The sequence below is a fragment of the Camellia sinensis genome, chromosome 9 (assembly GCF_055761805.1).
Source record: "Camellia sinensis isolate YWXY chromosome 9, ASM5576180v1, whole genome shotgun sequence".
NCBI classification, from domain to species: Eukaryota; Viridiplantae; Streptophyta; class Magnoliopsida; order Ericales; family Theaceae; genus Camellia; species Camellia sinensis.
Window position 1 is genome coordinate 51358475 of NC_138969.1, and position 72089 is coordinate 51430563.

Consider the following 72089-nt stretch of genomic DNA (forward strand, 5'->3'; position numbering starts at 1 on the left):
TATCAGACAACGACACCCAGTTTGATGGCAGAATCTTTCGAGGCTTTTGTGAAGAATACAAGATAGAATTCTATAATTCTACACCAGCATATCCCCAAGCAAATGGCCAAGCAGAAGCATCAAACAAGGTTGTCTTGGATGGACTGAAGAAAAGGTTAAAGAAGGCAAAAGGCAAGTGGGCGGAAGAACTCCCTCATGTTTTATGGGCTTACCGCACCACACCTCGACGATCAACAGGAGAAACACCATTCTCTTTAGCCCACGGCATGGAAGCAATAATCCCACTGGAAGTTGGCCTCCCCACAATTAGAAGCGAAAATTTTGATCCAGACTTGAATGGAGAAGCCATAGCATTGGAACTCGACCTCGCCGAAGAAAGAAGAGAAAGAGCACTGGTTCACATTGCCTCATATCAACAAGAATTATCCAGGAAATACAACAAAACAGTGTATCCAAGGCAATTCAAGATCGGAGATTGGGTGCTGCACAAAGTGATGGGAAACACCCTGGTGCTAGGAGATGGCAAGCTAGGGCCTAACTGGGAAGGTCCTTACAAAGTGGTTGGGTTAGCAGGCAAAGGGGCATACCACCTAGAAGACAAGGACGGCAAAGCAATCCTTAGGCCATGGAACACCACCAATTTCAAGATATTTTATTTTTAGCTTTCCTCTTTCGAACATGTGTAATTTTTTCGTTCTTCAATAAAACAAATCGATTCTTTTCAGCATAGTTGTTTTCTGTAAAAGTTAGTTTTAGTGACATTAGGAACATTGCAAACTTTTTTCTAAGCTGGCTGGAAAAACCAACTTAAAGATTGGCTGGATTAAACCAACATCCCTCCTAAGCCCAGGATAAGGATCCAGGCTGCAGGACGTTTGGTCAGAATAACCAAACACTTCACTTTAGGTTGGCTAGAAAAACCAATCTAAAGGTTGGCTGAAAAAACCAACACCCCTCCTAAGCCCAGGATAAGGATCCAGGCTGCAGGATGTTTGGTTGGAATAACCAAACACTTCTCTTTAGGTTGGCTGGAAAAACCAATCTAAAGGTTGGCTGAAAAAACCAACACCCCTCCTAAGCCCAAGATAAGGATCCAGGCTGCAGGACGTTCGGTCGGAATAACCAAACACTTCACCATTAGGTTGGCTGGAAAAACCAATCTAAAGGTTGGCTGAAAAAACCAACACCCTTCCTAAGCCCAGGATAAGAATCCAGGCTGCAAGACGTTTGGTCGGAATAACCAAACACTTCACTTTAGGTTGGCTGAAAAAACCAATCTAAAGGTTGGCTGGAAAAACCAACACCCTTCCTAAGCCCAGGATAAGGATCCAGGCTGCAGGACGTTTGGTCGGAATAACCAAACACTTTACTTTAGGATTGGCTGGAAAAACCAATCCAGAGGTTGGCTGGATTAAACCAACACTTGGTACTCTTTAGCCAAAGTAAGGACATCGGCTAAAAGAGTGGTTAGCTGGATTAAACCAACTCTTAGTACTCTCTAGCCGAAGTAAGGACATCGGCTAAAAGAGTGGTTGGCTGGATTAAACCAACTCTTAGTACTCTTTAGCCGAAGTAAGAAAATCGGCTAAAGAGTGGTTGGCTGGATTAAACCTGGATAAAACCAACTCTTGGTACTCTTTAGCCAAAGTAAGGACATCGGCTAAAGGGTGGTTGGCTGGATTAAACCAACTTTTAGTACTTTTTAGCCGAAGTAAGGACATCGGCTAAAAGAGTGGTTGGCTGGATTAAACTAACTCTTAGTACTCTTTAGCCGAAGTAAGGACATTGGCTAAAAGAGTGGTTGGCTGGATTAAACCAACTCTTAGTACTCTTTAGCCGAAGTAAGAACATCGGCTAAAGAGTGGTTGGCTGGATTAAACCAACTCTTGGTACTCTTTAGCCAAAGTAAGAACATCTGCTAAAGAGTGGTTGGCTGGATTAAACCCACTCTTAGTACTCTTTAGCCGAAGTAAGGACATCGGCTAAAGAGTGGTTGACTGGATTAAACCAACTCTTGGTACTCTTTAGCCAAAGTAAGGACATCGGCTAAAGAGTGGTTGGCTGGATTAAACCAACTCTTAGTACTCTTTAGCCGAAGTAAGGACATCAGCTAAAGAGTGGTTGGCCGGATTAAACTCTTATTACTCTTCAGCCGAAGTAAGGGTATAGGCTGAAGAATAGTTGACTGGATTAAACCACTCTTGGTACTCTTCAGCCGAAGTACGTATATCGGCTAAAGAGTGGTTGGCTAGTAAGCTCAGTTAGATCGCTCAGCTAAGGCCGGAATAAAGTATCTCGGCCGAAAAATATTGTGTTTCGTTCAAGTTGCAGTTAGAAAGCAAGCACAAAAAGGAAAGCAAACCGAGATGACAGTTGGAACAAAAAAATGCATTGATTAAACTCAAAACAAGTACAAAGGATGGGCCACAGCCCAGTTACAAAAAAGAAAAAAGAAAATACAAAATCAGTTAAAGAGATCGTCCAGATCAGCATCCAGCTCAACTCTAAGTCCGGTCTCAGTAAGAAGTTCGGTCGTCGCCAGAACTCAGTTGAGCTCGGTTGAAACAAGCTCCTCTGGGTTCGGCTCAGCTGGAGACACAATTATAGCATCAGAGGCTGGGCGATTAGAGATCGTTGGAATTGGAGTAGGCTGGCGACCGGGCTGGGAGTCGTCTTCAGAAGAAGAGCCTTCATCTCCACCTTCTTTAAGAAATTACTTCTGAAGATCGGCAGCATACTCCGCTAGTGAGGTCGGAATGAAGTACTGAGGAGCATTGTAGACCTCGGTGTCGGGCCCACAACCGAGCTGCTCCACAGCACCTCTCCAGCCGCACTTGAAGAATAAATCCTTTGCCGCTTCACATTGTTTGATATAAAGGGCTTCGCCCTCCTTGAAACCCCGGAGCTCGGCGTCTTCTGCCTTCTTCTTCAGCTCCGTTATCTCGACATCCTTCTTACCTTCGAGCTTGACTAGCTCACGAAGGTACTTATCCTTCATCACAGCTAGGGCCTTTTGCTTGTTGCATCGGCCGAGGTAACTAGTCCAGTCAAACGAGCTACCTCGGCCTCTAGCTTGGCCGTTTTTTGGTGGGACTCCTTCAGCTCGGTTGTTTTTGCTTCAACCTCTGCCATGGCTTGCCTTGCTGTGCTCCTGAGCTCCAACACCTTTTTATGCGCAATTTGGCCCTTTTGCACGGCCTGAAAAAAGAAACTAATGTCAAAACCGAACAAAAAGTTGGTGATATTTAGAGAGACAAGAAGAACAACTTACCAGGATCATAGATTTCGTGGCCGAGCGGATAGCCTTCAGCTCGGTCAAGTTCTTGTGGTGCTCCATGTCGGCTGGGAGGCACACACTCTTGGCAAGGTTAAAAGCCATCAAATGGTCTTTTTAGCAACAACTGAATCAGTGTCCTGAATATCACGGTTCTGGAAAGTCAGTTTGGGTGCCCATTTGGAAGAGCTGGCTCGGTCGGCGTGCTCCGGTTACGAGCTCGGTGGAGGGCTTGGTGGCAGAGTGGTTTCGTCTTCATCAACTAAGCGTTGTTCGGCCTGGGTATTACGGGCGTGCTTAGTTCGGCGTGATGAGGAGGGTTGTTATGATGGCAGGGCCACCACGGTTTCTTGTGTTTGGTTTGATGGTGGTACCTCAACCCTGTTAGTCTCGGTCAAGAGAGCCCTGACTCTGTTCCTTTTGGCCATCTCTTCTTCAGCAGTTAATGGGATTAGTATAATTTGTGGCAAGGTTGGGTCCGGTTCGGGGGCGTCCTCTAACAAAAAGTCAGTTACTCTGGCTTTTCGGCGGTCGCTGTATCTGTATGTCGGTTCGAAATTTAGAAGTTTGGCCCAACTTCTTTCTGAAAAACGAAGTGCGGCGCGGATAGTGTTCAGGTTGGGGTAACTGTACAAGGATTGAAGATAGGCTGAATCTGCATAAAGAAGACAAATTGTTAGTTCGGTTCAGGAGCAGGTAACCGAAATAAAACAAAGCATGCCAACAAACCGAAGTAATTATACCAGGTTCTCCTTTATTCCAGTTTATACTTCGGCCAGGGATCTGGGCTTGCTGGTCTTCAAAATTGCCAGACACCCAGAAAAAGTCATCATCATTCAAGTTTTTGTCCGGTGTGTCTTTTATTATTTTTTCTCGGTGGCGGCGTATCCTTAGATAGTAAACCCAGCCGTCTTCTTTTGACTCTATGGAGTACTGGTGGAAGATTTCGGCTAAGCCGAGGTTAATGCCAGCTCGGCGGTTTAGCTCGGCTATGCCCATTATTATGCGGTATGAGTTGGTGGAAAGCTTGGTTGGGCATATTCTCGTTTGACTAAGGAATTCACAAATTAAGGGTTGGACTGGAAATCTTAGTCCGGTTTCTATTATTGATAAAAGAGTAAAGGGTACAAAGCCATGGTTTCCCTAAGGTATAACATCTTTTTCGGCTAAGGTTAGGTGGACATCGTCAGGGATGTTATAATCCCTTCGGAATTCGGCCAAGCCACCTGGTGTTTCCACTAAAAACCTATATTTACCCATTTACTCCTAAGTTATGTATAAATTATGCTTGGTGCTAGCTCGGTCGAAAAATGTTGCTGTGTAGCTCGGTTGAGCGATCAAAAGGAGTGCCTGGGCAACCTAAGTCTGCAAAGTGAAAAACAGAAGTGTTAAGCACAAATCTTTAGACCGTGCTACAAAGTAAAAACAAGTTAAGTCCTACTTCGGCTTTGTGAAATGTTGCAGGTCCTATCTCAGTTTGAGCAAGGTGCTTGGTAGCTCGGTTGGGGCAAGTGATTTGTTAAGACCGGTTGAAATTCTAGGGGCAGCTTTCTTAGTTCGGTCTGAACTACGAGTGCTAGTTTAGCCCCAAAATAGTTCGGTCAGAATTGAGGCCTTCAAACAAACTAAGTGCAGATCTAGGTCGGTTTGTTATCTCGGCTAAAATAAATAAAAAAAGATGGTTTTTTGACTTGTTAAAACTACTGGTACAAGTGTTGGTTCGGTTGAACGGTCTGGCTAGACTTACACATATCATAAACAGTATCCTAGTTCGGTTGAGATGTGTTTATGAATCAAACAGAGTATTCTACAGATTGCTTCGTAAAGTTCATGGGGTTCTCATGAAGTTTTTTTCCAGAAAATAAGGCAACAAAAAAGCAAAAACAGTATTTCGTAAAAACACATGAACAGATTGTTGTGGATTAAGCAAATACAAAAACAGTAAAAGCAAGAAAGATAGATTTGAGTAACTTACCAGATGAAGGAGCACTGAAGAAGAAACAGTAACAGTGAAGAACACGAGCTCCTTAGGAACGAGAAGGCATGCGAGAAAGAGAGAGAGAAAACGTGAATAGGAAGATGTAATGATTCAAGAAGAGAAACAAAAGGAGTTTGTTTTGATGCGAGGCCCAAAATTTGGGGGGGACTGTTTAAAAAACACGAGTTACGATGACGGCGTGACAGTTACCTTCAGCCAATAAGAGTATGCCACGTGTCCTAAGGATTAGATGCGATTCAGTTGCTGTGATTGAAGAGACGTTTGAACCGGACAGGTACAGACCGGTGTGAGCCTAGCTCGGCTAGAAAGACTAAGAGGCTTAGCTCGGTAGTAAGGTTAAAGTTTTTTTTAGCTCGGCTGGAAGGCAAGGTAATCCCATCATGCTGCGCAGATGGAATTAAGGGGCAATTGAGAGGGTAATTTGTATGAATAAATTAGACCGAGATTGGGTAATGGGCCGCTTTGGGCCGTAGTAAGAAAGGCGGAGTAAAATGGCTTTTTTCATTAGCTCGGTCCAAGAAGGCCTTGTTGTTATCTCGGTCGCCACGGCCAAATTGGTTAGTTCGGTCATGGCATGCAAAGCCGAGGTGAAAGTGAGAAAGTATATTGAGCCCTCTTCAGGACTTGGTTTTGGGTTAGTTCGGCGTAAGCTTTTCTATGGATAGCTCGGTTTTGGCATGTGAAGCCGAGGTAGGGGAAAAGCAAGGAATAGCCGAACTAACAGTTAGATCGGTTACGCCAGTCATTCTAGCATGGCAATGTTATTTTGGTTATATGGTAGTCCAGCCATGGTATAACCATCTCACTTGGTTTAAGCAGTGAGGGGGGTGTTGAAAGATAAGTATTATCCTTTAAGAGTATGAATCCTAGGAGGACTCTACATGGAGGAGTAAGAGTCCTACTTAAATTGTGCCACACGGAACCTATAAAAGCTCACAAACATCACCTATGAAGAGGTAACACAACTTTGATTCCTGAATACACAGAGCTTTTGTCTATTTGTCTATTTTGCTGACTTAGGCATCGGAGAGGTTTCCGGCACACACCCGCCGACTAGCTTACGTTTATGTTTTCAGGGAGTAAAGCGACGACGTTTGGAGGAGCGCAGACTTGATCAACAGGATTATACGAAAAGGTTTATTTCTTTCCCGTATACTACCAACTGACTCACATTCTAGTATTATTGGTAACATATATAGGACAATACTAATATTTGGAATTGAATCATTTTTATTATTGATTGTAATACAATATCTCCATTACATTATGGTTGTGAAAAAACAACGTCAATGGCTGTAATGTTTTTTTAAATTTGAAATAAAGTGGAATTCACATAATTATTTTATGATTTGTGTAATGAAAATTGGAAAAATATCATATCGGTGTATTTTTACAAAAATAATTACAAATCGATAGAAAACTTTATAAACACTACTAGAATTCTGGGTAAAAAACACAGAAGTATCTAAGGATGGCAATTTAAAACCGACCCGGCGGGGATCCCCGATCCCGATCCCGATTTATGCAGTTTTTTCCCGAAAAATACCCCCGATGGGGAGAAGACGGTATTTGAAAATCAATCCCCGATCTGTTTTGGGCCGGGGACGGTGATCAGTGTTCAAGCCCCGGCCCGGCCCCGTTCCCGGCCCCGGCCCCATCCCCGAGTATCCCCGAAATAAAATTACATTTATACCCTTTATATGTATATATATAATAAACCCCTTATATTATATGCATATATATATATATATATATAATATCTGTGATCTCACTCTCTAATCCCTTTCTAACTCTACTCTCTCTCTTAACTCTCTCGTTCTCTCTGGCCCCGACTCCCTCTCTCTCTCCACTTCGTCTCTCTCTATTCTATCTTTCCTCTCTCTCTTTCAGTAGATCGAAGGGACAGTCGGCGTCGGAGGCGATAACGAAGGGACAGTCGGCGTCGGAGGTAGTCGACGTCGGAGGAGAGCAGTCCGATCGTGTACAGGGGGAAGCGTCGGCGTCGGAGGCAGATCTCAGATCTGTTTGTGACACAGATCTCTCTCTTTCTCTCGTCCACTCTCTCTCTCTTTCTCTCTGTGACACAGATCTCACATCTGTTTGTGTCCATTTTTTAATCTGTTTGTGTATCTGTCCATTTTTTTTTTTTTTTTTGTTTATAATCTGTTGATATTTTTGTTGATATGTTGATGTTGACGTTGATGATTCGGTTGACGTTGTCGATGATGATTATTCTGTTGTTGTTGTTGATGATGGGGGTGTTGAAACAGATTTTGGGGCGGAGAATTTTCGGGGTCGAGAAAACCCGATCCCCGGTAGGGGGCGGGGATGGGGAGGGTGGTAGGTTCCCCGTCGGGGATCGGGGCCGAGGCCGGGGAGATTTTCACAATCGGGGATCGGGGACAGGGAGGGTGATCCCCGGCTCCGCCCCGCCCCGTTGCCATTCCTAGAAGTATCTGTGACAGATAAAAAACCGTCGCAAAAGGCTAATATTTTTGTGACAGTATTATTTGCCGTCACAAAAAGCAAATTATTAATGGGAAATAGGCTGCGGTTTAAAAAAATAAATTTCTTGCGACGGGAAGTTCTTTTTATTGCAAAAAGTTTTTGGCGATGGAAATAAACCATCACAAAAAAATAATAATAAAATGTAAGGCCCGTTTGGTTTTGATTTTTAGAAGAATTTTTGAGAGTGCAAAATTGAAATCTCATTTGTTTATCTCTATTTCCAAAACAATTTCAAATATTTTCTAAATTTATCTCTATTGCCAAAGCTATTTCAAATCAAATTTATATCTATTACCAAAGCCACATTAATTGAACCAATATCTATGTTAAAGTATGCGATACATCATATTTTCAAGTTAATCGAATTTTTTTGGATGAATTTTTATAAATAAGTTATTTGTAAATTCATATAAAAATTTAAAACAAATTGAATTTGTATTTTGAATTAATAAAAAAATATTTTTGAAAATAATGTGCTATAAATTTTAAGCGGGTTTAGATTGAGTAGATTTAATTATTTTTTTTTTAGTATATTTGTTAGTACTTTTTATTTTTTTAAAAAAAAATTCATAAATTTTATACATTTAAGTGTATTTAGATTGAGTGGACTTAAAAATTGATTTTATTATTATTATTATTATTTATATTTGCTATTATTTAGTAAGTTTTTAAAATAATTTTTCATAAATTTTATTTGTTTTAAGTGTATTTAGGTTGAGTGGATCTAAAAATTGATTTTTTTTGTTAGCATTTATTGATTTTTTAAAGGTAAATTGCAAATACACCCCTAAGATTTATTTAAAATACACCCCATGGGGTTTGAAAAATTACAAATATCATCTTCTCAAAATTTTTTATCTAACAGAATTAACTAAAAAAAATAAAATTTCTAATTGCTCTTCTATATAATAATAAAATTATACGAATTATTAATTAAAATAAATTTATGACATCATTAAAACTATTAATTGACTTGATGATATATTAATAAAATAGGACATTTGTTATGAAAATGAAAACATCTAGGGACGATATATAATTTTTAGAACCACAAGAGGCAATTTTTATATGTTTAATAGTTTTTTATATGTTTGTAATTTATCCTTTAAATTTTTTTATATGTTTTAAGTGTATTTGGATTGAATGGATCTAAAAATTGAAAAATATAGATTAAAATATTTAAAAAGTTTAGTACAAACAATAAAGGAAAAATTAGTCTAATGTCCGTCTTCCATTTTTAGTAATGGAAGAGATCCACAATATTATTTTATTATGTCTAAAGTCCCTCAACTCCTACACCCATCACTACAACAAAAAGTGTCTTTGGAGACGAAAACTAATGACGAAAATAAATTTTGTCACGAAAGACGTACCTTTTAGTGAAGAAAATAATTTTTCGTCTCCAAATGTACCATTTTTAGAGACAAAAATAAAATTTCGTCATCAATCTGTATACATAATAAAAAAATTAGGTGACGAAATTATTTTTCGTCATCATTTATATTTTTTTGTCACTAAAGATTTCCTGCTAATTTTTCGGATGGTGCCAAAATTTTCAAACTTTTGGTGAGGAAAAAATTGGTCACCAATAATAAAATTATTAATGACGAATATATTTTCGTCACCAATAATTTTAAATATTTTAATATTATTTAGCGAGAAAATTATTTTCTCGGCTAATGATTTTATCTTTTAGCGAGGAAATAATTTTGTTACCAAATAAATGATTTAGTTGCTAAAGGTTTTTAGACGAGCACACCGTAAGGGTTAGCACCACCATCGCTTTGTCTTGGGTAGGTATGTCCTCTATTTCGCCCTCTCTCTCTTTCTCTCTGTGCGTGTGTGTGTGTCTCTCTCTGTCTTCGTCTCTATGTCTTCTTCGATTCACATATACCTTCACACCCAACCCTAAAGTCGACCCAGCCCCAAATCGACCCACCTTGCTCAAGTGGTGATTGGACTGCTCTTTGGATTTCACCGCTTGTACACCCGTAAACAGTTGGAACAATGCTTCCAACCGTGCTTGTTCTTGCTCTCTAGACTTTCACCCCTTGAACACCATTACAACAGTCCAAACATGTTTTTTTTTGAATTGATTTCTGTCAATAGGGTGATTGGGGAAGATCCAAATCAATTTATTTTCTCAATAAAATAAAGAACAAGAATTTAATGACCCCTTCAAATGATTGATATGAAGAATAGCTGTTCTCATATGTAACTAATCTATCTCATTGGAAAATCAGGCATATTAATTAAAATGGCGAGTGAATGAAAATGAAATGGTATTTTTTTTCCTATTGGTTTTTGGTGCAAAAGCGACTAATATTAATGTTGATTGAGTCAGCCATGAGTTAATAGGATTGATGAGGTTTTGATATCTCAATTTCAGGTTTGAACATAAGAGTTAAGGTGTCAAGTTCAAGCCTTTCCTAATAGGTCATTAGAGGTTTGCTTTTGCCTCTCCTCCTTACTCTCTGTTTTTGCTGATGGTTGTGTTTGTGTTTCTAAGATTTGGGAATGTCCCATTGTATTTTCAGTGTGTTGGGTTAGTTTTGTTTGGATTTTCTATGCCATTTGTGGAATACTTGATAGTTAGTTTAAATATTTTATTTTTCCCTTACTGCACTTGTTGCAGAATTTTTTTTTTTTAAACTTTCAACCTGCTAAACAGAAATTTGATCAAAAAACTCAACCTGCTAAACATAAATGAATTGTGAAAAAAAAAAAATTGGTTTGTCTATGACATCAAATGATAGTATGCTTAATTGCATACAAGTTCTTTTCTTGGATGAATGTAATATATATATGGTCGTGGTGATAGTGTATGAAGATCATTTAGCATGATTTGAGGAAGATATTTGACATTCATCATATTGGTTTCCAATTTTGTGTAGAACACCATTGAGTGTTATTCTTTATTACGTTCTTGCTGAGCTGTTGGCTGGGAAGCCTATCATTCCTGGTCGAACAAAGGTAACTTTGAAACTTTTTGACTTTACCCCTTTCACGTTTGGAGAGTACTAGGTTATGTTGTTTGCTCTGAGTAATTCATTATTCTACTCCCAGGCCTAGTTGACAAATGAATGAAATGACAATTTGTTTTGACTATTTGAGAAGTTTGATGATATTGAAAAGTGTCTTTTGTATGTCTTATCTCCATTTGTATTAATGCAAAAAGAATAATGGCAAGAGGTGTTTTTGCTGTTTTATGATGTTTGTCATTGTGATGATGATATTTTTGAGCCTCGCCTGCCATCAATTTAGTCAAATAAGGTATACTGAATCTTCACCAATGTTGGTTAGAACATGAACTAGAACATTATGAATACATGCTCGTAAGCATTATGGTTAGTGCTTAATTTTTATTTTATTTTATTAAGAGTTAGTTTTTTATAATACCATGATATTCCTCTAGATGCTCATGCTTTTGACCATTTGATGTTGTTGTTCTCACAGTTTAAGAAATATACAATGGCTTTATATGGATATGGATATGCATATGAAGCTAGCTGCATATTTAGCAATTAAAAAACGATAGGGTTTTAATAACATTATACACCTTGATTTAGTTGTTGAATGTTAAAATCGACGATTAAATGGTTTTTGTGAGTCCTACTGGGTATGATTAAAATCGACGATTAAATGGTTACTGATATGGGTATGATTATAACATTACACCCATAGTTGCTGATGTGGGTATGATTAAAATCGACGATTAAATGGTTTTTGTGATTAAAATCGACGATTAAAGACTTTCCACCATCATCACTGCCGTTAATTAAGACACTTCTCATAATTGACCCTGCTAAACGTCAAACTGCCACAGCTGCATTGAGGAGTGAAGTGAGCTTGAATATTATTGCCCCTCTTTATTTGTTGTATTTGCAATATATAGGCTCTTGTTTGGGTGGTTTCTGCTTGTTTTTCCTCTGCTTTAACTGGTTTATGGTCAAATAACTTTCAAATTTATTTTTTCATGTTAATCACTTATCAAAATATGTAAGGTTCTTCTTTTAAGATATGACTAACAGATTAGTGAAATGAATTAATTCAATTACTGAGGCCCAGGATTGCCAAATAGTTTCTGAAGTTATTGTTAGTCTTTTTGATAAAACTGAAATTTATGTACTGAAAAGTTTACTACTGAATAAAACAAAGGCCTAGAATATGGTTATACTAGGATGCTGGTGCTATCAGTGAATATATTTGTGGGGTTAGATATTAATTTATTTATTTTTTCATCATCAATTTCAATAATGACTTAAGTGAGTTAGTTATTTGGGTTAGTAATCTGATTTTTTGAAATCATAGGAAATGGTTACAAAAGGCTTCACTATGTACTAGGTGCATGTGCTCTATGTGCTGACTTGAACTCCAAACAAATCTTAATATTTAGTTGGGGTTTTGTAGGCTTCACAATGCACAGCAACTGTTTTCTGCTTGTCAGAAGCTTGTGAAAGAAAAGTGCTATCATGCCAAACAGAACTTGATGTCAGTAAATGAACAAGTTGATAGTGTGAAAGAGTATGCAATGAAGATGGAAAGTGTTAGCGTTTCATGGAAGAGACAAACTTTATCACTGATTCGCTGGTATGTTTCTTAGACTCCAAAATATTACGAGCTAGATGCAAACTTCTTGTGTCAAATCGGTGTAACCAATCTATGTCTCTGACAATATTTATCAATCTTTTTTGTTCTTTTGTCTTGAATTTTATTTATGAAATTACACGTGTCCATACAAATGCAGATTGATAGTACACTTGCATGTATTGTCAACATTATAAAATCAACTCTACAATTATCAAATCTTGATCTTGATGCTTCATATGCTAGAGAAATCTGTTCCAATGCCTTCCTTCTCAATTACTCGAAATGATATTAGTGAATTCTACCAATGTAGTTTAAATTTAATTCGTTGAAATAGAAGTAAATTTAATATCTAATTAAACAGATGTATTTTATTTAACTTGAATAACATGTGTCAACAACCTATAATTAAATAAGTTGGTTTGGTTGTTGTCTTTGGGTGCTAATATAGCAGGTTTGATGTTGTTGGTTTAGGTCTTAAGTATTGTTTGATGCTTTTAGCTTGACTCTAAAACAGAGGCAGCAGGGTTTAAGGTCTTATGCATTGTAAAACATAGCACCTTAAGCTTGAAAATAGGCATTTTAAGGGCATAATTTTGAAATAGCCATATTTTTTAACACTTAATCTTGAAAATTAGCATCCAGAGGGAAAAATTGTGAATTATCCATAAGAATTGGTTCAAACACCTTAATAAGGAGAAAAGTAACTCATAGAAATTCACAGAACAAACATGAGAGTCCTAGTTTCAAAATTAAGCTCAAACTTGTATTTTTTGAACACTTAGACTTAAAAATAGGCATTCGAATGGAAAATTTATCTAATAGCTATGAAAATGCCCATGAATTGGTTTGAGCACCTTATTAAGGATATAAATGACTTGTAGAAACTCATGGAATAAGCACAAGACTCTTAGTTTCAAAATTAATCTCAAAGTTACATGTATGAACACTAGACACTTAGAAATGAAATAAGTTTAGCAAATTCAATTAATTTGTGAAACTTACGGAATTAGCACGGGACTCCCTGTTTGAAAACTAAGTCTAAAATTGCACTTTTTCACACTTAAGCTTGAAAATAGACCTTTGGGGGCCAAAATCGTCCAACAGGCACGGGACGGCCCGGGGAACACCTCAAACACCTCGGGAGATACCAATGTGAGTTGTGAAAACTTACGGAACTAGCATGGGACTCCCGGTTTGAAAACTAAGTCGAAAAATGCACTTTTTCACATTTAAGCTTGAAAATAGACCTTCGGGGACCAAAATCGTGCAACAGGCACGGGACGGCCCAGGGAACACCTCAAACACCTCGGGAGAGACCAATGTGATTTGTGAAAACTTACGGAACTAGCACGGGACTCCCGGTTTGAAAACTAAGTCGAAAAATGTACTTTTTTACACTTAAGCTTGAAAATAGGCCATTGGAGGCCAAAATCGTGCAATAGACATGAGACGGCCCAGAGAACAGCTCAAACACCTCAGGAGGGACAAGTGTGAGTTGTGGAAACTTACGGAACTAGCACGGGACTCCCGGTTTGAAAACTAAGTCCAAAATTGCACTTTTTTACACTTAAGCTTGAAAATAGACCTTCGGGGGCCAAAATCGTGTAACAGTCACGAGACGGCCTGGGGAACACCTCAAACACCTCGAGAGGGACCAATGTGAGTTGTGAAAACTTACGGAACTAGCACGGGACTCCCGGTTTGAAAACTAAGTCGAAAAATACATTTTTTTACACTTAAACTTGAAAATAGGCCATCGGGGGCCAAAATTGTGCAACAACCACGAGACGGCCTGGGGAACACCTCAAAGACCTCGAGAGGGACCAATGTGATTTGTGGAAACTTACGGAACTAGCACAGGACTCCCGGTTTGAAAACTAAGTCCAAAAATGTATTTTTTCACACTTAAGCTTGAAAATAGACATTCGGGGGCCAAAATCGTACAACGAGCATGGGACGGCCTGAGAAACACCTCAAACACCTCGGGAGGGACTAATGTGAGCTGTGAAAACTTACGGAACTAGCACGGGACTCCCGGTTTGAAAAACAAGTCTAAAATTGCACTTTCTCACACTTAAGCTTGAAAATAGACCTTCAAGGGCCAAAATCGTGCAACAGGCATGGGACGGCCCAAGGAACACCTCAAACACCTCGAGAGGGACAAATGTGAGTTATGAAAACTTAAGGAACTAGCCTGGGACTCCCGGTTTGAAAACTATGTCCAAAATTGCACTTTTTCACACTAAAGCTTGAAAATAGACCTTCGGGGGCCAAAATTGTGCAACATGCACGGGACGGCCCGGGGATCACCTCAAACACCTCAAGAGGGACCAATGTGATTAGTGAAAATTTATGGAACTAGCATGGGACTCCCGGTTTGAAAACTAAGTCGAAAAATGCATTTTTTCACACTTATGCTTCAAAATAGGCCATCGGAGGCCAAAATCGTGCAACAGCCACGAGACGGTCCGGGGAACACCTCAAACACTTCAGGAGGGACCAATGTGAGTTGTGGAAACTTACGGAACTAGCACAGGACTCCCGGTTTGAAAACTAAGTCCAAAATTGCATTTTTTCACACTTAAGCTTGAAAATAGACCTTCGGGGGCCAAAATCGTGCAATAGGCACGAGACGGCCTGGGGAAAATCTCAAACACCTCAGAAGGAACCAATGTGAGTTGTGGAAATTTACGGAACTAGCACGGGACTCTCGGTTTGAAAACTAAGTCGAAAAATGCACTTTTTCACACTTAAGCTTGAAAATAGGCCATCGGAGGCGAAAATCATGCAATAGCCACGAGACGGCCCAGGGAACACCTCAAACACCTCGGAAGGGACCAATGTGAGTTGTGGAAACTTACGGAACTAGCACGGGACTCCCGGTTTGAAAACTAAGTCGAAAAATACACTTTTTCACACTTAAGCTTCAAAATAGACCATTGGAGGCCAAAATCGTGCAACAGCCATGAGACGGCCCGAGGAACACCCCAAATAGCTCAAGAGGGACCAATGTGAGCTGTGGAAACTTACGGAACTAGCATGGGACTCCCGGTTTGAAAACTAAGTCCAAAATTGTACTTTTTCACACTTAGGCTTGAAAATAGACCTTCGGGGGGCCAAAATCGTGCAATAGTCATGGGACGGCCCGAGAACACCTCAAACACGTCGGGAGGGACCAATGTAAGTTGTGGAAAGTTACGGAACTTGCACCGGACTCCCGATTTGAAAACTAATTCGAAAAATGCGTGTTAAATTGTATATTTTATGGATAAGGTAATAATTGTCTAACTTGCATTTTTTTATTTTTTTGTGTTTCATTTTTTTGCAGATTCGAGATTTGATATGGACATGTTTGGTAGTTTGGAGGGTAGGTGGTAGCTCATTTTATGTTTTTGTTCATATGACCTTACATGTATTTTGGTTGCGTTGTAAATTTTATATTTTTGTTGGTATTACAAGGCATGTTGGGTAATCCGCCCTTGATATTTTATTTTTGTTGATATTAGTAGACATGTTTTTTGTTGGATATTAGGAGATGTGTTTGGTAATCCGCATGCGGTTGATATTATATTTTTGTGGATATTAGTAGACATTTTTTGTGGATATTAGGAGACATGTTTATAATCCGCATGCAGTATATATTGTATTTTTGTGGATAGTGCTGAAATTCGATTGTGATGTTTATGAAAATGAACAGATTTTTGTATTGATTTGTAATAGATATTTTATTGAACAGGTTATTGAAATGCGCAGGGAATTGTTACTGAAAAGAAAAAATTTCGGAAGAAAATAGTACCCCCATTTTCAAATTTTTTAATTTTTATTAGTGATGAAATAAAAAATGTCGCTATTAGTTTTCAAAAAACATGATGAATAATTTAGTCACTAATGATATAGTACCAACAAATAATTTCGTCACATTTGCTAAATATTTCGTCACTAAATTGAAATATTTGGTGACATAATGTTTTTTGTCATTGAAGAATTTTCTTTTCAGCTCATTTTAGTGACGATTTTTTTTGTCACCTTAATCCATATCATTGGTGAGGAAAATATTCGTCACTAAAATCTATTTGGTGACGAAATATTTCGTTGTCAAAAACAATTAAAATAAAATATTATTTAGTTTTGGTGACGAAATTGATGTAATAGAGGACAAAAAATTCAACATTCGAAGACGAAACATTTCGTCGCCAAAAATCAAAAATAGGCGACGAAACTGTTTTTCGTCACCAGGTACTTTCAGCGACCACGTATAGGCCACGAACGTGGTGACAAATTTTTTTCGTCGTAGACCACTTTAGTGACAAAAATTTGATGTTTTGAGACAAAATTAGTCTGTCACCAAAAGTTTTTTTTGTTGTAGTGCATATATCACAGAGAAATTTGACTATCTAAAATCAACCCTCATTTTTTTTTCTCTCTCACTCTAAACTCTCTCAGCATGCCTAATTTATTAGATCGTCCACCTTCTTTTTCATCCCTTTCTGGTATGTGCCTCATCTCTCTCTCTATATATATATATCTCTGCATTTCATCTTTAGTGGAAAATGGTCTTGTATCTAATTTCAAGAGCTTGCAAAAAAGTGATCCCAGTGCTAAAGTTGTGGAGGCGAACAAAGGAAGCTGATTCCTGGGATTCGGAGAGAAAATAGCAAACCCCATTGATGGAGCCATCGTGCTTTCCATTGCCATTGTCCCAATCGTCGTTGAAATGGATCCCCACAGGTATGCTTCGTCGTCGCCTCGGCTCTTCCTCATTCACTGGATTCGGCGGCGGCGACGGCACCGGAAGCAACGTGCTTTGGTTTTACAACGTCTTCAGGTTCAAAATAAAAATTAGTTAGTTCTATCTCCTCATTGTTGATATATACATATATACATACAGAGAACCCTTGAATTTCTTTTGACAATGTTGACAATGTACAATGAGGAGATAGAACTGATAGAGAAATTTTCTCCAAATCCAGAGAAAACTGTATACAATGTTTCCTACAAATGTTGACAATGTTTTCTCTAGATATATATATATATATATATATACAATGTCAACACTGTCAATATTGTATACAACACTGTCAACACTGTATATATACAATGTTAGCACATATATATATATCCAATGTTGAATATAACGTCTTCAGGTTCAAAATTTCTCTAAATCCAGTGTTGAATATAACGTCTTTTGACTTTCTGGGTTTTGCAGAATTGGAGTTGTTTATGGAGAAGCAATATTTGGACCCCCCATTTGAAGAATATTGGAAAAAGAAACTTGAGGAAAAGGCAGCAGTAAAGGAAACTATCGCAAATTCCACTTGAAAACGGATTTTGTCCAATGAATTCCTTAAAACATATGTTTGTTTTGGGAGAAGTGGGTGACTTAACAGGATCATACATCTGTTTACTCGAGTTTGTACTCTAAGGAAGCTTGTACTATCAATATGTAATTCTGGATTTTCACACTATGAAGTCGTGGTGAATTGGCTGCAATTTGGTCTTCGACTAACATCAGTGAAGGGATAAAATGAACCAAATCTGATTGTTCCCAGGTGAAGTATGTAGGAATGTCCAAAGGCACAATGTTTCTGGAACTTGCTAACATTGTCAGTATAATACTTTCAAGTTAAATTTAGCACATTTTTTTTTATTACTTGCACCTTTTTTTTTTTATTACTTTCAGATTCAAAATTTCTCTGAATCCAGAGAAATGTGCTGACAGTGTTGAATACAATGTTTCCTACAAACCAAAGAATTTTGTGCTAACAGTGTTGACAATGTTGAATTTATCTGGATTCCCAAAATTTCTCTGGATTTGGCCACTTTTCTCTGGATTTGGCAAGTTTCTCTAGATTACCATTGAATTTTCTCTAAATTTGACAATTTTCTCTGGATCGAATTTTCTCTGAATTTAACAATTTTTTCTGGATTATTCTTGAATTTTCTCTGGATTTGGCAATTTTCTCTGGGTTATAGTGAGATTTTCTCTGAGTTTGAGTGAATTTCTCTGGGTTTGAGGGGGATTTTCTTTTGGGTTTGAGTTCTAGAATTTTCTTTTACTACAACAAGGGCTTTGCTCTCAACTTCTAAAGGATTAGTTTTAAAGGATTTCCATGAAAGAAGAGCTCTCAAGGTATTGTGATTATCCAACTGAATCTCACTTACCTTCTTGCTAGTACCCAGTTACGTCTTTAATTTTCTTTCAATGGACTGTTTGGCTTTGAAAAAAATCAGAATTTCTTTGGGATGGATTCAGAATTTCTCTGGGAACAAAATTTCTCTGGAATAGATCCAGAATTTCTCTGGAGAGAATTTCTCTAGGATTAAATTTTCTCTGGATTGATATTGAGAGACCTTAGACATTTTGAAAATATTAGATGTCCTTTATGCTATAAAATCTTAATACCAGGGACCCTACAAAAAAATCCCCAACAATAAAATATGGATTGAAACACAAAAATTATTTTTAAAAACTTCAAAAGTAACAAATTTGACTAAAATACAAAAAATGTATATTTAGATTAGGTGTATCCAAAAAGTATATTTAGATTAGATGCACTGTAAAAGTAAAAATATATATATTGACAAAAGTACAAAAAAAGTTCAGTAAATACAATAAAACATGAAAAACAAAAAATTCAAAAATTAATTTTGAAAATTTAAAACCAAACAAATTTTGAATTTTCAAACTTCTAAAAGTTATTTTCAAAATATATGACCAAACAAAGTATCAAATTTTGCAACTATTCTAAAAATGCTATCATTCAAAATTGAAAATCAAACCAAACCAAACCAACCTTAACTTTTTGAGACGAAAATATGATGGTGTTGCAAAAAACCTATGTTGCACAGAAAAAAAGAAGGCAAAACAGCGTCATCTTCTCTCTAGGGATAAGGGATGTACCATACACATCATTGGTTATAACTCTTATGTGTTTGGTTATGACTTATGATATTTTTCGTTATGACATGCCGTGATATTAGTTATAACCCTAAAATATTTCAGTTTATGCTCTACATATTATCTATATATACTAAGAAAGATGTATGATCTAACTCGCTAATATGCTTAATGTCCCTACTGCAATATGATGAGAGGCTATTCCTCTTAAAACAAAAGGATCAAAAGAAAGAGGTTTTTTAATCCTTTTTAATCCTTTTGTTTACAATCAAAAGAATGAGGTTTTTTAATGCGAGATTTAAAAACACTCTTGGCCACCTAGAGCTGTAGTATGTTCTAAGTGTTGGGCTGTTCGCCCATTATAGCGGTATGTGAGCTAGGTTTAGAACGTCATAAGAAAGTTTGGTCCATATCCGGTGTGGGCATTAAAGCATTGAGATGACCTTTCTCTAATGCGAGAGGACTAGAAAGGACACAACGCGCTCCCGATCCCAAGTTGACATGATTGCCACAAGCAACCGTGATCGGTCTTTCAACCGTTAATTTTTCTCACATGTTTGAGGTAGAAGCCTTTAATGAGTAGGGGAGTAGGCGCCTTACAAAGTGAATATTCGGATTCGAGGTTTTCCAACCTGAATGAACAAAATGTTGAATTGAATCGTACCAATCGTTACTGGGGGTTATTACTTATTTTTGTACTTGCTGTTTTATTTTTCAATTATTTATTTGATTAAGAGAACAACTATTTTGCTTATGAACCAAGAGTTTTTTGATTATAAGTTAGGTTATGACTCAATTTTTTTTTTTAGTTACGACCCTTATAATTTTGAGTTATGCTATTTGTAATAATTAATTTCACAAATGACATATTTACATACGGCGTGTACCATAGAATTCCCCTTTCTCCTGCCCTAATTTTCTAGCACTTCGTAAAGTTGGCTATTTTAATAATTTTTTAAATTATTTTATGAGATAAAAAAATTTATGTGTTTATAATAATTTCATTTTTTTTTTGTGTATAATTGAATAAATAGTTGTGAGAGAACAAATAATTAATTGATTTGTAAGATCTACCATTTTTATTTGATCAATTATTTAATTTTTTGTTTTTGTTTTTATTAACTATTTTAGTTGAAAAATTATTGGTTGGTCCAGGGACATAATGTGACTATATCCCTAGCTAATCACAAACTACTATGCCTTTTAATATTCTCTAATCACTCAACATAAAATCGTAGGCTCCACCTCCTCTACTAATCACAATATATATGGAACACAACGCGGTGCTACCCAAATGTTCCAAACGACACCTCATCTCCCTCATTCTTTAGCTCTTGAAAAATTATTTGGTACTCTTGGGAAGCCACGTGACAGTACTCCTCACCAATCATAATACACTATACTCTTTTTATTTTTCAATTACTCAATACAAAATTGTGTGCCTACTTCCTCCACCAATCACAATATCCTTGGGGGCACGACTTGGCAGTATTGAAAATCAACCAATAAAGTTATGTTAGAGATCACAAATAATTTATCAATTTTTTTACCAAACCTATAATTGTGAGACCTACACATATATAGGTTTGTATAGACTCTATACTCATAGGCCATGTTTGTTTGGGTGGACATGAGCTTGAGATTGGACTAATAGTCCAATAAAATTATTAATTCGATATTTGGTTAAACAATTGAAGTACGAACTAATTATTTTAAACTTGACTATTAGTTAAGATAGGATACATAATCCAACGGATTTATAGTCCTAAGACTATTAGTCATGAGAATACTAATTCAGTCCGCCCAAACAAACATGGTGATAGGTTTGGTAGAAAATTTTAGATCTAAAGCATTTTTCGTAACCAATAACTTGTCGCGAGTTAAGAGGTGCATAAAACGGCGTCGATTAGGATTTTTTTCCCGCCCTTCTTTTTCCCTTTGACTCTCTTTTCCTTTCTGTCTCATTTGCTCAGAACTCTAACCCGGCGACGGCGGCGAGACGACTCCTTCCCCTCTCTCTCGGCGATTCGGCCATCACAGGAACAACCCGGCAGTGAGTGACTCCTCTCTCTCTCTCTCTCTCTATGTATATATATATCATAGTTTAATGGAAGAAGTTGCTGCCCTAATAACTTTGCCCTAAACTTTGTTCACTTCACTAAATTTCAATTTGTGTGCCGTAATTTTCAATTTAGTTCATGCCAATGCACTATAAGATTTACTATTCTTTGTATTGCATACAGTTCACACAGTTTATTTAGAAAATGATCAATGAAGTGGAAACAAATAATCTAAATTATTGTTTTTGTTAAAGAAAAATAAGAGCGAAAAGATAGAAAAAGAAAATAAGAAGAGAAACTATTTTATTTTTGTTTTTGTTTTTGTTTAGTTGAATTAGAAAAAGTCTCTGATTTATGTGCTTTAATGGAAATCTATAATTTTTGTTGTGCTCTAATTTCTGAAACCATATTATTTGCAGGTATTAGTGGTTGTGGATTTGTGTGGATATTTTATTGTATAGTCGTGCCTCCTAGGAAGTATATTTCCGGATGTGAAAAAAGAAAAAGTTAAGCAAAAATTAGAAAATTTTATTCAATCTCAGTCACAAGTGCTTGATAAAATTTTAGGTATCAAGAAACAAACAGACGATTTGTAATTTTAATATAAGCAAAAAGCAAATTTTAGATTTAGTATATGATTTTAATGATTATTATATGTGCAAGTAAACTTTTTGTGGCTTTTATCGTTTTACACATCAACTTTTTTCTTTTTCTTTTTTTCAAATGTAAGAGGGCCCCATTTTGCTGTTTGCCTGGGGCCACGCTCTAAATCTCAGGGCCAGCCCTGTTGTTGGAGGTTTGAATTTGGAAGAATGGAGTTACCATGTCAAACTGTTATGTTTGACCATCGTTATCATAATCCCGATCTGGATCATAGGATCTTACAATTCTACAACTTCAGTTGGGCCAAACGATCCAGGTTACACTAGGATTTTAAATTTAGTAGGATCTTAAACTAACTATGATCCAAGTCATCAAATGATGTAGAATCGCATACTATCCCAATTCTACTACAATCCCGATCCTACCAATTTTTTTTTGTTATTATTTATTTCTTATATATATGTTTATATCTATATAAAAAATTTGACTATAAACTCATTTTTCAAATGTCTCCTCTAATTTATGTTAACATAGAATATACATTATATCAAATTTATCAAATTTTTTTTAATCTTTTTAAAATTATGTAACAAAGATTATCATTATCGATAATTTTTTATTTTATTTTGCATTAAAAGTATGATCTTATGATTCTTGCTCTGATTCTACGATTCTATCCACGAGTGCCTCCTAACGATCTTACCTGGGGTCCCGATGGGTCAAACACCATTTCTTCTAATTTTCTTCCATTAGAATAAATTAATTAGTCTCCCAAATACTACTACTTTCCCATCTTCCTTTTGTTTTTGTTTAGGATTAGTTTTCCCCAGTTTGCCCTAGAAAGATAATGCCACAATGACAAGGGGAAGGAGTATGAACGAAGCTATGAACAAACCAGAGGATACCCCAAATATATTAAGGACCAATAAATGGTTGCTACTTAGACTAAATATCCAGGCAAAATGGCCAATAATATTGACTAATCGAGTTCATTTCTAGTGCTTAATTTTTTAGCAATCTCATTCTTTGGGAAAAATAATTAATAAAATTTAGTGTTTTATTAATTACCAATTGTCTTGTTTTAATTTATGCCTACCTATAGAGGAAAGAGTTGTCTCCTTTTCATCTGCAGTTGCCTACAGAGCAAAGAGTGGCGTATTCTTCAGTGTTTTCAGTGTTTTAAGGTTAACATAATTTACAATTAGAGGTGATTTTATATAGTCATTGGAGTAAGAGTCAATGTTAGTGCTCTGTTTTAATTTAATATTCTTAATGCTGTTTTTCCGCAATGATTATTTTGATGTAATTACTTTTTTTATATGATTTTATCATTTTGGTTTACGTACATACCATTCCATTGTAGGGATGCAATGATTTTTTAAGTGCATGAAATAATGATGTTTAATAGGTTCTTGTCTAATTTTATGCTTTTATTTGTATCTCTTTGTACTAATTACCTACTTATTGAAGGTTACCTTTTAATTTATTAGAAAATAAATGCTAGATCAATGCTTCTGTTTTATGTTCTTTGTTTCAATTAGTTTCTTGTGTGCAGTAGCACACCTAATGACAACTATGTATTCACCTTAAACTACAGGCACGCGTTATCATGCAATGCACGTTGTTCCTTCACTAGTACTACCAAAAAAACAAGCCCTATAAAACCCAGATTATAATAGTGAGCAGTTGCAGTTTCAGGGTTTCCTGCCATGGAAGTTGACACAGAGAGCAACATCCAAAGAAAACAATCCATCTATCAATCCATGGTACAAACAAAAAAGAAATATTTTCAAATTATCTTTTACAACTTCGTTCAATCTTCTCTTTTCATTTGTTTTGTTTTATAGATATTCAAGATTTTTTTGACAAATTTTATTTTATTTTCCTTTGTATTCATTGCAGGATGAGAGGTTTGAGATACAAAAAGAAATGTACAGGGGTCAGCAGTACAGCCAGATATACTTTGCTCGGCTTCACTTGATGAGAACTCTCCTTTACTCTCTCCTTCCCAATTGGAAGCCCCACTTGCCTGGTAACTGCCATTTTTGTATTGTTTGCCATCTCCTCCAAGTTTGTATATTTTTTTTTTAATGCATTAGAAACTATTTGTGATATTGCAGTTCAATTTGTATGTTGGGTTGTGATTTCTAACATAAATTTTTGGTAGATACCTTAATTTTGAGGTTTAGGTGTGGTTTGGATTTATGGGGAATTTGTCCGGATATTGGAGTTCATTTTTTTTTTTTGGTGCCGTTGTTTTTTTTGGAGTTAATAAGGAATTGAACTTGGAATTTTGCTGTGTATTTGACTAATAAGGGTTTGGGACTTTGTGTTGTCTTAAAGTTTCCGTTCATTTAGCTTTATTTTTTTAGTTTTGGCTTATCATTAGTTTTCTGACTCTACAATGTTTTAGAAGTTTAAGCATTAAGGTTGCATTGCCTATATTTTAGCTGATAATTTAGAGATATGAGACAACAGTTTTTTGTGGGTTAGTTATATAATTTTGCTGACTACGCAATTGACATTCTTTTTGGAAGTATTTGGGTGGTTGGGTTTTCATAAGAATAGGATTTTGATGGGGTGCAAACAACAGACATGCAACATGATACTCATACGGCAACAAGTCACGCAACTGTAAGATTGACCATTCGAGAAAGTCCTTGACCTTCTCGGTGGCAAAGAGTTCATCTTGTATCAACTTGGGTTCCTTTGGATGTATTTCTTCATGTACGAAGTGAATAGTAGAAGCCCAAAGACAAGAGTTAAATGGAGCACCTTGACCCAACCACTACTCTAAGGTGGGGCCGGCCAAAGCTTCATGTACATGGTGTACACCCGACTTCCTATTCCGGTAATGGTCTAAGTGTCTAGGACTCAATTTCTTACACCTCCAACAGGACAATGTTGAGAACCTTCGGCAATGAATACCTTTGGTTCACAGCCATAAGGCCTAATAAAAAATATGCAACATAAGAATAATTCCTAAAATAATAGCTCTACATTTTTTTGTTGTTGTAATTTTAATAAATAATTGGATCCCAATTTATTTTCTTCGTATCTAGAATATATTGCATGCATGTCTAAGCAATAGGTACACGTGTTCCCTAAGTTTTTGAAGCATATTTGAGTCTATAATAATAATGGCAGGACATGTATGGACATGTGTCTAATTCGTGTTTGGAAGTGTTCGAGATGCGTCAGGGTCCAACACCTTGTTCAACATGGACAAACCATCTTTTTGGAAGTGTCTATGTTTCTAGGTTGCAAAAAAGAACATGTTTGGACACGTGCTTGACTCATGTTGACAACTGTCCAACCAGTGTAGTGTACGTGTTTGACTCAACACAGACGTGTCCATACTTTTTATGTATGAATTAAAACTTTTTGTTTGGTTCCTTTTTGTTGGTTGTTCTGACTGTCACTTTGATGAATAGTTTGTTATGCTTTTGAATGACATGTATCACAAAATATGCATTCACCATTACACTAGTATTAGATGTTTAAGTTGATAAAGTTTTGAGTTCCATGGTTTGGTGTTAACTGATAAAGTGAGTATTGTTTTCTTACAGTCTGTACAGTTTTGGGACTGGAAGAAGGTAAGGAATGCGTAATTGTTGGAACCCTCTACAAGCACATGAAGCTCAAACCTTCTATTCTTGATGAGTACTCTAAGGAGGTATTTGTTGTCAATATAGGTCCTTTTTCCCTTTGTTTGATTTCCCCCCTCCATTTTCCCCCTTTGCTTTTCAGAGATTGAGATTGAGATTGAGATTGAGATTGTGGTACAGACAATAAAGTTTATATAATTTATCGGTAATATGCAGAGATCTGCTGGCCCACTTGTAAAACCTCATAATTTTATACACCCGGATGATTATTTGGTCTTGGAAGATGAAAGTGGAAGAGTTAAACTTCGTGGGAATGTGCTATTACCTTCTGTGTATGTAACAGGTCTGTATAAAGAACTGCTTATCATAATAAAATTGGAAAAATCTCCTGGGATGGAATGGTAATTTTCTTAAGCTTCTGAAATAGGCATTTTACTTGGTGTAGCAATCAAGTCCTTGAGTTTGAGGTTCCTGTTGTGTCTTAGTCATGTTAAGGTTGACCTTGTGCGGACTTCCTCACTCTGCTTTCCCCTTGAAAGCTTCTCAACTGTTGAAATAAAAATGATGTATAATTGTTTTAAAAATACATAATGATATACAAACATAAAATTTATACAGAATGATGTGACTCATTGTGGACCTTTCTTTTTAAAACAAAACACCCATGGAGATGAATTTATTTACAAGAATGGCATTGGCACATCATTCTTGTAGAGTTTTTTGTATGAATTTTATGTATGAATTGAGTTTTCAAAATAGATTAGGTGGACATAATTTAACAAACATAACATATTTTATGTTTCTTTTTAATGGGCAAGTAAGCTATACTACCAGTGGCAATATCCTGGTTGTAGTAAGAAATCTTCTAGCTGATTTATTCAAAACTTGTAAAACACCATCTACTTCAAGTATGTATGTTCTTTTACTGACATGATGCATTTGATAGGGCTAGTGGTTGCGTTGCATGGGAAAGAAACTGGTGCTGGTGATTTTTGGGTTGAAGATATCCTAGAAGCTGGCTTACCAGACCAAATTGCGCTGCCACTTAAATCAGGTATTTGCTGTTGCCCATGTGCCAGGAGTTGAATATTTGTTGGTACATGGAGATGGCTGTATTTGCTTTCTACTTTTAGTTGCTGAGAAGGATTTATAGGATTATTGATTATTACAGAAGCAGATGTCATGGACTTAGTGGAAATATGAGTGAGAATTTTCAGGAAGTCGTAAATTAAAAATGATCCATGGGACAATCATTTGCATAGAACAAAAAGTCATGTAGATTTTGATTTTGGTGTGCTGTGTGATTTGTATTTTTTCTTAGATTCTTTCTTTTTTGGAGGACTTTTTACCCTCCTTAATCCTTATGTACCTCCTAACCTTTATTCAATAAAATGTTTTGTTGCTTTAGAATATCAAAATGTGATCAAAGAAAAACTTGAAGATTGAACTTTAAAATTAAATTTATAATTAACATTGATGTATAACCATTGGCTGTAAGGGGATGCATCTTAAACTTCAAATCCAAATCAACACATACATAATGTAACCACAAGCCATCTTGCACCTAGGCAGTAGGCACAACGACATATAATTTTTTTTTCTCGGAATTGAAGTCTAAAAATTGAAGATACAGATCTATAAAATAATTTTCAGTTGACTTGTAGGAACCCTTGATAAATGAAGAGGTGCTATGTCTGCATAAATTTTTGTGCCATTTCCTATTCTTTTTGGTCTGTCTTATTTTCTTCAAGTTTAAAATGATTTTTTGTCTTTTGTATTATGCTCTGTAGGTTGTATTTGTGAAACTTGTTTCCTGTGTTCATAGATCAAACTATGCTTTTATCCTATGTTTAAATGTGTCATAGTCTTGAAAGTTTGGTCTAAAGATCCAACATGTATACTTTTCTCAGAAGGATATAGACAAGGAAATGTGCACTAAAATTTAAGTAGTTTTATCTTTCCTCAAATATTTAAACCAAGTTTGGGTAATGTGTTTGTGGAGCAACCATTTTGATTGTCTTCCTCGTAAGTTATTTTGATCATTTTGCTGACTGTTCCTTAAGCTTCGTCTGAAATCTTTTAGTGTTAGACTGCAAACAGGAGAAGACAAATATGTTGTTTTTGTATCGGGGTTGAGTGTTGGGAACAGCTGTTCTAACCCTCTCCAGTTCCAACTTCTTGTTGATCACATAACAGGGCATCTAGGAGACGAAAAGGTTCATGCTGTTTCTTGATGCTTTTATTTTCAAACAGTTGGGTTACTTGATATGGGATTTTCCATATTATCTTCCTTACTTTACAAACTTTTCAACTGAGCAGGAACAAAATATTGCAGCTCAGATAGTTCAAGTAGTAATTGCTGGGAATTCTGTTGAAATTCCTCTTGGACTCCTTAACGGTCAGGTAACCCATTTTATTTTTTCCATGCCCTCTCCGAATTAGCTGTTCCAATCCAAGAATGTTCTTCTCAATTTGTTAGTGGTATCCAAGGTTTTAAAAAGCGGCCGCAACCGCTACGTAACGCCGTTACGTAACGGTTTTGGCGGTTACCGCCACCTGTTACGGCCGCTTTTGCAGTGATTGAGATTTACAGGTGTGTCGGCCGTAGCGGCTGCCGTAGTGGTCGTAACGGTGCCGTAATAGCCTATTACGCACCGTTACGTAACGGTTCCAAACTGTTTCTTTTGAAAAAAATACACAAAAAAAAGTTGAAAATGAGGGAAGAGAGATAGAGAGAAGAGGGAAGATAAAGAGAGAAGAGGGAGGAGCAAGAGATAGAGAGAGAGAAGAGGGAAGATGAAGAACATGTTATTGATGTGTTGAAACTGTAAGACCTATGCTATTTTATTCAGCTGCTATCACTAAATCATTTTGTTTGTGTGTGTCTATCTATATATTGTTTGAAAATAATAATAATAATAATAAGTGTGGTCATTATCTATTTGGCTTAATTAAAATATGTATATATATATATATATATTTAGGCTCTTACTTTTGTCATTGTTTATCTTATATATAATAGTTAGTGATTGATTTTTTGTATAATATAAAGTCATTAATTATTAAAATAAAATGTAAAAAACTCAGTTTATAGTGATTTAAAAATATGAAATATATTGGTTCATACTTAAAATTTTACAAAAATTGATCAATATTTATTTTTAATCCAATAAATATGATCATGGAAAAAAAATATGCGTATTGGTAAGTTTTTTTCAAATTGTGCGAAAAATAAAAAAATTCACGGTTCCGCTTACCGCAACCGTTACACTACGGCCTTTACACCCCGCAACCGCAACCGTGTCACCGCAACTGTTACGACGACCGCAACCGCTTTTCAGAACCTCGGTGGTATCTCTTTGAGGTGCAATTTGTCTTTGGCAATTATGTGAGTTCAAAGATATACAAGGCAGTTTGTAGACTAATGTAGGTTCATAGATGGACCATGGTAAGATGGCACTCACACTTAACCACAAAATGTGCTTACAATCTACAGGATCAACATGTAGGATCCATTTACCCTGATCCACATGTAAGATCCAGTCTTCTATTGGCATGAAAGATCCCGCTTCTCCCGAGATCTAAGCCCACCCACTAAGTGAGTTTGATCTCTGATACACAACTCACCTCTTTAGTTCCAGAATAACCTAGGCAGTGAGTAGGGCCTAGGATTTCTACTTGGGATCATTGGAGGACTCATGGCTTGTAGGCTAGAGTTAAGGGATTGTGAAGGTCCCTGATCGGGGACACTTGACCAATCTTAGATGAGAAAGGTTTTGCCATGACACATGATGTACTTGCACTGCACCCTTCAAGATACAACCATGACGTATAGTTGCATGCCCAATGTTCATACGATGGATGCGTGATCCCATGATGCAAGAAATCCTTGAACCTTGATACTTTCAGAACCCACTGATCATCTTGATATGGTCGGAATAGAAGATCATTGACAGATCAAGAACTTGATATGTTCGGGAGATTCCTTCGTATCATCCAACCAGACGTGCCTTAGCTTCCTCCTTATAAGGAGGTCACCCTAAGCAATGAATCAAGCCAACTATACACTTCATACAACTCTCTCTCTGGTCTAGAAGACCTCTACTGCCGCCCTCTCTCTTCTAAGGTTGCCTTAGCTCTCTCCTTCTCCACTTCCAACTCTGGTGACCCTAAGCCATCTAAGTGTCTACCATCTTCCCAAATTAGATTGTTCGGCCACACCGGGCTTGATCATCCACAACTAGTTAAATATTTTTTTTGTAACCCTGGTTAAAACTTAAATATTACAAAAGTCTCCCTTGGAGTTATTGGCGAAGAATCATGGACACTTAAGAAGGTGTTGTGCTTGCTTCCAAACTTGTCCTATTATTATTATTTTGATATTTTTAAAACCAAGAAATGCTTTGGACACTCTGGGGACACTTATCATAAAATAAAATACACAGCATGTTTGAAGACAATAACTTGGGGGCCAATGATTAAAATGAAAACAATGTGGATTTATACCTGTTAAACTTTCATCCTTCAGGCTATTTAATTTAGGAACTCTAAAGACTAAAAAGTCCAATTTGTTTGTGAGTAGAGTTTTTTAAACAAAGATATTAAGATTTTTATTCATACTTCCTTTCCAATATATAGAATAGAATGTGGATAATGATTTCTTACTATTTGATATAATAAAATGTAAATGCATTTACATCGAATAGGTAGAAGGGATTAGGGTTGATTTGGAGGTGATTATATAGGGTTTTGGGGCTGAAAAGTGCATTTTTAGTGGGTTGTGAATAGTATCTTGGGTATGTACGCAAAGAAGAAAAAGAAGTAGAGGAAGAGGTGCTTCACCTTTGCAAGGATTAGGCCAATCACACAAATCCAATCTCATATTCTTATAACATCAACTCTTCTCTTGAATCATTGGGATTGCACATATTTTTAATAGGCTAAAGACTTTCCTATTTTAAAAATATTTGCATAAAAACTTTCAAGTAATTCTTCATGAACTGAATATATCTACAACCTTTCTTATCTGTAAAATCAAGAAAGAAAAGTTGTAATGGTAATCAATCATAGTTAATTATTAATACTATTATTATTATTATTATTTTTATATATGTGTAAACCTTATTTTCTTTGAACTTGTATGTATTTAGAATCGTATATGCTTGTGCATGATAACTGTACGGGAGAAATATTCGCCTCGCTCCGTACCTCCTTGCTTCCAAGCTCGTCTCACTCTGTTAGAATTCCGTTGCACTGTGAACAAAACAAAGGTGAGCTACCTAGCGGGTGGGTTTGCTGGAAAACCCCTCCGACAGTCAAGTTAGCTTACTAGGAGAGAAGAGAGAAGATAGAGCACTGTAGAGAGAGAGAGAGAGAGAGAGAGAGAGAGAGAGAGAGAGTTCAACATTGCCTACCTCTAACGTTTGCATGCTCCTCCTTTTCAAGGCTGGCCATGCAACCTCAGAGATTGTGGGCGCACTACCTCTGCTGTTCTTTTCTGGATTGGCGGTTGTGCTCCCCTCTACACTTCTTACACGTGTAGAGATCAAAACCTCCAAACAGTGTTTGTCACACCGCCAAACTGTATTGACGCAAACCAGGAGTGGATTTTCCACTTCTCTTTATTGGTCCACGTGGAATACACGACCAGGCTATTACTTGTGAACCAGCATTACGTCGACCTCCTTTATGCCGGGCTAAATCAAACCGGTCTACCAGAGGTAGTACGCTTAACCAAAGCCCTAATCGTCTGGAACCATCTGAAGGTAGGTGCGCTATGCGACATCTCGGCTACCACCGCGATCCCACGGACCGTTTGCCTCAATGATAGTAGCCCGAACAGTCCGCAGTTCGGTCATCACGTGGCTCCGCTACCTTGGACCTCAATGTTGGGGCAGGTTTGCCCGCCGGCAGAGCCAGCACCGCCAGGTTTGGCTAATATAATACTCTGTGCGGGTCTAGCTAGCCCAAGTCGGCCTAACCCCATATTTCGTGCGGGTCTAACTCGGTTAGTTCGGCCTAGCGATGCGTCTCAAGCTCTTTTCATATGGCCCAACACCACATTCCATGTTGGTGTAGCTCGACCACACTGTTCAGCACAAATCTCCCTCTCAATTGCCCCTTAATCCCATCCGAGCTAGATGTGAGTGGGATTGCCTTTTTTGACCGAGCTATCCATTTTGACCGGTCGTTGAGAGTTGTGCCGGTTGTCTTATCATCAATCAATCAGCCACTCTGTCAATCTATCAGTCGTATTGACAACCCGTCACCTCCATGCCACGTGGCATTTCCCTCAGAGGCTCCATGTAGTTCCCGCAGCTGTCATCATTATGCCAAAATTTGAAAAGTTGCCGCCTTTTGAGCTTTTTCCCCTAAATAGGCCATTTATGCCCCCACAACCTCTTCACTGTTCATCTTCTTCTCAAGCAAAAAACCCTAGTTTCCTCAGAGCTTGTATCGTCGTCACTCTCGCTGTTCTTCACATTCAATGCCGTTGTTCTCAGTGTTTTCCATCTTTGCGGGTACAACAGTAGAGGTTGGGTTCAATTGAGCCTCGACTTTGCATCCAAATTCTTACGTTCTTCTTTCCCCCTTATTTATAGATGTTCTTTGTGTTTTTCATTTTGCTTCTTATTCGGGACCGTTACCTAAGCAAAACCGGAACCAAAAACACCAATGGGTCCGCTGTGCCCCTCATTCTCCTTAATTTCAACATATAAACTTCGTACTTAGGATGAACAGCGTAATTCCTAGGCAAAACCGAGCAAAAGTTCGGTTTTGGATCTTGAAATTGTTCCAAACCAAGCCAGAGCGTGTTTATGGTCCCTTCAAGTGATTTGGACCGCGATAGAGACCAGTAGGGGCGTTAAACTGAGATAAGAGCCAACCGTTTCTGATGAAGGCCCAAAACCGGCCTAACACCTTAGGCTTCACAACCAAGATAAAACGATAACCAAGATAAAATTGGCAGCTTAGCATAAAACATTTAGCCGAGCTAGGCATATTTTGATAGCTGCGCACTTGATGCCGTGTCAATGCTTGCACTCATTTTTTAATAATACAGAAACTAAGACCGACCAGGCACACCTCAACATCACCATTGGTGAGGCTCAAAGACAGAGCAAATAATCACTTGAGCTGCTCAATTTTGACCATGCTACTATCAAATTTACCATACAACATAAAACCGGATAAATGAGGAAATACCGCTTTATGGTTAGTTCGCCTAAGGCAATTGCCGAGTTTCGTAGAGAATACAGTGTACGGGGAGCAAATATTCCGGCGTGCCCGTATTCCTTTCTTCCGAGCTCCGTCGATGTCCGATCACCTGCGAGCAAGTAATGGTGAGCTACCCGGCGGTGTGTGGCCGGAAAAACCCTCCGACGGTCAAGTTAGCACACACCTTAGGATGGATAGAGAGAAGGGAGAGAGTGTTTGAGTGTAAGAGATCCTTACAGATGTGTTCGTGTGTTGCGTATGGGGGGCGCAGACATGCTTATATACCTTCTGACCCCCATATCCACTCCCAGTCGTCTCCTGACACGTGGCTCTGCTATCCCATTTGTCAGCATAAACCATGCCATTCACCACCTAACCTCAACTGCCTGACTTCGCAGCTGGAGCTCGGCAGCCGAGCTGCTCTTCCTCGGCCATGTCATGCTTCATACTCATGCGCCTAGCCGGACAAACACGTGGATGACCGGGCTAGGCGGCATCTCGGCAAAGCCTAGCCCGGGCACCTCCTTTGGTTGGCCTTCCTGCCGGTCAATCAACTACCTCGGCTGACCGCGCCTTTCCGGGCGCCGGTCTCTCAGCCTGTCTGGCTTCGACCATCCTCGGACCGAGCATCCTGGTCTGACCGGTCACTTCTTGGCCGAGCAATTTCTGTACGGTCCGGGGTGGCACACACTCGGTCCAAACTCTGCCCGGCCCAAGTTTTGGCAGCCCTTCTCTGGGCGAACAGTGGATCATCTCGGCCCAATGCACTGCTGGGCTCTCAACCTGATCGGTCGATATCTCGGCCCAACTCCAGATCATAAATCACCCTCTCATACAGCATTCTAGATGACGTCCACTTTGAGCTAGCCAAGAAAGGAGACGCTCCCTGGGGCAAATTAGACTCCTGCCCCTTCACGGTCGTGTTCATTGTGGAAGGCGGCCTACGTTTCCCGGTCCAATCCCTAATCTGCGTGTTTTTTAGGCAGACTAGGTTGTGTCCAACCCAAGTGTCCAACAATACTTATAGGCCCCGTTTATTTGGGGTTATAGGGAGGGGATTGAGATTACGAATCCCTTAGTATTACTAATGGGGTGTTTGTTTTAAGAGATGGGGAGGGGACTGTTAATCCCTTGGGTATTAGTAGTCCCCTTGGAAGGGGGATTGGTAAGGAGGAGATAGAGATGGTATTAGAAAAATAGTGATGTGATTAGAAATTTTTTTATTTTTTATATATTGGGAATTTTTTTTAAAATATTAATGTTTAATTTTTTATATTTTTTTATTTGTTTTATTATTTTATATAAAAATAATTTAACAATTCCTCACTATTAATCCCCTCACTATCAATTCCCTCACTATTAATCCCCTTACTAACAATCTCCTCACTATTAATCCTCTTATTATGAATTCCCTCCATTCTATCTCTGAAAACAAACGGGGCCATAAGATAATAAATGGCGTGGCCGCGTTGAACCGGATTCTTGGTTTGAACCTCAGCCTTGCCGAGATATTCCATCAGTATATGCTTAGCAAAAATAAAGGTGGCTTTTGCTGGTACCTCAAAGTTAGGAAGGGCCAAGCAAAACTCATTGAGGGTAACCCAGACAAAGAAATAAACGACGACGATTTTTTTTGGGTGTCCGGCAATTATGAGGACACCGAGGCGCCCATACCGGGTTGGTACATACGCAAAAACTTCGGGAGCGCTGGTGAGCAGCCTAGCACGATTTGAAATTTTGCATTCGATCTTTATGCCGATCTAACACTTGGCATTTTGTGTAGATTACACAATCTTGGCGGAGGATTATTCCCGAGCCAATTAGGAGGCCATCCGAGTTGCTCTGCGGCATCCAGCTGAGGAGCGAGAACCCTAGAAGCTGCTCGGATACGAACCGAGCTATCGGCACACTGCACCGCGCAAAAGCAAGGTCACCGATTTTCTTCATGCCCCCTCTCCAGAGCCGGATCCAAACCTTCCGCCGATCAGACTTGTACCTCTGACAGCGGAGCAAGAAATGGCCAAAATTCGAGCTATAAAGTCCATGATCACAGGTGAGCCGAGCGATTCACAGCCAGCCGAAACAGTTAGGGGCCAATCCTCTAATCTAGCCGTGCAAGAAGGAGGACTAGTGCTGGCTTTTGCCAACAAGCAAGCTATTGGTCGGTGAAGATTCGATCGAGCAGCCAGCTGCCGATCAAGGCGATCAGACTGAACAACCATTGGTTGAGCAGTCCACCCGTTCGACTGCCCCTCCAGTCTGGTTACCCGAGCTGAAGAACAAGGGCCGAGCAGTGACCATGGCTGATTCAGTTTATGCCGACAAGGACTATTCTCTTGGCTTCAACATGACTAAGGGTCTGCTCCTTCTGGCAGATATGAAGAGGCATGAAGAACTTTCCGACCTGAAGGTCCTTAGGTCAGCCGCAAAGTCGATTGTTCTGGTATGTATGTGACCTACTTTGTTAACAAGTTATTGTTCGGCGAGTACTGACGTCTTCTTTGTTGCAGGTTGCGTAAAAAAACTACCTTGCCCACGAGCGCATGGTCTCTGTGCAGCAAAGTTTGAGGGAGGCCATCATTGACAATAAGGCCAAAACTGCCGAGTTGGAAAAACTGAAGGCCGCTCAAGAGGCAGCAGTGGCTGAGCGTGACTAGCTGGCTGAGCGGTTGGCAAGGACGGATGATGATAAATAGAAAGCTCTGCAGGCAACCAAGGCCAGATACATTGTCGAGCTACGTAAGCTCCGTGATGCCCATAAAGCTGAGCTGGAGAAACAAGTCGACGATGTTGGAGATCGCGGCTATGCTGAGGGTGAGAGAACATATGAACGGCAGGTCGAAGGGACAAAGGACATCTTTTTTCAGTGCGGCTGGAAAGCTGCCATGGAAAAACTTGGCCTTGCTCAAGACTCTGATGTGTTCAGAAATCCACCAGACGTTTTCATCTTGGCCCACATGTAATCGTACGCCAATGCCGTGCAGCAGAAACTCATAGAAGCGGTGAAGCTTGTAGCTGCGGTCGATGTGTCTGCTGCCCAACCAGCCGACCAAAATCTGTCGTCAGGGGCATCCGGGAAAAGGGCCAACCCAACCGAGGTTGATCCCGAGCTGGAGGACAATACGGTGCTCGGCGCAGAGGAAGAGGCCGAGGTGGAAGTGGCCGATCAAATTGATACTGTGAATTTGGATTGAAACCCCCCTCTAATTTTTTTTTTTGGAATGTAATCGGGCTGTGAACCCCACTTTTGTAACCGAACTATTTTATCAATGAAATATCAACTTCTTTTTGCTCGCCATGCGCGTTTGTTTTCTTCAATTTACTTCTTGGCTTGAATGATTGGAACTGTAGCTTGTAATGCTGCCGAGATAAAACTGCTCGGTTTAACTGTGTCGTGCTAAATTTGCACATTACTGAGATGAGATTTGCTTGGTTTAACTTTTTGAATGCGAATACATGTAAAATTCCCTTTCGAAATTGGGGAAGCATAACGTCCCCCCCAGCAAAAATCAGCTCGGTTGTGGAAGGTAAAAAGTAGATATGTTGGGAATTACATCAACTGTTGCCCCAGTGAGCAAATTCAATTCGTGAGTTGGACAAATTGCAAATTCATTTCCAGGCGAACAAACCCAACTCGGAGAGGACGAGAAAATCAGCTCGGAGGTAACAAGCAAAATCAGCTCGGAATAACGAGCGAAGTCAACTCCGTCTTAAATCAAAAGTTGTTCATAACACCAACTTTCTATTGAGGCGAGTAAAATCAACTGTTTGAACGGAAGAGTGAAGTCAACTTAGAACAAGCAATCACAATTCGGGAGAACACCAACTGTTTGAATGGCAGGCAAAGTCAGATGTGAAGTGCATTAGATTGCTGAGCTTATTTCCGTTCAAACAGTACGAACTTGATTTCACTTAATGGACTTAGCCAGTTCCAATATGGGAAAGCACAACGTCCCTTCGAGCAGATATCAGCTCAGTTCAAATTAGGAGTTGGGCATGCCACCAACTTTCACCCTGGCTAGCAAAATTAGCTCGGGGTGATGAGCGAAATCAGCTCGGCTTCACATCACTAGTTGGACAGAACACCAACTGCTTATTTAAGGCGAGCAAAATCAGGTCGAAGGAGGCGAGCAAAATCAGCTTGGCAAAGGATGAGCAAAATCAGCTCAGAACAAGTGAAGTCAGCCTGACAACTTTCTGCACAGTAAACCATTGCAACTTAAGGCCGGATTGCCCCTAGTATTCAGCGGCTTAACATCTTAATACATAAACGCATAATACAAGAGAAAGAAGTGGCACTTTTCTATTGCACATCAAACATTACATATGATGCCAAAAGGCCAAGTTTGAAAAGGAAGAAAGATTACATTTCAAAGTAAATAGCTTGAGATTGGCCGCATTTCATGGCCTTGGTATAGCTTTGCCGTCCAAGTCCTCTAGATGGTATGCCCTTTTGCCAGCAAGACCTGTTATCTTGTATGGCCCTTCCCAAATTGTACCCAATTTGCCCTCATCAGGGACCAATGTGTTGCCCATCACTTTCCTCAACACCCAGTCTCAAACTTTGAATAGATCTGGATGCACGGTCTTGTTGTATTTCTTGGAGAGCTCTTGTTGGTAGGCTGCGATGTGAATTAGTGCCCTTTCTCTTTTTTCTTCAGCCAGGTCCAACTCTAGGGCAATAGCTTCACCGTTCAAGTCTGGCTCCAATTTCAGATCGGATGGTTGGCATGCCGATTTCCAAAGGTATGACCGTCTCCATGCTATATGCCAGAGCGAATGGAGTTTTGCTGGTTGAGCGTCTTGGGGTAGTGCGATATGCCTACAACACATTGGGGAGCTCCTCAGTCCACCTTCCTTTAGCTTTCTTAAGACGTTTCTTTAGGCCATCCAGAATAGTCTTATTTGAAGCCTCTGCTTGGCCATTTGATTGAGGGTAGGCCGGCGTAGAGTTGTAGAATTCAATCTTTAATTCTTCGCAAAATCCACGGAAGAGTTTCCCATCAAATTGTGTACCATTATTCGAGATGAGGGCTTTTGGGACGCCAAAGCGAGTGATGACATTCTGCCAGACAAACTTCTTTAAATCTTTTTCCTTGATGGTGGCCAATGGTTCGGCCTCCACCCACTTGGTGAAGTAATCAGTAGCAGCGATGAAAAATTTGCGGTTCCCTAGAGCGGTTGGGAGCGGTCTCACAATGTCTAGCCCCTATAGAGCAAATGGCCACAGACTCGTCAAGGGGAGCAACTCCCTGGCCGGCTGGTGGATCTGGTGAGCAAATTTCTGGCATTTTTCGCATTTGCGAACATATTTCTGCGCGTCAGCTTGCATGCACGGCAACCAGTAGCCTTGAGAGATTGCTCGGTATGCCAGCGATCTGCCCTTAATGTGGTTATCACACATGCCTTCATGAATTTCAAAAAGAAAAGCTTTAACCTTGTTGGGGTGGACGCATTTTAGGTATGACCCAGCGAAGGACTTCTTGTACAAGGCACCGGATGGAGAGAGTCAAAACCGCTTAGACTTGGCCTGTATCTTGTTCGCTTCCTTCTTCTTAGTGGGCAGGACTTGATCCTTTAAGAAGGTGATGATTGGATCCATCCAGGATGGCCCTAAGTTGGTGCATAGTACCTCGGGCGCCTTTGGCTCCTTGATGCTAGGTCGGGGTAAGAACTCGACCATCAGAGGATTGGGAAAGGTGGTTTGTATGGATGCCAAGCTGGCCAATTCATTTGCTTGACTATTCTCCTCGAGGCCTATTTGCTCCATTCTTATTGCGGCAAATTTTTTGATCTCAGCGCGTGGCCATCCTTTCATCCTTGGCCTCGTATTCTCCATAGACCTGATTGACCACCAGTTTAGAGTCGCTGAATACTACAAGCTCTGATGCCTTCATTCATAAAGCGCTTTTCAGGTCGGCGAGGAGGGCTTCATATTTTGCCTCATTGTTGGATGCTCGGAATCCAAGCGTGATAGCATGCTCAATGGTTAGCCCGTCCGCCACTCGTTATCCTAGGAGAACTTTGACTTCAAGAACTGGAAGAAGGGTCGGCAACAATCTGATGACCGGCTGATAAATCTGTTCAGTGCGGCTGCCATTTCGGCAAGATGTTGCACGTCCTTCGTGGAATTTGGACGTTCCAGTTCTTGTATCGCCTTGATCTGTGAAGGGTCAGCCTCAATCCCTCGGTTAGTGACAAAAAAATCGAGAAACTTCACAGTTCCCACTCCGAAGGCACACTTAGAAGCATTCAACCGCAGTTTGTGGCGTTTGAGGATGGCGAACATATCAGCTAGGTCGCTAAGGTACTGAGATTCCTCCTTACTCTTGACCACCATATCGTCGATATAGGCCTCCATAGTGCCGCCAAGAAGAGGAGCAAACATTTTGGTCACCATCCTTTGGAAGGTTGTCCCAACATTCTTAAGGCCAAATGGCATGACCTTATAGCAGTACAAGCCCATTGGCGTGGTGGAGGATGTGATCTCTCAATCTGGTTTGTACATGGCGATTTGGTGGTAGCCTCGGTACGTGTCAAGGAAGCTGAGCCTTCGGTGACCTGCGGTAAGATCCACCAGCTGGTCGATTCGTTGGAGGAGAAAGCTATTCTTGGCGCAGGCACGGTTGACCGTCTTATAGTCGACGCATACCCGCCATTTCCCGTTTTTCTTCGGCACTACCACCGTGTTAGAGATCCATCTGGGGTAGTGCACTTCTTCAATTGCCCCAGCCTCCAGTAAGTTTTTGACCTTCTCTGCCACCACCTCGGCATGGTGTAAAGCCGAGCGCTGAGTTCTCTGGATGATTGGCCGAGCGTTTGGAAAGACATTCAACTGATGACAAATGAAGCTTGGGTCGACGCCAGGCATATCGTAAGAGGTCTACGCAAAGACCTCAATATTGGAGACCAAAAAGTTGACGTAGTCCAATCGCTCGGTGCTGGACAATGACGAGCCTAAGAGAAAGAATTTATTCGGATCATTCTCATCAACCCGAACCTCCACCAAGTCTTCAACTGACTTTTCTTCGGCTTTTCTTCCCACATCTTCCAGGACCTCCTTACCTTTTGGTCTTTCTATCATCTGCACCAATCCCTTTGCCGCTTGGCTGCCATTGATTGCGACAAAGCATTGCTTGGACATCACTTGGCCCCTTCAAACTTCTTCTATTTGCTCGGTTAGAGTGGGGAAGCGCATGACCTGGTGATAGGTGGACGCCACCACTTGCATGACGTGCAACTAGCCCCTTCCCAAGATTAGATTGTAGGTCGACAGGACTTTCAATACCCAAAATTCCACCTGCTTCGTGACCAAGGTTCTGAAAAGCGGTTGCGGTCGCCGTAACGGTGGCGGTGCCGCGGTTGCGGTTGCGGGGTGTAGAGGCCGTAGTGTAACGGTTGCGGTAACCGGAACCGTGAATATTTTTATTTTTTGCACAATTTGAAAAAAATTTACCGATACACATTTTTTTCCCATGATCATATTTATTGGGTTAAAAATAAATATTGATCAATTTTTGTAAATTTTTAAGTATGATCCAATATATTTTATATTTTTAAATCACTATAAACTGAGTTTTTTATATTTTATTTTAATAATTAATGACTTTATATTATACAAAAAATCAATCACTAACTATTATATATAAGATAAACAATAACAAAAGTAAGAGAATAAATAAGAGCCTAAATATATATATATATATATATACATATTTTAACCAAGCTAAATAGATAATGACCATACTTATTATTATTATTATTATTATTATTATTATTATTTTCAAACAATATATAAATAGACACACACAAACAAAATCATTGAGTGATAGCAGTTGAATAGAATAGCATAGGTCTTACTGCTTCAACAAATCAATAACATGTTCTTCATCTTCCCTCTTCTCTTCCTCTATCTCTTGCTCCTTCATTTTTTCTCTTTATCTTCCCTCTTCTCTCTATCTCTCTTCCCCCATTTTCAGCTTTTTTTTGTGTGTTTTTTTCGAAAGAAACAGTTTGGAACCGTTACGTAACGGTGCGTAACAGGCCGTTACGGCTGTTACGGCACTGTTACGACCGCTACAGAAGCCGCTACGGCCGACACACCTGTGAATCTCAATCACATTGCAAAAGCGGCCGTAACGGGTGGTGGTAACTGCCAAAACCGTTACGTAACGGCGTTACGTAACGGTTGCGGCCGCTTTTTAAAACCTTGTTCGTGACTGACCCAGCCCTAACTGGCAGAATGATCTTCCCGATTGGCCATTCCGGTTGTAAGTTGAAGCCGACCAAAGGAGACGTCGCTGGAGCCAAGTCCTTGTCCTCCAACGTCAACTGCTTGATGCATCATAGTACATGATCTTGACCGAACTTCCCTGGTTGATCAAAATTCTCTTGATGTCAAAGTCCTTAACACGAAGTGTTACCACCAATGCGTCATTGTGAGGGGTTTGAATTCTCTCCAGGTCTTTGCTTGAAAAGGTCATGACGTCCTGCACCTTGGTCTTCCCTTTCTTTACGGTGGGCTGAACAGAGAGCACTTCCCTTATGTGCTCAGCCTTCTTAATCATCCCTCTGAGCTCGCCCACTCGCGCCGGCTCAATGATTCTGTGAATGACCTTGATAACTCCTTGAGGCGCTGCATCTAAGACGGCTAGCCCATTTGGCTCGGTTTACCCTTGTAGAGCGGTCCTCATACCACCATCGATATACCGGTCTAAGTGTCCTGCTGCGACCAGCTCTTCCAAGTGCTGTTTCAATGGCACGCAATCCTCTTTTCGGTGCCCCTTTTCTTCGTGGAAAGTGCAGCGGTATCTTGAGTTGAAGCCCCTTTGCGCGTTCCCCAATTTTGCTGGCCATTGGACATATGGCTCGCCTCTAATCTCGCTGGGGATGCGATAAATTGGGATTTTGAAGACCGTCGTGATACCGGTCTGCGCCTTCAACTTTCTCTTGGCATCTTCCTTCTCGTTGCGTAGAACATTTGCCCGATCATTTTTGCGACCTCTGTTTTTGTCATTGCGGTCAATTTCGTGGTGTTGCTCTCTCACTCGGTTATTAGGGTGATTATCCTCCTGCCCTACCGAGTGAACCTTCCCAGCCACGCATTTGTCCGCTGCAATTGGATTTGCCTTCTCATTTGCAGTGGCGGTGGCTGCATCATCCTTAACTCGGATGTGCTCGTTGATCCGTTGCATCAATGATCCCATGGTTGTGGGCTGGTGCATCATGAGTGAGTCTCGCAGTTTATGTCCGACTGGTAGACCTCGCTTGTATTGGGCGATTGCCAAATTGGTGGGGCAATCGATGATCTCATTGTATGTCTCCTAATACTTGGCATTGTATGCCTTCAAAGAATTGCCCGACTTCATCTTAATACCCAAGAGGTGGTCAACCTCTTTCGGTGTGCGAGTGTTGGTCTTGAATCTGGTGACGGAGGCTTCTGCTAGCTGCTGCCACCTTTCAATACTCCTCTCTGGAAGCCTTTCAAACCACTTCAAGCCCAATTCTCCCAAGCTTGCTGGGAAAATGAGGCACATCAAGGCATCGTTGCACCGATGGCCTGCCATTACTTGCCAGTAATGACTAATGTGCATGTACGGATCCATCTTGCCGTTGAATAGTGTGAACTTAGGTTAATGGAATCCGGCGAGGAGGGGTGTGCTCTCAATTTCAGGAGACAGCGGGGTGGCCGTGAGTCTCGCTAAGTCTCTGTCCACCGATGTCGGAACCACCATTTTGGGTGGTGGCATGGCCACTTCCTCACTGCAGCAGATTTTGGGACTTAGTCTTTGTAACGTTGGCACTGGTTGGGCCTCTCTGCAGCATGCACATTCCTCTAAGACATCCCTCAAGTCCTCCGAACAGGCGGAGTAAGAGTATCTCGACGTCGTCGATGGATGTGAAGGACGGTAGCTGCTGTCGTGCATGCGTGATCTCTTCATTGGTGGGTCGGAATCTCCAACACCATAGCTCTTGGTGATGGAGAGAGAGGGTGTCTCCCGTTGGTGCTGGCTGCCTGAGCGACGGGGTTGGGTGTGCTCACTGTGGTTTCCTACTCCAGCAACACCCTTCCCTTTGATTTGTCACTTCAACGTCTCCATCTTAGCCGCCATCTTCCGAATGAAGGCGTCTTGGTCTCTGAGTTTGTGCTCTAGGCGCTGGGCATGCGATTCTCCTCGCTGCCGACACCCCTCAGGACTCTGCGAATGATCAGTGCTCCTTGCGCGTTTGTCTCGCGCGTCTCTGGGTAGCCCTCTAGAGGGGGTCTCCATGCCCGCCATTGTCGGAATGGCGGGAGGGCCATCTCTTCTCTGGATTGACTCTGGAGTGATTCCGTCGACGATGGACAGCGGTGTTTCGTTGATGTTTGCCATGGAAAACAGTCGGAAAAGCTTGTAGAACAAGGTCTGTGTGTCAAAGGACTTTCCACAGACGGCGCCAATTGTATGGGAGAGAAATATTTGCCTCGCTCCGTACCTCCTTGCTTCCAAGCTCGTCTCACTCCGTTAGAACTCTGTCGCATTGTGAATAAAACAAAGGTGAGTTACTTGGCGGGTGGGTTTGCCGGAAAACCCCTCCGATGGTCAAGTTAGCTCACTGGGAGAGAAAAGAGAAGACAAAGCATTGTAGAGAGAGAGAAAGAGTTCGAAATTGCCTACTTCTAACGTTTGCATGCTCCTCATTTTCAAGGCTGGCCATTTAGCCTCAGAGATTGTGGGCGCACTACCTCTGTTGTTCTTCTCTGGACAGGCGACTGTGCTCTCCTCTACACTTCTTGCACATGTAGAGACCAAAACCTCCAAACAGTGTTTGTCGCACCGCCAAACGGTATTGACGCATACCAGGAGTGGATTTTCCTTTTCTCTTTATTGGTTCACGTGGAATACATGACCCGGCTATTACTTGTGAACTAGCATTATGTCGACCTCCTTTATGCCGAGCTAAATCAAATCGGTCTACCAGAGGTAGTACGCTCAGCCAAAGCCCTAATCGTCTGGAACCGTCTGAAGGTAGGCGCGCTGTGCGACATCTCGGCTACCACTATGATCCAACGGACCGTCTACCTCAATGATAGTAGCCCGAACAGTCTGCAGTTCGGTCATCACGTGGCTCCGCTACCTTGGACCTCAATGTTGGGGCAGGTTTGCCCGTCAGCCGAGCCAGCTCGGCCAGGTTTGGCCGACATAGTACTCTATGCGGGTCTAGCTCAGCCCAACCCCTTATTCCGTGCGGGTCCAGCTCGGCCAGTCCGGCCCAACTATGCATCTCAGGCTCTTCTCACATGGCCCAACACCACATTCCGTGCTGGCGCAGCTCGGCCACACGGTTCGCCGCAAATCTCCCTCTCAATAACATTGATTTATTTGACATTAATTTGATTAGTCTTGGTTCGCATTGAATTCACTTCCAAATTATACACTCACGTTAAATTTACTTTTAATTTATACACTTGTGTTGTATCCCTTGTATGAAGGGATGTGTCGACCTATTCAATTATTTAATTATTGAGCTTATATTTCCAAACATTTTGTACATTTCCACACAAAAAAATTGTGTTCTCATTATATTTCCAAAATGTTCCAATCTAACCAAAACATCATGCGGAAATGAAATTTTGATCCTTGCTCAAGGGACAGGTTATTGTCCATTTTCTGCTTGCACTTAAAAAGATGCAAAACAGGTGGCTATATATTTTCTTGAGTTTACTGTGACCACAATGATTTCTGAATCAATCAGTAGCAACCACCACATGCACCAAAAGTATCATTATCTCTAGCAACCTGTTGCCTTTACTGCCTGTACCATTTAAAAAAATTGTCATCGCCATTTAAGTACCACGATCTCCATTATTCAGTGCCACCCAACCACAGCTGCCTTAAGATGCAATTTCGCACCTTATGGTCATCAACATCATCGTCACTGCTGTGTCTACTACTTCCACCAACTTGTCAAAGCCGACATCTCTTTCTGCACCCATGCAGCCTCAGCATGCACTCTCTGTATAATCCCTCTCCCTGGTTATGACTGCCTCCAAACCAAGCTACCATTAATTTATGAGTCCAAGAGGAATCAGAAACTTATCATTTTTTGTGACTACCAAGATTTTTTTGATTCTCCTAATTTCAATTAGTTGTCATTTTGTTCAACAAAAATCACCAGCAGCATGTCCATTAGTAACACTATTTTCTTTTTTCTTTTTGGCAGAATTTGGCTTCAAAGGATCAGTCTAAATTGTCTGAGCCAATCAAAGAGCTGGATATCTTGTTGACTCAGGTACTTATATTAGTGCATTGCAAAATCTGATATTGGTGTGAAGTCAAGGATGTCTAACCTTTATACTTGCATGAAGATTGCAGCTGGTGTACCTTTAGATATAATGCCAGGACCTAATGACCCAGCAAATTTCTCCTTACCACAGCAGGTTTCTTTTATGACCTATGAGTGTACATTTAGTGATGTATTTACTGTGCAGCAATATATTTCATTTAATGTCCCTTGTCATTCAGCCTTTGCATAGATGCATTTTCCCGGGGTCATCAGCTTATAACACTTTTGGGTCCTGTCCTAATCCTCATTCTTTCGAGCTTGATCACATCAGGTAAGATATATATTCAAATTTTTGTACTTTCAGGAGTCAAAAATTATAGCAACATTGGTTTTCTCATCTTCAGATTTCTTGGAACATCGGGTCAGAACATTGATGATCTTGAGAAATATTCCGAAGCAAAAGATAAACTGGAATTTATGGAACGGACGTTGAGATGGAGGCATATATCGCCAACAGCACCGAACACCCTTGGTAGATGTCACATATCCTACTATAAGCTCTATTGTTTTTATTAAAACCTATCACCTACTTCACCCACTTAAACCTACTCCACTAAACCTAACCCACTACACCACTACCACCTCACCTACTCCACTAAACCTAACCCACTACACCACTACCACCTCCACTTCACCTACTCCTTACCTACTACACACTCACCCTCTTCTATATATAGGAATCATGAATCATTGTAATAAATATAACATTATATTAAATATCAATCAATAATACAATTCTCTATTTCTCTTTATACATCAATTTTAACATGGTATCAGAGCAGGTTTAGAACCTAGTATTTTTGCTTCACCGGCGGGCGGCAACTTCGCCTTGGCTGCCCGCCGGACCTCAACCTAGTCCGCTAAAATTTTCTACACATACCTTCATCCATCTTCACCACCACCACAAATGCCCACAACATCACAGCTCTCCTCTCCTCTTGTTTCTCTTTGGTTTTGGAGGCTGTAGAACCACCTTGATTGCAACATCAAAGACAGCCTTCACATTCTGCTGCGTCTTGGAGCTGCACTCTACATATGCCACACCTCCTGCCCCGAAAACAACTTCTTCCATTTCATCGCCGCCGAGTTCGACCCGTGGAGTCCCCGGGTCCTTACCCAACTCGTCCGATCCATTTTTCCTTCTCTGAAATTCAAGGTCTATATCTTCAGAGCAGACGCTGTAATAAACCTCATCTCTTCCTCGATCCGACAAGCTGTCGAAAACCCGTTAAAACCTCATTTTTCACTTCTTGCATCAGGATTCAGGAGGGTGAAGACGGTGGGGCTGGTGTGCAGGTCCTGCTTGGATGCTGTGGCTGGCCCCTACTGCTGTGGCTGGCCCCTCAGTCTCCTTATGATGCTGGTGGGATTCAAGCTGCTGATCAAGTAGTGGTCTCGGAATTGAAGAATTTATCTGAATTGAAGCAGTGCTATCTGAAGAAACAGCTTGATGAGTCTTCTCCTGAAAAAACACATCTGTTGGCTGATCTCCAGGAGCAGAAGAGTCTTCTGAAGACCTATGAAATTATGGGCAAGAAGCTGGACTCTCAGCTTAAGCTCTAGAACTCTGAAATCACTTTTCTTCAGGAAAAGTTGGAGGAAGCCAACAGAGAGAATAAGTTGCTTGAAAAGAGATTGAACTCAAGTGGGTTGATATCCGTTCCTGACAATCTTCACCTGTCAGGCTTGAGCCCCAACCATTTCATTGTCGTTCTTCAGCAGACAACCAAATCTATTCGGAATTTTGCCAGGTTGATGATCAATGAGATGGAACTGGCCGGGTGGGATTTAGATGCAGCAGCCAACACAATTGAACCGGGTGTTCGTTACTGCAATGCAAACCACAAATGTTATGCATTCGAGTCCTTTGTTTGCCGTGAAATGTTTGATGGTTTCAATTACCCTTACTACTTCTCTCTCAAATCAGGGAAACAGATTTTCTCTCTCACTTTACTTTCTTCACCACCCACAAAACATACCCTTACTATTTCTCTCTCAAATCAGGGAAACAGATTTTCTCTCTCTCACTTTACTTTTTTCACCACCCACAAAACATTATCATCGCCATTCCCTAACCCACATGGGCTTGTTCCCATCTTTTCATACAACCCATCATTCATCCCACTAGAGTATATAGAATATATATATATATTAAAAAAAAAAAAAAAAAAAAAAACCTCACACCGATCTTTCTCAAATCACCCTTCCAAAAATATTGTCTTTTATCTTTATTTTATTTTATTTTTATTCTTCTACAAAAACCACAACACCAAAATCACACCACAAACATTCCACACCCTTGTCATTTCTTCATGCCGGGGATCAACCCCGATCACAATTTTACACCACAAAAAAAAAAAAAAAAAAAAAAAAAAAAAACAACAACAACAACAACAAACAAACAAAAACAACACACCCACACCCATAGCGGGATTTTTCTTCTCTACTCTGCTGCGGGTCTCTTCTTCTTGCCTCCGTCCTGGGCGGCCCTTGACGGTGTTGCCTCCGTGTTTCCCACTCCACTGGGCACGATCACACCTCCCTGCTCCTCCACTACAGCATATGGTGGACCTCCAAATCGGAACATCACGGTGGCCTTCCGCTTCAGCTCCTTGTTTTCTGTCTTTAGCACACTTATCTCTGCTCGCGCATCCTTATACATGCGTTGGAGCAGAGCCAGCTGGGAGTTTAACTGTTGCACCTCATTTGTCCTGTTCTGCAGCCGGTGCGACAGGTTTGTGACCGCAGTCATGGTTTCCACACATGACTTCAGAGTATACTGATTGGCCTCAATATCAGTTTGCACCGCCATTTTTTGCTCCACCGACCGCATCGGAAAGTTCAACGGAGCAAAACCAGAGGTGTTTGGTTGAGGTTCACTGGCCACCGCACCAGTTATTTCTCTTGTGGACTCATTCAATTCTGGAAAGAGCGTGAGCAGACCACGGGAAGAGGAGGCCATGTTCTGGGTAGCTGGACGGGAAGAAGAGGCCATGTTGCTGAGTGTTTCAGAGACGGGTTGGTTACAGAGTATTACAGAGTTTCTCTCTCAGCAAAGGAAGAGTTTTTTCAGAGAATTTTCAGAAGTTTTTTGTCTGCCTCAGCCTCAGCATCAACCTTGGTTAAATAGTCGAGGCAGCCACGCGTATCGCGCGCCACTTGACGCCAGACGACAAACGGGCGCGCCAGCCAAGGCACTCACGTGCCTCGCCATCATGTCCGGCACACCTTTTTATGACTTAGGCTCGCCTTTTGATGGCACGCCTTTTTATGGATTGGGCACGCCTTTTGATGGCACGCCTTTTTGATAGATTGGGCACACCTTTTGAGGGTGCGACTTTTTAGGGGTCCGACAAGACTCTGTAAACTGTCCCGACATTGATTCCGGTTAGTTTCTACAAGGGTCCGACAAGACTCTGTAAACTGTCCCGACATTGATTCCGGTTAGTTTCTACAAGGGTCCGACAAGACTCTGTAAACTGTCCCGACATTGATTCCGGTTAGTTTCTACACGGGTTCGACAAGACTCTGTAAACTGTCCCGACATTGATTCCGGTTAGTTTCTACAAGGGTCCAGCAAGACTCTGTAAACTGTCACAACAACTGTCACAACATTGTCTGCTACAACGGTCCGACATGACCCCATAAACTGTCTTCTACATCGGTCTGACACCGCCATCCCGTGTCCTCTACACCGTTATGACACCACCATACAGTGTCCTCTACAACGTTATGACACCCCCATACAGTGTCCTCTACAACGTTATGACACCACCATCCAGTGTCTTCACCAATGGTCTGACACGACCATACAGTGTCTCCTATCCTCTTTTATTTTTATGTCTTTTCTTGTTTTGTTACTCTCTCCAAACTCAAGTTGGCTAGTTCCTATCCCCCTTGAGTTTGCGGGGGGCTATTAAAACCTATCACCTACTTCACCCACTTAAACCTACTCCACTAAACCTAACCCACTACACCACTACCACCTCACCTACTCCACTAAACCTAACCCACTACACCACTACCACCTCCACTTCACCTACTCCTTACCTACTACACACTCACCCTCTTCTATATATAGGAATCATGAATCATTGTAATAAATATAACATTATATTAAATATCAATCAATAATACAATTCTCAATTTCTCTTTATACATCAATTTTAACAGTTTTCTTGTATAATTTGTTTCGTAATCCTTCAGAGTTGTTTGGCTTGAAAAATTTATGTGGCCAGAGACAGATGCTGAACTAGTTGCAAGATAATGTGATGAGGAGATAGAAAACTTGAATGGTTGGACATGATCTGGTTAACCTACTAAGCATGTTATCTGTATTTTACAGGGTGTTATCCCTTCACCGATAGGGATCCTTTCTTCATTGAGAGCTGTCCCCATGTTTACTTTATTGGTAATCAGGATAAATATGCGACTCGCCTAATAAAGGGTACTTTTCTATGTACCCTGACTTGCCAGCTGTGGTACTGTTTTCTTCTTCTTACTGAAAAATATATTAATGGTAACCCTTTGGTGCAGGATCAGAGGGGCAGGTGGTAAGACTTATATGCATTCCTAGATTTGGTGAGACAGGAATTGCTGTAGTGGTAAGCTATTGTATCTTCTCTGCCTGCACAAAAACTTAAAACCAATTATAAACAAGAGAAACTCATAATGCAGACATCTGATTTTGTGGGTGTGTATACTTCTCAACTTGAAATAAGCTTTAGTTCCAAAAACAAGAAACCTTGAGGTCATTCCCCCTCTGAAAGATAATAGGCTTTTAAGTCATTGAACCATTAAACTAAAAGTGGTATTGCTTCAATGGGTTAATTATTTTGTAAACCATATAAAACGAAATTTACATTTTGGGTTGTAGGATAAGTGCTTTATACTTATTTAACTAGGCTTTTTATGATTCCTCACAAAATGACAAAAGAGGCCCATACTTAATCTTGGTTGGTATCAAGGGCCAAACTGCAAAAGGGGCTGGGAGTTTTTAGTCTTGAAGATGACATCTACCCATGAATATAGGGTCTTCTTGGCCCATGGCTGGGGTTGGGACTCGGGTAAAGGTAAATCATGTTTGGTTGGATTCAGGAGTAATCTTATTATCCACTACAGTCAAAAGAAACTGTGTTAAAGGAAAGTACCAAAAAAGAAAAAGAGAAAGGAACGTAAAGAAGAATGGCGCTATCTTATGACTTTCTCTTCCCATTCACTGTTCTTTCGCCCCCTGGCAAAACATTTTGAGTATCATGATCTTTTTCTTTTTTCCTGTCTCTCTCTCTCTCTTTTTAATTTTTTGGCACACTCAGGCTTTGTTTCTTTTCTAAATTAAGGGAACTTTTGTTTTTGTTTCTGTTGTACCGGCATGAAATAATTGTAATTTTCTTTTTCAGAGTTTCCTTGTATACAACACTAAAATGGAGTGGATTTTTGGTGAACTTTGGGCTACTAACTTAAAATTTTATCATTTTTTTGAAATAATCATGTTGCTTTTAGAACTCCTGTCCTTCAGTCGCTTATAATTTTGAGCTAATGAGGGATTTATTCTTATACTTTCTTATTTTGTGTTTGGCATGCCTAAAATGTGTTGCAAGATTTTGTTTGATGATATTGCATATGCATGCCTAAACTCTTTTCTTGGCAATTTTGCAGTTGAACATGGGAAATCTTGAATGTCATGCTCTCAGTTTTGGCACTGAATTCAGCTCATAACTAATAGGTATATTGTTATGTTTATTTAGAGTTACGTACCTGCTAAACATGCCATTGAGTTCCGTTTTTATTTGAAATTGTTTGCAATTTGAAATGACATTGGACATTTATGAGCCTCTGCCAATAGATATATTATCCTTTGCGAAACAAATTATTAGTAATCCAAAGCTGTACAAACTGGTTCGGTTGTTTCAGATACAACTCCTGGTTATGATCTGAGTATAACTATTTTAAGAAAGGGCAAAAAGTAAGAGATGAGGAAGAAAATAACGGATGGGGAGATTGAGGCTCTCTTCTAGATCCTTTGGTGATATATTGAGAGCATATTTTTAAAATAACCATACAACCAGAAGATACTACGCTCCGTTTGTTTGGGCGGAAATTTTTTTCAAATGAATAACATTTTCTACAAAAAGCTTTTTCCACAAAATGTTTTCTGGAGAAAACATTTTTCTATATTTGGTGGTGTTGGTGGTGATGGTGAAACGAAGGTGGAGGTGGAGGTGGAGGTGGAGGTGGAGGCGGAGGTGATGGTGTTGTGGTGGTGGAGGTGAGAGTGGCGGTGTTAGTGTGGTCATATTAGTAAAACTTCGGTCCGGAAAATGTTTTTCACTTTTTAAAAGTAGAAAACATTTTCTGCCCGTATAGATTTGTTTTTTGTTGACTGTGGAAAATGTTTTTCGTTAACTTTCGTTGTCCATTGTATCAAACACCAAAAAAGAAAGAAAACATTTTTTAGAAATTATTTTTCACCCTAACAAACGAAGCGTAAGATAGTGAGTGACTTTCTGTTGTTTATATGAAGCACGGACACGGGACACGACACGGACATGCGAACACCCAAATTTTCAAAAAATGGGGGACACGATCTGTTGGGGACATGCTCAATACATAATTTTTTTTTATTTATTATATGTAAAATAAAAAATATATATATTATTTTTATTATTTATTTATTTACTTTAATATCAAATATCATTCATAAATTAATTTTTTTCTACAAATAAAAATAATTTATTCTATATATGTTAATGTTTAGCAAATAACAATATCCAAAAAAAATAGAAAAAATGAAAAGAGGGAAAAAAAGGTTTTTGTTAAAAAAAAAAAAGAAATACTATAAAAAAAGGTTTATCATCAGAGACAGAGAGGAAAAAAAAAACGAAAAGAAAAAACGAAGAGAGAGAGAGAGAGAGAGAGAGAGAGAGAGAGTTGAACACAGAGGCTTCGTTTGGGAAGTGGGTTGGCTTTTTGACTTTTTTGGCTATTTTAGCTTGGGGCTAAAAAGCCTGATTTAGGAAGGGCTTTTGGCTTTTTTGTGAGAGAAAGAATGTAATGATTATGGGTTAGATGTGATGTTTTGTCTTATTGGACTAAAAAGTCTATTTTGTTTTTTGTGGCTATTTTAGTCAAAAAAAACCTCAAACCCAACTTCCCAAACATAGGCAGAGAAAGCAGGAGAGTCGCGATTTGGGGTTCGCGATTGGCTGGGACTCATTGACTCACAGTTTTGACCTCAATCTCTACTTTCAAGACCTTGCAATCTGGGTTGTGAATTTTGGGTTGATTCGAGTTCACAGATTTGTGTGCTTGAATCAAATCTGGGTTTGAATTTTTTTTTTCGATTTTGCTTGGATTTTGCACCAATCTGCAAAGTTGACTTTGATTTTCAAGTAATTTGGGTTGCACGAAGTTGTTCCTGGACTCGAATGATGTTGGGTAAGTGCTTCAACTTCTCCCTTTTTCTAGCTTCTTGCTTCAGCTTCACCTTCTCTCTCTCTCTCTCTCCAACATGTCCAAGAGTGTCCCAAGCATGTCTGGCTGCAAAAATTCTAAAAAAAAGGGGGACACATTAGGTAGAGTGTCCGTGTCGTGTCCCATCGCGTGTCCGACGCATGTCGGATACCTATACACTGCCTCCGGAGAGGTGTTCGTGCTTTATAGGTTCCATTTATACATTCCTTTAAATATTTACAACAGGAAAGTGATTCTTTAACCACAATAAACTTCCATTGCCTCTTTTTTTCCATTTGTTATAAGAGTCTATGGCCTTATTAGGCAGTATTTAGAATGACTGTCATATGTGGTTCTTTGTAGAAGCAGGTAAACATTTGGTTGATGAAACTTATAGTACTGATTGTATATATGTAATTTGTCACTTTAGAATTTGAGGAATTGAGTGGAAATAGGGATAAAGCCAATATATAAAATGCTAAGAAGCAGACACTTTTAATTAGGTGGCGTATTCGTGTCGTGTCTGTGTCGGAGATTGACACTTGTTGGACACTTCCCAACATGTGTCGACACTTGTCAAAATGAGTCCTATATTTTAAGAAGTTTTTTAGATTTAGACACTCTTCTGACACTTGGAGGATACACGTATTCATTACTTCAACACGTGTCCACCAATTAGACACAGTTAATTATAAGTTTGAATTAAATTACTTAAGATACAATAATAAAAGAAAAAAACAACATAAATTTATAAGTGTTTTATTGTTTTTTTTTTAAATTTATTATCTTTGAATAATATATTTATATATATGACATATAATAAATATATAAAATTATATATTTTGTGCATATCCCCGCATGTCCTATCGTGCATTCTTTGAAAATTAGCGTGTCAGCGTGTCCATGCCATGTCGCATGTCCATATCCGTATCCGTGCTTCTTAGATAAAATGTAAGTAATATGGTGTCAATTGACAATTGTGAGGTATTTGAAAATGTTTTTTCAGACCTTGTGGTATCTTTCATTAGTTGTCAATAAGGGAGAGGTGGTTGAAGAGAATTTTTTTTTTTTCATAATAATTAGTAGGTTGAAATGGGTAACCCACAAAATGCAAAGTAATGGATGAATTGGAGTATTAGTCTGGAGTCTTGTGTGATCATCAACTTCTGTAAATTGAAGGTCTTCATAGAAAACCTAAATGCGAGCTGTGTTATATGATTAAGGAATGTCATGTAGTCAAAGAAACAACAGTTTCTTCTAGTTCAGAACCAACAATTCTTCCAAATTTAGTTGTAACCAAAAAAATAATAATAATAATGAAGAAAAAGTAACAACATTTTCTTTGGATGAGGATCCTGACATAGATGAGAGGCCATAAAAGCAGTAGAGTGTGAAACAAAGTAGGTGTTTTGGGAAGTTGCTATTTTAGTAAGCTATTTTAGTTTTTGGTTATTTTAGTAGGTTAAAATTTTTGTGTTGGGAAAGATTATTGGATTTTTTTTGTAATTGGATGTGATGTTTGTGAAAACAAAATGAAATGATTATGAATTTGATGTGATATTGTCTTGTTAACTATTTAAATTATTTTATTTTTTTTATAAATTTTAGCAAAAAAAAAAAACAAAAATTGCCAAACACCCCCAAATACATCTTTGGAAAGCAAATCTGCACCAACTGATGACAGGAGGATATACAAAAGGGAGGTCAAAACAAATGTGTTCAGGCTGCTACAGAATAGACATGATTAATTAACGGAATATAGCTAAATAACAAGGAAAAATTCATGTTGCTCAATTTGAATGCTTTCTTTCTCCTGTAGTCTAGAGTTTTTTCATTTTCAATTAACATGATTATTAGTCCTGAAAAAATTAGGTTTTAAGAGTTCAAAATTTCATCCAAGAATTCAAATTATCTAAATCATCCTGACCATCGTTGAAATGGACAGTGCTCACTAGTGTGGGGGTTATATTTTTTCTACAGATGCGTGCCTGGTGGGATATTGGCAGCTGCCTAGACAAGAAGTTGCGAGTCATACTATGAAGGGTTTTTTTTTTTTTTTTTGTTTCACTTTAGGTTCGTTGTGAATGGTGAAAACCTTTGAAGTTAAACCTGCAGGTGGTTTTAACGTGCTTGTTTCCGGTATCCACTATGATCTTCCACTGAGAAAGCTAAAAGGGTGAAACTGTCAAATGCCAAGCTGGAGTTATGTTAGTTTTGGTTGTTTTGTTTTTGTTTTGTTTTGTTTTTGTTTAATTGTAGGATTCCTTACTAAAGTGTGTTTCCATAATTGGCCCATATAGAATCATGAAACATTAATTAACTTGGGTGTGCACGGGTTGGTTCAGCTCGAGTTTACCCTTGACCCGTCAGCCGAGCCGGCACGTTTGGGTTAAAAAAATTAGTTATCTGTTGTCGACTGAACTACAATTTAAAATTGACCGAATGAAAAGTCATGGCTTGACGATCGGTGTGGTCAATTTTGAAAAAGTAGTAGGGATGGAAAAAACAATTTGTGAAAGAGGGAAGGAAAAAAATAAAAAAAATAAAAAAAGAGAAGCAGAGATGAGGAGAGAGAATGAGAGATGAGTTCGTATATATGAAGGAGAGAAGAAAGAGAGAGGGTTAGTGGTAGAGAGAAACGAAAGGGTTGAGAGAGTGGAGACGAAAGGTTGGACAAAAAGGGAGAATTAGGGATGTAAATTTAGCTCGACCTGGCCCACTCAGGCTTGGGCCGGCCCATGTTGGGCCTCGATGGTTCTCGTCAAAATTCGGGTCGGGCTGGGTCGAATCATGGGTTGGAAAATTAGGCTTAGACTCAAGTCCAAGGGGTATTTGGACAGGCCTTTAAGTGAGTCGGGCCCACGAGTCGGGCCAGGCCGGGCCAGGCTTCAAAATGATGGTGATGGCTCAGGCCCAAGGTCCCGGGCTAGGCTTGGGCCCAAGCCCACCTTGGACTGTGGGTCATTTTTACACTCTTAGAGAAGAAGAAAAAAGGATCGAGAGTATCTTTAATGGTGTATCAAATTTTTATTGAATTTGAGTAAAAATTTAAATAAAAGTTTCATTTGATATTAAATGTTCCCATAGAGGTTTTTGAAGCATCATTAAAACACTGATCGACCAGGCAGGCGGATGTCTGGCCAGTTGATCAGAAAGTGTAAATTTTTTACAAATTTTTGGCTTGAAGTGGTCATCTGGGGGTCGAACGGGCAGACAATCGAGTAGTCGAACGACCAGTGTAATTTTTTTTTTATAAATTTTTGTTTTGAGGTGGTCATTTAGGGAACATTTGGAGGGATTTTCGAGGACATCTGGTGGTGAAAATTATACTGCTATGAATAATGATTTGATGAAAGACATTGATCTTCAGTTTAATGAAAGAAAAGTGAAATTCTGAATTTAATACCTATTTGATGAAATTATTAGAGCTGAAAAATTTTAATTTGATGACAAATTTAAATAGTCATGAGAGATGATATGAGGAGAGAGAGAGAGAGAGAGTAATGAGTTATTAGATTTGTGTAGCGAGAAGAATATTGCAGAATTGAGGAATAAATTTTTATTGAGGATATAAATATGACGTTGGAAAGATATGTATCTTTCAGAGAGTAAAGAGTCACAGGTTTTATTTTTTTTGTATAATAGGTATTAGTGATAATTCATGCGATGTACGGAAAAATATGAACTATATATTTTAGGTAATAAATAAATTATTTTAATCTTAAATTATGTCTTAATAGTGACAAGTCATGATATTAAGCCATCTGGGTAGATGTTAACAATAATTAACTCATAAAATTTCACAATAAAATTTGATATGCATAAAAAATTATTAATTATAAAAATTGTTAAGAATAATAGTATCACAATCACTTGATAATACAAATAACTTATATCAAACTAAGCAAAACATTAAAAGAGAGAAATTCTATAAGCTCAGCAAAATTATCATGAATTTATTTGGACTTTTAAATCAGTGGTGTATATTATTATTGTGAGATCAAATTATGAATAAATATCAACTTTTAATTATAATTTATAAGTAGTTTTATTTTTTTAAAATTTAATCTAAGTTTGTTGCCTTACTTATGAAACGAACTTCTCAAACAAATTATTAATAGATTATATTAGCAACTCTTTATCTTTGATTTTCATAGTATTATAAAAAATTATATAAGAGAATATTTTTAATCCATTTTATTTATAAAGATATGATGAAAAATTATTTGAATTGTACTTGAAAAAATATAACAAATGATAGCTTTAATCATTATATACCAAAAAAAAAATAAAATTATATTGATTATTCAACGAAAAAATGGTCGAATACAAATAAAGTTAGGACATTAAATTAAATCATATGGACTCTAAATTGATAGTATAATCTAACAAATCAACTAATAATAACATAGAGATATTGACAAATACGTAGTACTTCCCTATCATCTTTGTATTATATTCATTAATTTCATATATTATATGAAAGTTTTATTCGTCTCGATCTTTCAATAAAATAAGGACCAAGAAATCAAATTTGATAAGAAATTGATTCTAAATTTAATTATTGAAAAAACAAAAATTTTAAAGAGAGAATTTAGAGATGGGATTGAAGAAATATTATAACAAATGACAGTCTTATTAAAAAAAATAAAATAAAATAACAATGATCTAATGAAAATTATTTTTAATAACTACTAGAAAGCATATCAAATTATTACCTTTATAAATATAGTGAAGAAAATTAATTTTGTGAGATTTTTGTACTGTCTTCTCCCATGTAGCTTTTATTATTTCATTATCAATACTCTTCTCATTTAAAACGAACCAATTTCATTATTAATACTTTTGTCATTCAGAGCCAATAATTTTTTTTTTTTAATCTTTATCACTTGGTAGATAATAATGAATAATAAAAATTATCAAGATAATGTTAGGAGTTTAATAGGAAATAAGAAGTTATAGATAAGGGCATTTCATAAGATAACAAATTTAAAATAAAAAAAGATAATATGTGCTCAGAGAAAAAAAAAATATGAGTAAATCAAAATAAAGATTTAGATATATATATATATATATATATATTTGATAGATATATAGATTAACAAATCACATCTTTATCTAAATTTTATTATTTTAATTTTTTGTAAATCAATTAGCTAAGGGCAAATTACGCTAACAGTCCTTATAGTTTGGAACTCGTGTCAGTTTGCTCTCTGACTTTTCAATTGTGACACATTTGACTCTGAATTTTGAATCTTGTTTCAATAAGGACAATTGTAGATATCATTGCTCAATTTCAATGGTAAAGTCGTCAATTTGATAAAATATAAATTAATTTGACAAAAATAAGTCAATTTTTTTTTTAAATTTTTAAAAATTGTTTCTACCCACCAAAGATAAATTTATGTAAAATTTATAAATCTTTTACGCATTTATTTATTTATTTATTTATTTTACCAAATTAATTTTTGTCATGTGTTTGGATGATGATCATATAATGTGTGATTGTTAAGCTTTTAAAGTGTAATCAATATATATGAAATTTTTTTAGTTTTGGATTTTTTGATTTAATGGATTGGTTTAATAATGATATTAAAGTTGTCGCAATATTTGAGTTTTGAAAAAATAGAAAATAATTTAATGAAAATAAAAACAACCATCTATTATATGATCATTATCCAAACACAATAATAAAAATTAATTTGGTAAAAAAACAAATATGTAAAAGATTTATCAATTTTATATAATTTTATCTTTGATAGGTGGAAATAATTTTTAAAAATTCAAAAAAAAAATTTGACATTTATTTTTGTCAAATTAGTTTATATTTTATCAAATTGACAACTTTGCCCTTAAACTTAAGTAATTGTATCTTCAATTGTCTTTATTTGGAATAAAATTCAAAATTCAAGATCAAATGTGTCAAAATTAAAAAGTCAACGATTAAAGTGACACAAGTCCCAAATTATAAGGACCTTTAGTATAATTTGCCCATTATTTAATCTTTATCTTTATCTGTAGGCCACAAAATTAATCTTTATAAATTATTTGTCAATTTTTATATGTTTATTTATCTATAAGTCATGAAATTATTTTTTTAAAATTATTTTTTAAATTTTTATCTTTATCTATAGGTCATGAAATAAATTTTCATAAATTATTTATGAATTTTTATATGATATCTATAATGAAATTAATTAAAGTACGAAATGAAGGGGAAAAAAGGAGTAATTTTGTTTTTTTTAAAAATTAATTATTTAATCTTTATCTTTATTTGTAGGCCATGAAATTAATTTTTATAAGTTATTTATCAACTTTTATTTGTTTATTTATGGGATGAAATTTTAAATTATCTATAAGACATGAAATTAATTTTTTAAAATTAATTGTTTAATTTTTATCTTTATCTATAGACTATAAAATGAATTTTCAGTTTTTATATGTTTATCTATATGGAGGAATTTTGAAATTCAAATCTTTATCAGTAAACAATGAAATTAATTTTAATTTTAATTAATCAAACAAATAGAAAATGAAGAAAAATAGAAAACATGAAAAGCAATCAAAAAAAGATTGCCACGTAAGAAAAAGAGAGTTTTAAAATTATGAGAATTTAGGAATAAATATTTGGAGATTTTTGACAAAACAACTACATTTGATTAGATAGATAGATAGACATAGATATAGATATAGATATAGATATTCATATTTATATTTATTTTAGATTTTTTTAATATACAAATTATTTTTTTTAGATTTTTTATAAAAATAATTTAACAATTCTGTCATTAACTATAGTATATGGGAGAAGTTAAAAAGGGTATAATAGTATGTATGAGAGAAGTTAAAAAGACTTATGAGTTAGGAAAAGTCAATAAATACGAAGATTTTTTTTTTAAATCAAAAACTTAAAAAATTAAGATTAAAATATTAAAATTCCCACCAAACTTATGAGCTAGAAATGCTTCTTCCTTTATATAATGACCCCGTTTGGTAGAGCTGTGAGAAAGTGATTATAATTTATAGTCTAACAGATTATAGTTTATAGTTGTGAACATAAGCTGATTTTTGACTTATAAATTAAGTTTTTCCTCCTCCATTCAAAGAATAAATTAATTTTTGATTTACAAAAAATTATAAACTGTATTATTAAATTGAATCAAAATAATTTAAATTAAATTAAAAATTAAAATAAATTAGAAATAAACCTTACGAAACAGGGATAAGTTGGGTGTATGACTTGGGAAGAAGAAAAAGGTGATAATTGATTGATTGATGAGTGGGTGAGCTGTGGAATCTGGATCCTCGGTGCCCCTTTCCTGCGGCACACCCCTGTAGCCCTCCAAAACGACGTCGTTTTGGAGGGTTTTTTTTTTTTTTCTTCTTTGATTCGATAACAGAGGGGAGGGGAGAGGAGGGGAAGAAGAGAGAGAGGAAGGGAGAAGAAGAGGGGAGAAGAAGAAGGGTGGCAGGAGGGGAGCCGCCGAAGCCGTCACAGAAGAGGGAGAGGACGGTCGGGAGGGGAGAAGAGGGAGAGGACGGACCGGAGGGGAGCCGCCGAGGCCGTTGCAGAAGAGGGAGAGGACAAGTTCTCCTCCACTCCGGCCGGATCTGGAGCCGCCATGGCTGCTTGGGGCTGCTCCTTCGACCTCACCACCGCCATGGCTGTTCGGGGCTGCCCTCTTCCTTCTTCTTTTCTCTTCTTCTCCCTTCTTCTCCCTTCCTCTCTCTGCCATGGCTGCTCGGGGCTGCCCTCTTCCTTTTTCTTCCCTCTTCTTCTCCCTTCATCTCTCTCTTCTTCCCCTCCCCTCCCCACTGTTATCGAACAAAGAAGAAGAAGAAAAGAAAAAAAAAAAAAAAAAACCCTCCAAAACGACGTCGTTTTGGAGGGCTACAGGGGTGTGCCACAAGAAAGGGGCACCGAGGATCCGGATTCGTGAGCTGTGTGTCACACAAAAAGACTTGGGAAGATAACTTTGAATTATAAGAAAAATTTGATGAAAATCAACCGTTGGATCACTCGGTATCAGATTGAGGAAACAGTTATTTTTTTACTTAGATTTGATGAAAATTTTGGTTCAGTGTTGGAAATGCTCTAAGGTCTTTGGGAAGAAAAGGATTGATAGAATGCATTTAGCTCGTTTAGTTTATCTAGGTAAGTCAAACAAACTAAACAATTAAAATATGGATCACTTTTTCATAATTTTTTTTTTACTTATTTATATTTCATTTAATTTATATTATTTTTTTATATTTCAATAAATTTTATGAATGATAACATATATTTAATAATATTTATATTTATAATGTGAATGTTTCGTGATGTGATTGTTTACATTGTCAATGCGAATGTTCATACTATCAATGCGAATGTTAACATATTAATGTGAATGCTCATACTATCAATGTGAATATTCACACCGTCAATTTGAATATTCACATTGTAAAATATGAATGTTCACATCATCAAATTGATAACTGTTGAAAAAATATTTGTAAAAGTAGAAATGTCCATAAAATACTTTAAATATGGGAATTAAGATTTGATAGATCAAATGTTTAAATAATAGGACTTATTAAAATACAATAATATCTTATGAACTATTTACAATATAAATACTTGAAAAATAATTTTTTAATAAATTTCTCTTAAAATATTTGTTAGGTTTTATTTCTTGGCAATCCCGTTTGACAAAACTCCTTTGAGTTGTAATTTTTTTCGCACTTTTATTTCAGTGAGGTTATGAGTGTTTAGATGCGAATCCAACCCGAATTGTGCCTTTCAGAGAAGTTTGTGATGCTAATGCTTTCAAGATTGCCACTTCGCTGATTATGACGGGGATCGAGCTGCCCGGTCAGCTTGCGGGGGTCTAGGGGGCAGCGCCCCTTGGCGGGTCCGGGACAGCGCCACGGCGGGGTCGAGGGGCAGCGCCCCCGAAGCAAAATGCAAAAATGCATTCCAAGTTGCCTGTCCGCTCGAGCGGACATTCCCTCGCTCGAGCGGAGATTCCCTGGTTCCAGCAGTTTTTGATCGCCTACAAAAGTACTGAGATGTGTGATTTCGCGCTCGAGCGGGCTCTCTAGCGCTTGAGCGGACCTCTGTTATATCACGCGCAGATTTTACTGAAGACGCTCGAGCGGGCTGTTGGGCGCTCGAGCGGAGATCGCGGGACAGATTCTATAAATTCGCGTGTTGGATCAGATTTTAGGATTACTACTCCAGATCTTCTTTTTGGATTCTAGGGTTTATATCTGGGGATATTTTGTGAGTTTTCTTTGATGTTTTTATTGAGTATTCAACTCATGGTTTAAATAGAGTACATCAAAGGTTGTGTTTTGTTCTACAAAAGAGAGAGTTGTTCTTCGGTGGATTCTGAAGAATTCGAGCCTGAAGCTTTGGTGGATTCCGGGGTGGCTCATCGTAAAGACAATTCCGAGGTGAAGACGGGTTGGAAGAGGCACATAGAGGTTGGTTCAATTAGGCGTGGATTCGCTAGGTAATTGAGAGTATACCTGTGTAATTCCTTTTAATCTTCTTAGTGGATTGTTTTGTGGCTGTTGCCCGTGGTTTTTTTGATCACAGTTGGAGGTGTCCAATTGTGGTTTTTTCCACGTAAAATCGTTGTGTCTCTTTGTCTTGATTGTTTGATTGAGATTGTTATATTCTGCTTAAAATTGATACATAATCACAAATCAACATCTAGGGGATTTCTAGGTTTTTCAATATTGTCTACGTACTATATAGTATATATGTAAGAGCATCCTTGGTAGCTCTTTTATAATAGCTTTTTACTATTATAAGGGATTAATTTTTTAGAAATTTTTTCTCGGCAAATTTCTTATCCAACCCCGCAAATATAGGGAGTCATTGTAGCTCACTCATATCTGATAAATTCTTATTTTTTTTCGTTGAAGGCGCGAAGGGGATGTCCTCTCAGATGTCCTGTGATCTGTAGCTGGAGAGGAAAAATGCCCAAAATTGACTTGACTGATTGACCGTCATTTTTTGTTTTTGACTGTTTTGTTCTGCTGCTTTGCTGGTGCTGTTTTGCACTCTGTCTTAAGCCTGTTTGTTGGGAAAAATAAAAGATTATTTTAATAGAATAGAAAAAGAATAGGAAATTTGTTGAGAAATAAAAAATAATAATAATTCTTATAAATAAAGAATAAATATTTTAAGGTAAAATATAAGTTGATTGTTAAGGATGTTCCTAAGGCAACACCATCCCATCGCATTCACCCAAAAAAAAAAAAAAAGGCAAATCGCAGCCGACCGAAAATGCCTGTGAAACCGTTCGTGACATACACGGATCGGTTGGGTCCGGACGAGGCCACGGACGATTCGATTTTGTGAAACACCCATAAGAAGTAGTAGTATTGTTGGCAATTTGATCCTAGTTTCCTCGCATGTACTATCTATACTATATATATAACCAAATGTAGTTATTTTGTCAAAAGCCTCCAAATATTTATTCTTAAATTCTCATAATTTTAAAACACTCTCTTTCCTACGTGGCAACCTTCTTTGATTGCCTTTTATGTTTTCTATTTTTCTTCATTTTTTATTTGTTTGATTAATTAAAATTAAAATTAATTTCATTACTTATGGATAAAGATTTGAATTTTAAAATTCCTCCATATAGATAAACATATAAAAACAGAAAATTAATTTTATAATCTACAGATAAAGATAAAAAATAAACAATTAATTTAAAAAAATTAATTTCATAACTTATAGATAATTTAAAATTTCTTCCCATAAATAAACAAATAAAAGTTGATAAATAACTTATAAAAATTAATTTCATGGCCTACAAATAAAGATAAAGATTAAATAATTGATTTTTTTTTTTTAAAAAAAAACAAAATTACTCTCTTTTTTTCCCCATCATTTCATACCTTAATTAATTTCATTATAGATAAACATATAAAATTCATAAATAATTTATGAAAATTTATTTCATGACCTATAGATAAAGATAAAAATTTTGAAAATTATTTTTAAAAAATAATTTCATGACTTATAGATAAATAAACATATAAAAATTGATAAATAATTTATAAAAATTAATTTCGTGGCCTACAGATAAATATAAAGATTAAATAATTGATTTTCAAAAAATTAAAATAATAAAATTTAGATAAAGATATGATTTGTTAATCTATATATCTATCAAAAACATATATATCTAAATCTTTATTTTGATTTACTCTTTTTTTTTTTCTCCTATCACATATTATCTTTTTTATTTTAAATTTTTTTATCTTATGAAATGCTCTTATCTATAACTTTTTATATCCTATTAAATTCTTAACCTTCTCTTGATAATTTTTATTATTCGTTATTATCTACCAAATGATAAAGATTATAAAAAAAATAAATAAATAATTATCGCTCTGAATGAGAATAGTATTAATAATGAAATAATAAAGGCTACATAGGAAAAGGTAGCACAAAAATCTCACAAAATTAATTTTCTTCACTATATTTATAAAAGGTAATAATTTGAGATTCTTTCTATTAGTTATTAAAAATAATTTGCATTAGATCATTGTTATGTTTTTTTATTTTTATTTTTTTATAAGGCTGTTATTCGTTATAGTATTTCTTCAATCCCATTCTAAATTCTCTCTTTGAAATTTTTGTTTTTTTAATAATTAAGTTTAGAATCAATTTCTTATCAAATTTGTTTTCTTGATCCTTATTTTATTGAAGGATCGAGACAAATAAAGCTTTCATATAATATATGAAATTAAAGCCCATATGATTTAATTCAATGTTCATGACTCTATTTGTATTTGACCATTTTTTCGTTGAGTAACCGATATAATTTTTTTTTGGGTATATAATGATTAAAACTATCATTTCTTATATTTTTTCAAGTACAATTCAAATAATTTTTATTATTTTTTTTATAAATAAAATAGATTAAAACTATTCTCTTATATAATTTTTATAATACTATGACATTCTTATCTTGATTAATTTTTTTAAAATGACGTAGGAACTATGCAAGTATTATTCAAATTATGGAGAATGATTTATACTTTGATATGATATGAGTGTGTCATTGATAGAGGAAATCAAAGATAGAGAGTTACTAATATAATCAATTAATGATTTGTTTGAGAAGTTCTTTTTATAAGCAAGACAACAAACTTAGATTAAATTTTTTTTAAAACTACTTATAAATTATAATTAAAAGTTGATATTTATTCATAATTTGATCCCACAATAATAATATACACCACTGATTTAAAAGTTTAAGTAAATTTATGATAATTTTTCTGAACTTATAAAATTTCTCTCTTTTAATATTTTGTTTAGTTTGATACAAGTTATTTATGTTATCAAGTGATTGTGATACTATTATTCTCAACAATTTTTATAATTAATAATTTCTTATGCATATCAAATTTTGTTGTAAAATTTTGTGGGTTAATTATTATTAACATCTACCTAGATGGCTTAATATTATGGCTTGTCGCTATTAAGATATAATTTAAGATTAAGATGATTTATTTATCAAACAAAATATATATAGTCTATTTTTTCGTGCATCGCACGGGTTACCGCTAGTATGCAAATATGAGATTGTTGAAGTCACTTTTCGAGTTGATTCACCTATACGAGCAACAAAGAACGCTTATGGAAGCATGTGATTGTGTCTATTAACCACGTGTGATATTACTTGTTTGATGTAGATTTAATTTTTTCAAATTACATTTATGAGAAGATCGATTAGTGTGTTTAGTTTGAGTATTTTGGATTAAATTTTTTAAAATTTAAATTTTTTATTTTTCGTATTTTTTTTTTTATTTTTAGTGAATAATTTCAAAATTTTAAGCATTTTTCATATTTTTTTAAATGCACATTACTTAGATGTATCTAAAAAGTAAAAAATTTGTAAAAAAATATTTTAAAAAATTAAAAAATACATAAAAATATGAAAAATATATTAAATTTTCATATTTTTTTTTTATATTTTTGGTATTTATTGAATTTTTAAAATATTTTTTCACAAAAATTATACTTTTTATGTGTATTTATGTTAAGTGTGTCTAAAAATTAAAAAAAAAAATTGCTAATTTTTTTTTAAAAATTCAATAAAAACAAAAAAATACGAAAAATAAGAAAATAAAATTTTCTAAAAACTGTTTTCAAAAAAACGAAACCAAACAAGCTGTAGTTTTTTTTGATGGATTTATTTATTTATTTTTGGTTTTTGTTTGTAATTCTTATTTAGTTGTTTGGTTGTCTGTTTTGCTTTTTAAGATTTTGTTATGTTTTCTTTTATTGATCTGTATGTTCTTTGTTTTATTGTGATATAATTGCTTTATATATGTGTGTGTTTGTGTGTATTCATTTAAACATTCTTTGATGGATCAATTCTACAACTTGCAGACTTGCAGTCTAGTGGTAGTGGTAGACAACGTTTTTTTTTTTTTTTTTTTTTTTTGGGTAAACAGAGATTTTTTCTCAAGTAATTTAATTTAATATATTGTATTAAAAAGTAGATTATACTCAAATTTTTATTCTCTTTCATATTTAGTGCGCATGTGGCACACTCTATGTGATCTTATATTTTTAAAAATTAAAAATTATGTTAATCATATTATTTAATTTTGATGATATCTAAAATATTATTTGTAATAATTTAGATTTTTTTAATATACATATTATTTGACACAAAATATTATCTTTTTAAAAATATATATATTTGTTAAATATTATAATAAAAATATTTTTGAAAACTTTACTATTCACTTTTTGAAAATTTAAGTTGATCACTATTTACTTTTTGACAAAATAAAAATATTTTTGAAAACTTTACTATTCACTTTTTGAAAATTTAGGCTGATCACTATTAACTTTTTGACAAAATTAAAATTGATTAAAATGATTAATTGGTTGTATTATCTTGACAAATATGATATTAATGAGTTGTCTTCTTTTGACAAAAGTGATATATCCAAATGTGTAGTGGTAGAATATATTTAGTTTAAAATCTCTACAACATATACAATATTTTAAAGATGACATACATTTTCAGATCCATCATAAATATCATTTAAAGAGATTTTTCTGTATGCAAATATTTGATTAGAACATTATATATATTGCATATAATATAAATAGAATACATCACGTGCGCTATTAAATTTTTTACATTACATTGATTATATCATATTATAATTAAACAAGAAGAAAAAGATGGAGTTATATATATATATATATATATATATTATAAACTAGATGGAGAAAATTATTTGTTTGTTTGAAAGTTGTGAACTTTGTATTAAATTGTCTACAAAATTGGTGGCTCCATGTTTGAAAAAAACAAAAAGAAAAAAAAAATCAGCCTTATTTTTTATCTTTTGCTGACTATTCAAAATCAAAAAGTGTGCTTATGTAAGCGATAACATCAAGAGTATGCTTATGTAAGCCATGACATCAGGAGCGTGCTTATGTAAGCCATGACGTCAGGAGCGTGCTTATGTAAGCCACGACGTCAGCAAGGAGCGTCCAACGGGTATATTTTGTTGTATAAATAGAAGTGTTGGATGTGGAGAAAAATCAAGAACTTGAAGAAAAAATATTTCTGTGAGCTCCAAAATTTTGAGTATTCTGCTCTTTAACTTTCAGATCTAAGTCTAGCTTTTGATCTTACACTTTCATATCTACTCTTTGTGAGAGAATTATTGTAAAAGTGGGTTCAAGTACCACTTATTCTTATTCCTTATTTTTGTGAGAGATTTTGTAAGGGTAAGGCATTTATTGTTGAGTGAGGCTCAATAGATAAGAGTAAGTCCTGTGCCAAATCCACAAGCTTGGTGGTGTATTTATTCAATTGATAGTAAAGAAATTCTCAAGGAGGTTCCTTGGGGAGTGGACGTAGGCCTGGCGTACCGAACCACTATAAATCGCAGTGTTTGATTTTCTCTCCCTATCTCTCCTACTTTTATATTGATAATTATTATTCTGTTTGTTTTTATTTATTCAAATTCTGAATATTGTGTTATTTTTAATATTGTGAAATTTTTGATAACCCAATTCACCCCCACTCTTGGGTTGCCTAACTGGGATAACAATTGGTATCAGAGCCTAGACTCTAGTTTTTGTGACTTAACCGTCTTAGAGTAGATCATGGCAACCCCTAGTTATTCCTTACCCGAGGGACAAGCATCTAATAGGCCACCTCTATTTAGCGGCACAAATTTTAGCTATTGGAAAACTAGGATGACCATATATATTCAATCTAATGATTATGAATGTTGGAAAATTATTTGTAATGGTCCAAAAATTCCTACCAAAACTATAGATGGACTTAGGGTACCAAAACCTAAAGATGAGTGGGATGAATCAGATACTAGAATGGCCCAAATTAATATCAAAGCTACAAACATGTTGTACTGCGCCTTAGATGCCAACGAGTTCAATAGAATTTCCACATGTAAAACCGCTAAAGAAATTTGGGACAAACTTATAGTGACTCATGAGGGAACTGAACAAGTTAAAGAATCTATAGTCAGTTTGCTAGTTCATAATTATGAACTTTTTAAAATGAAGCCTGATGAAACTATTCCTCAAATGTTTACTCGTTTTACTGATATTATTAATGGTTTAACTTCTCTTAGCAAAATATATACTAATGCTGAAATTGTAAGAAAAGTTCTTAGGTCATTGCCAAAAAGTTGGGAGACAAAAGTCATTGCCATTACCGAAGCCAAGGATTTATCAAAGCTAAGTTTAGATGAGTTAATGGGATCTCTCTTAATTCATGAGCTCATAATGCAAGAAGGAAAGGAAGAGGAGGACAACAACAAGAAGAAAGGAATAGCCTTCAAATCCACCTCGAAACATCAAGAGGATAAGGAAGATGATTCAGATGAGGATGAGGAAATGGCATTCATCACTAGAAAGTTCCAAAGGTTTATGAGAAAGAAACAAGGCGTACGAAATTTTTTCAGAAAAGATTTCAACAATAGGGATTTTCAAAAAGGAGAAAATCACAAAAAATCTGAAGTAACCTGTTATGAATGCAACAAACTTGGACACTACAAATCAGAATGTCCAGAACTTAAGAAAAAATTCAAGAAGGACAAGAAGAAAGCTATGATTGCAGCATGGGGAGAAGATAGTGATGAAAGCGACATAGAAACCGAAGTTTGCAAAAACGAGGTTGCTAACCTATGTTTAATGGCACTTGGAAATGAAAATGAGGTAAATAACGAATCCTTTACATTTGATGAATTACAATTAGCTTTTGATGAATTATATGCTGAATTTAAGAAACTTAGTTTGAAAAATAATTGTCAAAAAAAAGTAATTTCAAGTTTATCAAAAGAAAATGAATCATTGATTTCCAAGATAAATGTTTTAGAAAATGAAGCCATGAAAATGAAAAAGGAAAATGAGATTTTAACTCAAAAAGAGTCTTTAATTTCTGAAAAACATTTAGTTGTATTGCAAAAAGAAAACGAGTCTTTAAAAAATGAACAAATTATTTTGAAAGAAAATATTGAAGACTTGAAAACTACTCTTTCAAAGTTCACTCAAGGTAGAGAGACTTTAGATAAAATTCTTAAAAATCAAAATCGTACTTTTGGTAGAGCCAGAATTGGATATAAACCTTTTTCAAAAGTAAAAACTGTCAAAAATGGTTTTGTATATGCATCTTCTAATCACTCTCATCTCACATGTCATTTTTGTGGAACAAAAGGTCATATTTTACCTTTATGTCCTATTAAAAGAAATCCTTTTGCTAAAATAAAAAAGATGTGGGTTCCTAAGGATATCTCAAGGGTGTCAAATTCTAACTTTTATGGACCCAAGAAAAAATAGGTACCAATAGAGAAATCAAATTTTTGTAGGTATGTTTCAAGACAAAATCCAGTAACGATAGATGGTATCTCGACAGTGCATGTTCGAGGCACATGACTGGAAATAAAGCTATGTTCGCCACACTCCAACCAAAGGATGGCGGATATGTGACTTTTGGCGACAATAGCAAGGGTAAAATCATTGGTGTAGGAAGTATTGGTAAAAATCCCTCTCCTATTATTGAAAATGTTTTATTTGTTGAAGGTTTAAAACATAACTTGCTTAGTATTAGTCAATTATGTGATAAAGGTTATAGAGTTATTTTTGAGAAAACTCATTGCACTATTGAAAATACCTTAGAAAACAAAACTTTATTTGTAGGTTATAGACACGAGAATGTATATGTGTTTGATTTACATGATTTATCTTCTCATTTTAACATTAAATGTTTATTTGCTATGAATGATAATGGTTGGCTTTGGCATAGAAGATTAGGACATGCTCATTTTGATTTAATTTCCAAGCTTTCAAAAAATGAGTTAGTCACAGGCTTACCAAAAATTGTTTTTGAAAAAGATAAACTTTGTGATGCATGTCAATTTGGAAAACAAACTAGAATTTCTTTTAAATCCAAAAATATCGTTACAACTACTAGACCGCTTCAACTCTTGCATATCGATCTATTCGGACCATCTAGAACATTAAGTTTAGGAGGAAAATCTTATGCCCTTGTTTGTGTTGATGATTATACTAGATATACATGGGTATTATTTTTAGCACACAAAAATGAAGCTTTTTATAATTTCTCAAAACTTTGTAAAAGAACTCAAAATGAGAAAAATCTTAATATTTGTAGTATTAGAAGTGACCATGGTAGAGAATTTGAAAATGATGATTTTATTAAGTTTTGTGATGACTTAGGAATAGATCATAATTTCTTAGCCCCTAGGACTCCTCAACAAAACGGTGTGGTTGAAAGAAAAAATAGAACTCTTGAAGAAATGGCTCGTACTATGCTTTATGAAAATAATTTGCCTAAATATTTTTGGGCGGAAGCTGTAAACACTGCATGCTATGTTATAAACCGTGCCATGATTAGACCTATTCTTAAGAAAACTCCTTACGAACTTTGGAAAGGTAGAAAACCTAATATTAGTCACTTGCGTGCTTTTGGTTGTAAATGCTTTGTATTAAATAACAATAAAGATAATTTAGAAAAATTTGATGCTAAATCGGATGAAGCTATATTTCTTGGTTATTCTATGTCTAGTAAAGCTTATAGAGTATTCAATAAAAGAACTCTACTTGTTGAAGAATCTGTGCATGTTGTTTTTGATGAAGCTAACGATATTATTTCCAAGAATCTTTTAAGTAATGATATTGTAGAAAATCAACCAAGCATGGAGAGCATTTACAAAAAGGAAAATGAAGAAAATCCATTACGCGAACATGACGGAGAAATGACAATGGAGAAACTTCAAGAAATATATGCTCTTCCAGAAAATGACTCAAATCTACCAAAAGAATGGAAGTATGCTCATGGCCACCCCAAAGACCTCATCATAGGTGATGCGGCGGAAGGTATAAAAACTCGTTCCTCTGTTAGAAATATTTGTGGTAACTTAGCATTTGTTTCACAAATTGAACCAAAATCATTTTTAGATGCTAAAAATGATGAAAACTGGATTTTAGCAATGCAAGAAGAATTAAATCAATTTGAAAGAAATGAAGTTTGGTTTTTGACCCCTCGACCTAAGGATCATCCCGTTATTGGTACAAAATGGGTTTTTTCGAAATAAAATGGACGAATCTGGAGTTGTTATTAGAAATAAAGCTAGATTAGTAGCCCAAGGCTATAATCAAGAAGAGGGAATTGATTTTGATGAAACTTTTGCACCAGTTGCTAGACTTGAAGCTATTAGAATGTTACTTGCTTTTGCGTGTTTTAAAGATTTTAAATTGTATCAAATGGATGTTAAAAGTGCTATTTTGAATGGGTATATTTCAGAGGAAGTCTATGTTGAACAACCTCCCGGTTTTGAAAATCATAAATACCCGGATCATGTTTTCAAACTTTCAAAAGCCTTATATGGCTTGAAACAAGCTCCTGGAGTATGGTATGAAAGATTGAGTAATTTTCTACTTGATAAAGGTTTTTGTAGAGGAAAAATTGATACAACACTTTTTATAAAAATAAAAAAGGAAGATATGCTAATTGTTCAAATTTATGTTGATGATATCATTTTTGGTGCTACTAATGAAAATCTGTGCTAAGAGTTTGCTAAAAACATGCAGGGTGAGTTTGAAATGAGTATGATGGGGGAATTAAATTACTTCTTTGGTCTACAAATTAAACAAACTAATGATGGAATCCATTTAAATTAAACGAAATATATCAAAGATTTACTCAAAAGGTTTGAAATGGAATCATCAAAGCCTGCAACAACTCTAATGAGCACATCGATAAAAATCGACAAAGATGAGCAAGGTAAACCTGTAGATGAAAAGAAATATCGAGGAATGATTGGTTCTTTACTTTATCTTACTGCAAGTAGGCCCGACATAATGTTTAGTGTTTGTATGTGTGCACGTTTTCAATCCGCACCGAAAGAGTCACACATTACCGCAGTCAAACGCATTTTCAGATATCTTGTCGGCACTCAAAATTTGGGATTATGGTATCCTAAGGGAACCACCTTTGAACTTTTTGGTTACTCAGATGCCGAC

At 37.0% G+C, this 72089-nt stretch overlaps 1 protein-coding gene across 7 annotated transcripts; it reads left to right on the forward strand.

The window, feature by feature from the left end:
• The first annotated feature begins 21144 nt into the window (after window positions 1–21144).
• Window positions 21145–54748, forward strand: LOC114286550 (DNA polymerase delta small subunit). 7 transcript variants are annotated; one of them, XM_028229727.2, is made up of 16 exons: window positions 21145–21322; window positions 23625–23698; window positions 23835–23964; window positions 25502–25608; window positions 25757–25883; window positions 26487–26594; window positions 27641–27756; window positions 27860–27943; window positions 44963–45031; window positions 45108–45179; window positions 45265–45356; window positions 45430–45557; window positions 49431–49532; window positions 49622–49689; window positions 50744–50810; window positions 54518–54748. In XM_028229727.2, exons 2-15 carry the CDS (start codon window positions 23642–23644, stop codon window positions 50801–50803), a joined length of 1320 nt encoding a protein of 439 aa, XP_028085528.2. In that variant the 5' UTR covers window positions 21145–21322; window positions 23625–23641; the 3' UTR covers window positions 50804–50810; window positions 54518–54748. The 7 variants fall into 7 exon arrangements, with proteins under 7 accessions (XP_028085528.2, XP_028085527.2, XP_082742934.1 ...); XM_028229726.2 differs by having other exon boundaries at window positions 21168–21322; window positions 23530–23698; XM_082886808.1 differs by having other exon boundaries at window positions 21186–21322; window positions 49628–49689.
• The last annotated feature ends 17341 nt before the right edge of the window (window positions 54749–72089 follow it).

Bases quoted from the DNA above. Each gene is read 5' to 3' on its own strand.
- LOC114286550 (XM_028229727.2), top strand. From the start codon at position 23,642: ATGGAAGTTGACACAGAGAGCAACATCCAAAGAAAACAATCCATCTAT. The intron at 27,757-27,859 runs GTTCATGCTGTT...TCAACTGAGCAG, and splicing joins GGCATCTAGGAGACGAAAAG to GAACAAAATATTGCAGCTCA. The intron at 27,944-44,962 runs GTAACCCATTTT...TCTTTTTGGCAG, and splicing joins TTGGACTCCTTAACGGTCAG to AATTTGGCTTCAAAGGATCA.